The sequence below is a fragment of the Adiantum capillus-veneris genome, chromosome 14, assembly GCF_014529385.1.
Source record: "Adiantum capillus-veneris isolate H3 chromosome 14, ASM1452938v2, whole genome shotgun sequence".
In the NCBI taxonomy this organism is placed as follows: Eukaryota; Viridiplantae; Streptophyta; class Polypodiopsida; order Polypodiales; family Pteridaceae; genus Adiantum; species Adiantum capillus-veneris.
The window spans coordinates 25015043-25087131 of NC_140944.1; the positions used below are offsets into that span (position 1 = coordinate 25015043).

General features: G+C 43.7%; 2 protein-coding genes, 1 long non-coding RNA gene and 1 other non-coding gene across 4 annotated transcripts; 3 read left to right on the plus strand and 1 right to left on the minus strand.

The window, feature by feature from the left end:
• The first annotated feature begins 4524 nt into the window (after positions 1-4524).
• LOC147442108 (eukaryotic peptide chain release factor subunit 1-3) lies at positions 4525-6598 on the plus strand. The gene is made up of 2 exons (XM_086528404.1): positions 4525-6047; positions 6328-6598. The coding sequence occupies exon 1, from the start codon at positions 4603-4605 to the stop codon at positions 5914-5916; it is 1314 nt and encodes a 437-aa protein (XP_086384530.1). The 5' UTR covers positions 4525-4602; the 3' UTR covers positions 5917-6047; positions 6328-6598.
• Positions 6599-12824: 6226 nt separating this feature from the next.
• LOC147442109 (uncharacterized) lies at positions 12825-14049 on the plus strand. The gene is made up of 2 exons (XR_015190281.1): positions 12825-13646; positions 13721-14049. It is a non-coding gene; the product is annotated as an uncharacterized LOC147442109 (long non-coding RNA).
• Positions 13488-13560, plus strand: TRNAK-CUU (transfer RNA lysine (anticodon CUU)). The gene has a single exon. It is a non-coding gene; the product is annotated as a tRNA-Lys (tRNA).
• A 1351-nt stretch (positions 14050-15400) lies between the features above and the next one.
• LOC147442111 (ubiquitin receptor RAD23d-like) lies at positions 15401-52289 on the minus strand. The gene is made up of 12 exons (XM_086528405.1): positions 52058-52289; positions 51227-51388; positions 51043-51099; positions 50718-50818; positions 19130-19183; positions 17966-18140; positions 17199-17429; positions 17031-17093; positions 16508-16555; positions 16242-16354; positions 16081-16159; positions 15401-15947 (listed from the first exon to the last, which is right to left on the minus strand). Exons 1-12 carry the CDS (start codon positions 52121-52123, stop codon positions 15831-15833), a joined length of 1266 nt encoding a protein of 421 aa, XP_086384531.1. The 5' UTR covers positions 52124-52289; the 3' UTR covers positions 15401-15830.
• Positions 52290-72089: the final 19800 nt, after the last annotated feature.

Consider the following 72089-nt stretch of genomic DNA (forward strand, 5'->3'; position numbering starts at 1 on the left):
TTAGAAAATATGGGGCTGAAAATTCCTCATCAATACATTCCCATATATGAACGCATGAATAAAACGTCATAAGATAAACCAAAGGCTAAACCACTATATGTGAACAAGGTGGATGATTACTGTGGAGGGGAAGAAGGAAATACTACCTTATCATTGGAACAAAAAGGAGCGCAAACAATTGCTATACTTGATAGCGGGGTTGGAGTGTCCATTGCCACAAAGAAGATGGGAGAGAAATAAGGGAGACCAGATCTCAAAAAAATAAGAATGAAACTACAAGTTGCAAATGCATATGTTGAGAGACCGGTAGGTATCTTAGAACATATTATAGTATCCTCATGTGGGATAGAGTACAAGCACACCTTTGCAATAGAGTATTTTGGTAAGAGAAGAAACTTTGATGTCATTTTAGGGAGACCATTCATGCATCAATTTCGATGGTATAAGATTGGGGCTACGACCATGTATACTTAAGACACAAAGAGGTTACTATACAAGGATAAGCGTGAAGGACCATAGCTACAAAGATGTTAGTCAAACTCCTATGGAGGAATTTGACTCAACAATGGTCAACAGAAAAAGAGATATCTACATGGTTACAAACCAAAGCACATATTTGGATATATGGAGCTTCTTAATGCAAGAGCTTGGCTAGAGAAGATTGCATCTTAGATAGACTAGTACTGAGGACAAGGATTACATTCCAGAGCCATTTCTTTAGGAGTTGTTTGAACCTTTCAAATACTAGCGATTCTAGATGTATGCATGAACGAAGTAAACCCATCAATATTTTGTGATGAAGAGGACTATGACATAGCACCCTTCCAAATGGTGAGTGTTATCTTAGCATTGGAATTAGGGACCGAGGACTTGGATACACCGAAGATAGTTAAGTGAAAACGCATAGTTGTGTATGAGAGTTCTGAGCAACAAAACAAGGAATAATTCCAAGATTCATGAGAAAATGTTCTCTTAGAGATAGATGTAGAAGATGAGAAGCTCTAAAAAGGAAATGAAACGAGAAAATAAAGAGGTGATCTTCTATGATTTCCCTAACCAAAAATCCAAAAAACAAGAAAGATATCTCACAAAACAAGTGGAAAACAAAAGCAAACGCAAAGAAAACCTATGCTTCATGTGAAGAACAAAACGTAGTATTTGATGCTCGTAGGAGCAACTGATTGTGTCAAAAACAAGATAACATAGGGATACACTAAATCTGCTCAACAAGGACTAATCCTAAGAAATGAAGCGAACCAAAACCTAGAAACACAACTAAAACATCTTCAAGGATGACCAAACTGAGCAAAAACAAGCATATCAAAAATTGAAGCAAACTTTGAAAGAAATTTGGATAACAGAGGTGGAAAGTGAAGAGGGCTCACATATGGACAAATTGACACACCCTCACACTACAAAAGATACACGATCCAAGATTGGAAGATTGTGGTTCAAAAACCAATGTGCAAACTTAAAGAACAACAGACATCTTACGATGGACTAGAGAAATCCAATCACATAATTTAGCTAGACCATGATAAGAGCCAAAGCCAGCATACAATATTGTCACTAACCTCACAGAGGAGGAAGAGAAACTATTGATAACTACGCTCCAACAATACAAAAATGTGTTTGCATGGTCATACAAAGACCTTAAGGGTGTAGACCCAAACATTTGTCAACATACAATACCCCTCAAGAGTGATGCAAAGCCTCGTAGACAACATCCTTATACTTATAATGAAACCTTCGCAAAGAAGATCAAGGAGGAGATAGACAGGCTTAAGGAAGCATAGTTTATCTACAAGATTGAGTACATAGACTGGGTTTCATTGGTTGTGATAATGCCCAAGAAAAATGGGAAAGTATGTGTATATGTGAATCTCAAGTAGGTAGACACAATTACCATAAGAGATAACTATCCCCTGCCAATTACTAATCACGTGATAGAGCAAGTTGCTAGAAAGGAATCTTGTAGCTTTCTTGACGGGTTTTTAGGTTGTTATTTGGATTGACCAATGCACCTACCACATTCCAAAGGCTGAGGAGTCATCCTTTTAAGGAGTAACTAGGATATTTCTTAGAAATTTACATGGAAAACTTATGTGTGCATTCTCTCTTGAGAAATGAGCACAAAGAACACTTGAACAAAATCTTTGAGAAGTGCAGAACCTATCGCATCTACTATAACCCAAAGAAATGTGTCTTTATGGTAAGACAAGGAAAAATTCTAGGGTAGATAGTGTCCAAGGATGGTATTTCCATGGATCTTAAGAAGATTCAAGTGATTGTAGCTCTACTAAGACCTACAAAAGCTAGGGAGGTACAACCTTTATGGGCCATTGTGGATATTATCGATGATTCAATTACATGTATGCACTCATTGTCAAACCTCTCTACTCTCTTATCACAAAATTTGAGTGGACCAATGAATGTGAAGAAGCATTCCAATTATTTAAGCAAAAATTGATTGACTTCTCTTATGAACAATTAGAAGATGGAGCACTAGATTTGAGAAACTTTTCTTATGAGTCTACCATCTCGCTTTATTTTTTGTTTGCTCGGTAGATCTCACTAGGTGTTTGGTAGGGCTCCAATGAATTTGTTGCTTGATAACAAGGCCATCCCTACTTGCTACCCACAAAAAGCGCCATCTCTATTGGTTGCATCTCGTGCATAAAGCCAATGATGTAAAATGTCTGTCGCTCTAGACATATACAACGGTCAGAAGCATATATACCAACCTCAACTCTTGCTGAATAGAGTAGCTGATGTTATAGCAGGTGTCAACAATGATTCAAAGGAATCAATCCCACTATACTGGCATGCCATGGATACACATAAAAAAAATAGAGTGATAAGCCCTTGGCTTCATGACAGTTTCAACAGTGTGAGCCAATGCCATATGCGCCTTGCACAATTTGTAGTGGCATGAAAAAAAATGTGAAAATTTTATGCTCTACAATGATGGTTGCAGCGTGCAAGGCATTCGAGCAAAAAGGGAAAGGATATGCCGAGCTCCATGGACCTCGGCTTGGCACGCTGCAAAATTGAACTCTGCTCCCCATCTCCTCGTGACAATGACGAGCCCCATCTCCCTGCAGACAGTGTTGGTCAACTCTGATGAACACGGGTAGGCAAGGCCCTGTTCTCACACTACTTGTCAACTCTTGAGCATGCCATGGAAATTTCCTTGTAAACGGGGTTTCTCCTGCGGCCATGTCCTTAGTTGTTCTTGCCATGGAAAAACTCTCATGAGAGAGAGAGAGAGAGAGAGAGAGAGAGAGAGAGAGAGAGAGAGAGAGAGAGAGAGAGAGAGAGTCATCCGAGAAGATCTTCTACTTCATGCCGCTTCTCCCCCTCCTCCATAGCTACAGAGCTTCCCTGAGCTGTGATACTAATATGAGAGACTGTGGACTAGCACATGCAACTCTCCACCCAATCGTGCCTAATATGGGCTCTTGGCTTGCTAAATATAGGCTCCCCTATACCACATGTGTGTTCTAGCCCTTGGTCCTAGCCCGTCCTACCCTAGGCCTGACAGTAGAGGTACTTGAAGATAGTGGATTAGTTAAGAGAGTGGTATGAGCATAGCAAAGTAGACTAGGTTGCATGGAAGAATGTTCTTAATGATATTGAACATAAGTCAACTATGTCTGAGTTGAAGGAAGATTTGCATCGTTTCAGAGGAAGGATGAATCAGTGGAGGGAACAAATCAGACAACTGATTCGACTAACTTACAAGCTCCTTCAACTATTAGTTGAAGCTTCCAAACCAGAAAAAGAGCTGACGAGTAAAGCTGCATCAAAGCCACAATTCAGATAGACGGCTAAGGTTTTGTTTGAAGAAAGGATCAAGGAAAATCAACCATTACCAGAGAGTTGGATTCACACTATATCAGTCTGTCACAAATTGGCCAGAGCCATACTAACCAAGGGAAGGCTTACCTTTGTATGATGTTGGTTGAAAGACCTAGAATGCTCTGATGCCGTACGGAATGGAGATGATGACTGATCCAAGGGAGCAGCTGAAGCCAAGCCTGATGTGCCTTTTCAAAACCATTGCACACACTAGGGTAAAACCCCCAATAAAAGTACACTCCCCTGTTCATGGACTTACCAGGCCCTAATAGGAAGACAAACGATGCTTCAATAAACGTCCAAGAGCCCGTGGTTACATAGTAGCTCAATTGATGTGAGATTCGATGCTTGCCATCGGATCCGAGATCGATCCTTGCTGGCGTATTGTCACTAATTACCCTGGGGTGCATCTTGCAATACCCTTGTAATTTTGTTGCACGCATTTTAGAAAAATGACGCGCATTACGTGTATCCTTCGTCGAGACTACCGCGCTTTTTGTGGAGCATGTCATAGCTCAGAGCAAGCGCACGAAACAAGCCCCTCAACGCCTCTGAACCACAACCCTCGTCCTTAAAGTTGGCGGGTCGACATGTGCATGGGACGGGGTTCTAAGCTGCCAATATAAAAATTGATCCGGTAGGGAGTTGGATGTTTGAGCCTCCTCCTTACAAGAGGGGAGCCTTTTGCAAAACCTAAATCCCTTAGTAGTGTGATACGCCCTGCGTTTGGTCGGTTTAGCCATGGCTGAGAACGGAGAAACCGATCACAACATTGAGATCTGGAAAGTCAAGAAGCTGATCAAGGGGCTCCAGTCTGCTCGCGGCAATGGAACCAGCATGATTTCTCTCATCATGCCGCCCCGCGATCAGGTTGCCCGTGTTGCAAAGATGCTTGGCGATGAGTTTGGTACTGCTTCTAACATCAAGAATCGTGTGAATCGACAGTCTGTTCTTGGTGCCATTACCTCAGCACAGCAGCGCCTCAAGCTTTACAACAAGGTGCCCCCTAATGGCCTCGTCCTCTATACAGGCACCATCGTCACTGACGATGGCAAGGAGAAGAAGGTAACTATTGATTTTGAGCCCTTTAAGCCCATTAACGCTTCTCTTTACCTTTGTGACAACAAGTTCCATACGGAGGCACTGAATGAGCTTCTTGAGTCTGACGATAAGTTTGGGTTCATCGTGATGGATGGTAATGGTGCTCTCTTTGGGACCCTGAGTGGAAACACACGGGAGATCCTTCACAAGTTTACTGTTGATTTACCTAAAAAACATGGCAGAGGAGGTCAGTCTGCTCTTCGATTCGCACGTCTGCGTATGGAGAAGCGTCATAATTATGTGAGGAAGACAGCAGAATTGGCCACCCAGTTCTTTGTGAATCCTGCGACCAGCCAGCCGAATGTGTCGGGTCTCATTCTAGCAGGATCTGCTGATTTTAAAACAGAGTTGAGCCAATCTGACATGTTTGATCCCCGATTGCAAGTGAAGGTTTTAAAGGTGGTTGATGTGTCATATGGTGGAGAGAATGGGTTTAATCAAGCTATTGAGCTATCGGCTGAAGTTCTTGCAAATGTGAAATTTATACAAGAGAAGCGTTTGATTGGAAAGTACTTTGAGGAGATTAGTCAAGATACTGGTAAGTATGTCTTTGGAATTGACGACACTCTGAAAGCCTTAGAGATGGGGGCAGTGGAAACCTTAATCGTTTGGGAGAATCTTGATGTCAACCGCTACGTGTTGAAGAATGCGGTCACACAGGAGATAGTCATCAAGCATTTGACCAAAGAGCAAGAGGCGGATCAGTCGCAATTTCGGGATCAAGCGTCTGCTGCTGAGCTGGAGGTTCAAGAAAAGTTATCCTTGTTAGAATGGTTTGCCAATGAGTACAAGAGGTTTGGCTGCACTCTCGAGTTTGTCACCAATAAATCTCAAGAGGGCTCACAGTTCTGCAGGGGTTTTGGTGGTATTGGTGGTATTCTCCGCTATCAGCTTGACATGAGGACCTTTGATGAGCTTTCTGATACTGAAGCAGGGTATGAAGATAGTGACTGACGCCAAGCTCATTCAGGGGGCTTCCCTGGCAGCCAGTCACCAATGTGCACACAATGCTCACAAATGGTCCCATGCATGCAAGATGTGTGTCAGAAGCTCAACAAGGTTGATCGGCTGCTAAGCAAAAATCGGTAAGTGTCATGGTTGTGCAAGGGCAAGTTAGCGAACCTTTATTCTTTTGTTACTCGAGTCTTTGATGTCTGTGCCCAACTGCTAGAAACAAGGTAATAGGGCCTTTTATCCCTTGCTTGTTCAATAACATTGTGGAATTTGGGCTTTGCTGATGTGTAGATATTGAGCTTGTTTATCCTAGGAATGAAAATGGCAGTGCATGAATTCATCAAGCTAAACTCATGTTCAAAATTTAGATTTAAGAGCAACTTGCTTATTGGGGAATTGTGTCTCTGGCAGGTGGAAGGTGAAGGTGAGTCATATATGCTGCTGTGGATGCCTTGGAGGCCTATGCATTCCTTAAGTGTAGAGTCCGTGTCGTATGAGTTTGAAGAGCTTTCTATGCTCGGCTCTCTTTTTTTCAGTAAGGTCTTTAATTGCCCGAAGTTATTTCAAGAAACTGGTTCTCTGTGGAATCAATGTAATGGTTTTTCTTCGCTTGCAGAATGTAATTTCAGCGACCACTGTGCTCTGTAGTGCGCCTTATTTTTGAAAATGATGTTGATCTATAGTGCGATTTTGTTGCTGTGTTGTTTGTTGCCCTGGGGATGTTAGGTTTCTAGTCACATTTAATGTCTCTTTTGGTGAGAAAGAGAGTTGTCAATAATTGCTTATCCATCTTAACCGGGTTTCTTGTTTTTTTTTCCTGCTCATGTGTTGTATAGTATTATCTGTGTAGTGACATTAAGTGCCTGCAGATTTTTTTGCCTCAAGTAAAATAGTCTGTGGAAGAATCTCGAAGCTTTTAGTTTCAGCTTTGAGTTTTGGACCATCAATTCTGAGGCTTCACTTAAAGCTGGATAGTTGTGAGGACATTCCTGTGGAAAATTTTAGGACATTGGTGGCATATGGGATTCTTTATCTAGACATGGAAGTGAAGCTTTCAAAAGTTTCTGATGAATGTGTTGGGATTAAGGGTTTTGTGAAAGGCCTGTCGAATGCCAAGGATATGACTGCCTGTCTTTTGAAGTATGGCTTTGTAGAAGGTCTGTTGACATGGCCTAATGAGGCTCTTTGTGAAAGTTTGGGAAAGAGGAGCCTTGAATTCTAATTAGCTATATTGAGAAGCTGTGGATGTGATGACTGGTTTTGAAGTTGAAAATGTCCAGAGTTCATGAACTTCAGTCATGTGGTTCAACTTTTGGTATTTTAGTTGTTCTAGGGATGCTTTCACAAGAGTCATCACACCAGAGAAGGGGTAGACCTTTGCCCAGAAAAACTGCGACCCCATGGTAACCGGCGGGGAGCCGAGTCTCATGGCGGGAGCAGTTTTTATGGAGGGAAAGATCAGTAAAAGACCTTTCCCGGTTGTGAAGGTCCAGGGGAGGAAGGTCGAGCACTGGTCTCTGACCACGAAGGGGTGCAGTTCTGCAGTGTGAGTATAGGGCCACAGGTGATAATATTATGCACGCTGAGATGTTGCACATTGGCAATAATGATAACTGGTGCTGACATGCCAAACATCTAACGGACCTGGACAGAAACAACTGTCCATAATGACTACTAGATGAACGGCCGAGATCTCTTGCCCCCCGACCCTGGACTTTGATGGAAAGAATCACCCATGTCTGAATCACCTCAATGCTCTTGAAGTCTGGCTTGTTCTTGTTTGTAAGCCATCAGTGAGGTATACCTTAACCTCAATGAAGGGGCTGCTGGATTTTGCTAGTTTCCCACATAGGTGCTAGTTGAGGGGGTAGATTGTCTTTGGTTGACTTTGAAAGCTTCAAACGGGTTGCCTCTAAAGTACATTGAATGGACGTTGGCTCGGGCGGGGGCCTGTCATAAATTCTTAAAGTTGGCTTCTTGAGAGCTAAGGTGGAAGCCATCCCAGTCAATGATTTTCCCTTTGCCTTTTCAACTAGGTTTTTCTTGGAATACTGATTTCTAGAATTAATAGTGAGTATTCCAAGGAAATTCAAAAGTAGCAATAGAGCCTACAATTGCGAGCAAAATATCTTGACATTGTTAGGCAGGGTAGATAATTCTTGAAAGCGACCATAGTCTGCCCCAAGGTGTAGCTTGTATGGCTAGAGTACTCCAGGTTGCAATATCTTCGAAACTTGCTAACTCTTTTGAGTGCTAATTAACATGAAACTACTTAGGCTTCTTGGGTAAAGAGATTTTTTCACACATTGAAAAATCGGGCAGATTCCTTGCGAATTCCATGATTTCCCAAAACACATTTTACACTTGTGGAACAAGGTTTTAAGTCTTCTACAAGGTCAAACAAACTGTTTGTTAAGACAAGGATGTTGAGTCCAATGAAGCTAGCTTGATTAGTTGAGTACTCGTCCTTTGTGATTTGGTAGGTCATGGGTTTGAATGGGCGGCCAAGTGACCTTGGAAGCGCTCAAGGATGGTCTCTTGTATCACCGTGCATGGGAAAGCGCATTTTGCGACAAAAAAGGAAAAGAAAAGGATGGTGAGCTTCAGTTTGATGGGGAATTTTTCAAAGTAGTTGCAAAATTTGATTTGTATATGGAAAGAGATGTACAAGGATAAACTCATTAGTGACAATTGATAGCATATATCATGCTCTTAAAGATATCAAGGACTATCATTATGTCCAGCATAAAGATGGCTACATATCTACTGAAAAGCCATAAAAATTCCCTTAAAAATGCCAAAGCAAGCACTAAAATGTATATGACAATTGATTATGTTACATTAGTAGCTAGAACCACAAAGTAAAACAGGTCTAAAACATCGATTGTATCCTCAATCATTAGCCTTTTAAAAGTTATCCTTAGAATCTTTTTGTGAATAAGAATATTTCACATCATTCTAGCCTTGTAAAGCTCAAGTAGAGGTGTCAGGTTATAGCTTTTAACTCACTTTTATATAACCCTAGCTAAATAAATTCACAAATGGAAATGTAGTGGAGGGACTTCCGAGTAGACTCTTTCTTGTTAAGAAAATATTGAGAGCATAGTTTGGTTGTTTAGACATCACCATTGCATATGAAATGCCCAAAAACCCAAGGACCAGGTCTTGAAACACCCATATAAACAATGGTCTCGATCCCATTTTTGCTTCATACAAGAATGTGCATTTTTGGGGCCTTTTTTCATTCGTGTAGGATCTTTGAGTGTGTCCCAATTTGAGAAAATTCAAAACTTGATCTTGGGGTGGACACGACGGTCATGTCAAAATAGCCAAGTGAGGCCTCAAACAAAAAGTTCTTCTAGGATACAGAGGTTAAGAATCTCTTTATGGACATTAAAGGACACATCAGGTAGCTAGATTTTCAACTAATGAATACAAGTTGGGCTGATGTGATCCTCAGTTGAGGATGGTTCCAAACCCTAGACAATGCTCCGCGACTGTTTAGATGAATAGTGGTTTTCCCATTCTTTTTGTTTGGCAATGCTCACAATGTGTGCCTACGATTGAAAAAAAATCGAATTAAATAGAATCTTTTGTGATGCTGAAGGCGCAAGACGAGTTAGAAATTTCCTCATGTAGGAAAACGGAGTCTTTTTCAATGTTTTTCATACAATGCATAACATCATGAGCTTTTGCTTGAGAGGCATTGCATACCTAGCTAGGTAGGATTGGCCCCCACCGGGCCAACGGTCCCCTACCCCCAGTCATACCTAGCTAGGTATGCGATGCCTCTCTCACAGAAGCTCGTGATGTTGAGGTAAGTCACAATGTGGGAATTATTGTGAGAATTTGTCCAAAACTTCTTGTGAACAAAAAAAGGCAGCGGGTGTTGCTTCTCAGTTCCTCCTTCTCGCGCTCTTCACCCCTACAGGTTTTCTCTCTCTCTCTCTCTCTCTCTCTCTCTCTCTCTCTCTTTAAAAGTTGGACTGCCCTTTATCGGTGTTGAGATGCGGGAGGCGGGTGATAGACGAGGAGGGGGTCTGAGAGTCATACGTCTGCCAAGTCTTCTTGTTCCATGCAAGGGTGTAGAGGTGGAAGTAATGTGCATTTTTAATTTTGTGGATTCGCTGTCTCTGCAGAATCAGGTGGCTACTCCAGTGGTTACGGAAAACCCGTGATAAGTATCACGACTGGTTCGAATCTTTGCGATCATTTTTTGAGGGTGAGCGAGGTAGTCCTATGAGGTATGGATGAGATGGGGCAGAATCTAGAACCAATTGAATAAAATATGAAATCTACTAGGTATGTTATATTAAAATATGAAATAAGTGAGCTAGATTATATTAAACAAAAGATGAAAAAATACACAGCATACTCCCGACTGTCGCGTTGCCCAATTCCCTGGCATCGTATCCTGTTTGATTCTTTACAATTTCTGATTTTATGTGATTTGGTCCCCCCACTCGGTGTCACACTGTGTCCTGAGTCTAAGAGGAGTCCACCAAGTTCATGGCCCATACCCAACATTACAATTCAATGTCCAAAGGCCACATACCTAAAAGCTACACATCCAATATATGCGGAAAATGAGCAGTAGAAGGGACAAGAGAAAGAGTGGAGGAGCCTCCTCTCTAATTGACACCCTCAATTTTTAGAGGGGATCTACGGTTGAAATTCGGCGTCGCTTGTCGGCGAAGATCACAACCGTTGATCCCAGATGTGAACTTGATGTAAACCAGATGTAAACTCGGACAAATGTGAACTAGTTGTGAACTTGCATGTAAACTAGATGTGAACTCTTTAAAGTATGTGTATTATAGTATTGTGGCGTAAACTCGATGAGAACCCGAGGTAAACTCGTTGTGAACTAAGATCACGGCATGCCATATCTAGGCAATATGATGCTACCATTCTACATTCTTATCAAAACGCATGCAATAGTGTAGCGCTAACGCATTGGTCTTGGGATGGGGAGGTTGTGAGGTCAAATCCCACCCAATTTATGTTTTCCTCTTAATGAATCGACGGCCAACAATCAACAATGATCTGAGACCGTACATCCCCTCTAAAATTTGAGGGTGTCAAATAGAGACGTGGGTGGAGGAGGACACCTTGCACGGGATGTCTAACACCCATCCACCACAACTCCTGAATCAAACCTCAACTGATGAAGCCGGTCTGACCCGACCACCAGGGGAAATGCACTATGCGTTTGCAGGGACACCACATGAGGAAGCACACTGTTCCGGTGAGCCTAGCACCCACGATCTTTGAAGCCGAACTACCCAAGGAAGCCACCCGCGCAGGATTGAGGCTACCACTGACACACCACCCCTTCAAGGACAACATCACTCCGCCAGCACTTGCCAATACAAACAAGGCTCGATCGCCTTTGTAGCCCATAAAGGGCTAGCAGGGACGGCCTCCACCGAGGCACAACAATAAGGGAGAGGGCTTGGGTACAATAGCGAACTCCCTGTCCAAAGCTACCAAGATCTTCGTCCCAAGAGGCACCCAACCCTACACGGGTAAGCACCACCAAAGAGTGCCATTGTACCAACAGAACAAGCCTCACTCCAGCCCTACCAATCGGGGCCTCCCTACCTGTATGCACCTCGCAAGCTACAGATGAGAAGCTCTCCCTCAAACCCTCATGCGTATTACAAGTAATGTTTCCCCATTCTTAATAAGGTTTTCCATGAGAAAGAATAAAAAGTCGAGTTTTATGTCCAAGGACATAAAAGTGTCTTGTTACCAGTCTACTGTTAATAAGGTTTGCCATGAAAAAGAATAAAAAGTCGTGTTTTATCCCAACACAGAGAACTAACTACAATCTCAAGTAGGATAGCCCTATGATGGCGCACCCCATATGGTAGCAAGCCAAGAGGCATAGTATTTGATTGTCTTTTGAACTTGTAAATGCTTTGTTGAAGTTTTGTAAGCTGGTGCATAATAGAAAGATTGCTATTGCTATGACTAGGCTACTATTGTTGTTTGATTCAGAACAAGGGCGTCTCGAGACGACGGTGACACTCCTTTGCACTCCTACATGAGCAAGAGAGAGAAGGGGGGAGGGGATAGAAACTATAGATAACAGAGGGAGAAAAATAAAACGAACCTTTGAAAATTTGGAGGGTTATTCATTGTATTATGAAACTCCCTCCACAGTGTGTACACCCGCGGAACTATTTGACACCCCCCTTGTCAAGTGGGATCGACAATCCATGATCTTTGGATGATGTGGACCGTCCATTTATTCTCAAGAATAAAAAGATTTCGACCGGTTTATGCCCTTGCGGCTTACACCCTCGACCTACCACTCCGGAGGCTATGACTCTCCCATTAAGCTATCGCGCATCACTTGAAATAGAGGTGTGAACGTAAAATAATATGGCAAACGTGACGGGGTGAGGATCACCAAATGGTATTCACTTGGACATCACTTTGGGATGGTCGGGGTCACACATTAATCACTTTGGAATAGGTGGGTTCACAAGGTGATCACATACTGACTTGGATTCACACGGAGATCACTCGGGGATCACTTGATGTTCACATGGGGATCACTTTAATCATGTCTGCCATGGGACGGTGCAAAACCAATCCCGTCGCCCCCAATTAATAGGGACCGTTGATCCCACCTTATAAGGAGGGTGACACTCTTGTGCCGAAAGGCAGTGCCAAGAATTACGAACGTGGTGGGGCAGGGCTTCCCCACTGTACATCTACAGTCCTTTCTGTGCAGAAAAATCTGGCAGCTACAGTCCAATGCTCGACAGACACCTCAGAACATGCCCTCCAAGTAGAGTGCGCACCTGCCTAGCCTGGGCCCTTGGGGCATCCGCTGTTGCCTGTACCCGCCAATCTCGGCTGCCTATTGATCTCCTCCCCCCGGGCCCTCAGGAAACACACTCCCACAGTGACTCCCGTCAGCATGACAAGCCGTGTATCACGCTATTGTATGCAACCCACCTTTGGAACTTACTGTACACAACCACGTTTGGGACGCATCCCTTCTTCTCCAAGTGAGTAAGTACGACAAGGGACTCGTTGAATTTCTTCACTAACAGGCGCCTATTAGGATGTTGTATATGATGTATGACAAGGCACCTTGAGCAGGGCATGCATTATGATGCTGTAAGTGGGATGCATCCCCTCTTCTTTTTCACAGCTTTTCTACAAGCTTCAGCCTCTTTGGAACAACGCTGGGCATAAGGAGCAAAGGTTTGTGTCCAATCACTCGTAGTCCCCAGCTAGCCTTCACCATTGTGGGTTGAATGCTTTTGCTTCCAATGATGCGCTTGGCATAAGAGCAGATCTTCTTGTCACATTCTTCACTAGTAGTCCCCTTGCCTTTCACACTGCATTTTGCAGCTTTTGGCAAATATTCTCCCCTTTGGGGGGGGGGGGGGGGGGGGGGGGGGCGGGGGCGGGGGCGGCGGGGTTGCAAGACGGCACATTCAATGGCGTTTCAGCATGTGGCCAACGGCAAATTTCACCCTTCACTCGCCTCCCTTGTTGCAGAGAAAGGAATGCTACAAATTAATAATAATCTGCTTCCTTCCGAACAAGCCGGCCTAGCTCAGTTGGCAGAGCGCAAGGCTCTTAACCTTGTGGTCATGGGTTCGAACCCCATGGCCGGCGATCTTGTATTTTAATATCTGAGCCTTTGTAATCGAGCCTTCTCTCCACACAGATTGGAAGTCCTGAAGCTCCGTCTACACAAAATGGTATGTTGTTTACATAGTACAAATATTCAACAAAGACCTAATTTCAAATATAACAGAGATGTATTCTTCATTAGTAGCAAACTATCAAGGTCGTGGGGAAGGGGGCAGCCGTCCATCCATCCCCTGTCCTTTCTGAGCAGTGGATGTCAACCAAATCAACACTTGGAACATGGAGACCTGCAGACCGATAATTGCATCCCAAATCAGCAGCGGAATCGCATCTCCTACGGACATCTCAGCAAGCGAAATGTAGGAGGATGGATTAACACAGGGCTTGCCACATCAACACATGGAAAACTGGATCTGCCTACATCACCCCTTTGCAGGCTGTGTGCTCGCCCCCCTCTCCTACGACCATTGACGGCCAAGAATGGTCGTGCACAAACCATTCCCGTAACCAAGGCTCCTAACCACCTCCCACGACCATTGGCGGCCGGGAATGGTCGTGCACAAAGCATTCCCATAATTAAGGCTCCCGGCCTCTACCGGTCGCCCATAATTAACAGGAATGGTCAATGCACAACCATTCCCTACACCATCATCTGATCCCCATTAAAGAATTGTAAACACACAAAAATTCATCATTTGATCTCCATTAAAGAATTAAACACACAAAAATTCATCATTTTATCTCCATTAAAGAATTAAACTTAAAAATTCATCATGTCGGTATTGTCAGGTATTCTAAAAGATTTTGCGAGTGGCTTGACTTTGGATACTTGAATTGCAACCAAAAATAGTTGCATGCTACCTGCTATTCACAAACTAAAAGCATCAGCTGTTTTTCCTGTCAAGGGCCATTTTGTGTCAAAACAAGTGCTCGGAGAAAACTTCTATGGTTTGTGACATATTTTTCCATACACAAGTATATGCATATTGCAAAATATGTGTGACTATGTAGATATTTGCGTTTTTAACATACATCTATGTACACATATCATGTTACACAAAGCATGTAAAAGTGACGCTCAAAAGTACCTCTTCTTTTAAGGTATAGTTTTACCTGTGAAATTTAGACCTATTCAAGTGTACCAACACGAATATTCTCTTTTCCTCCACCATGAATGCTCATATGAGCTCATAGGGGTAGGCTCACAGCCGGGAGTTCAAGGCAACCAAGGGCTACTCATTATTTGATGACTAAAGTGGGCATTCATGGTGAGGACTGTACAGGCCAAAACAGGCATATCCTGGATCTGTCTAGGCACCCCCCACCCCACCCCCCCCCCCCCCCCCAAAATATGTAGGATGTAGGAGTGCAAGCATTAGTTTGTAGAATAGCGAGTCGACTCTTGGTGCTCAGTTACACCTGAGACCATTTACACTGGCTTTGCGTACATACCCAACATTTGATCTCTCCAGTCCAGCACGCATGTGAGCACACACATGCGTGCAAGTACGTGTGTGTGCATGTGCATGTGTGTGAGGTAACACGTTTGGGTTGAGAGCAGTGGACTCCACACAAATTCAACTTAGAAGTGGAGTCCCTCCACTCAAACACTCTCATTAACAACCATCTAGGACTCGATGCATTGAGGGAGTTAGCGATGCCAAGCGTCAGAGTACATGGGCATCGTCACAGAGTACAACATACACCTTTCAATACTTACTCAATGTTTGATTTTTTACATTGCCATGCAATATGATGCAACTGCATTACAACATTTCCCGTACAGCACCCCAAAATTTAAAAAAAACAAAAAATGAAAATTGCTGCGTGATGCAGAACTATTTGAAAACATATACAACTACTGTAAGGAATAATTCAAATTTTATTAAGGTTGAGCAAGTTAAGGCAGGCAGCTTTGAAAATTATAGAGCTAGACGATACACAAAAGTCAACAGACATGGACGGAAATGCCATTATTTTCAGTTAACAAAGTTAATATGCCCGGACTTGCATGGCTCAGAACAAGAGACACTAACATCATTAGAACAAAAGCTTTGTCCCAATGCCACTTTCCTTCAGTCTCCACAAGAAGAACATTTAGTGAGGCTGATTGGGTCTCTGTCTGTGAAAAAATAATTGCCGCTTGAAGCATAAGACCCTCAGAATAAAGGCACCCCATGCCCTTCTATAGTTGCAGGGTACACCCCGTGTACACGGTCTGATGAAATGAGAAACAGCAACACCCGCCTCAATCCAGTCACTATAATGTAACGTTACGGCCACTTTAAAAGCCTTCATTCCTCATGTTCACCGGGATCCTCCAAAAGGTAATTGGCAGCAAGTAGCTCATTTCTGTCACAAGCCAAAAAGGCCTCTATAACACGAACTCTATCAAAGCCAAGGGCCTCAAGCTGCACGAGTTCAATCAAAAAACAGAGTCAGATTCTGCTACTTTAATGTCTAGTGAGCACAGCAAACAGGCTTGCTAATCCCTAAAACAAACGAGTCGTTAAAATGTGCGCTTTAAAATTTCAAAAAAATTACCCGTTCAATGGCTTCTCTTTCTTCTGGTGTAACATTGATTGAGTTAGGCATTGCTTCCGCCAAGGGTCCAAGTGTATTTCTAAAATAAACAGGTAAAAAACATTAAATTGCCGGAGTCCCAGAAGACAAGCATGTAGTATATGGAGTACCAACACACTTACCCCTCTGCAACTTCAGCATGTGCCTCATTTATCAACCTCAAAAACTCTGCTTGGTTGTCATTGATCAAACGAAGCAGTTGCGGATTTTGCTTCCCAAGCTCCAGCAACATAGGCTATCCATAAAACGTGAAAAACTTAACTTTCTTTCTTCGATGTCTGTAGCCCACAGTATTTCTTTTGAAAAGGATGAATAAACAGAGAGAGGAGGGTTTGTGGTTTTGGGGGTGGGGGGGGGGGGGGGGGGGGGGGGGGGGGGGGGATCAAACCTGCAAAATCTGGGGATTTGCTTGAACCATATCCCTCAAAGCTTGAAACTGGTACATAGGAAAATAATTTATTAAACGCTCCGCTAACAATTTCCAGAAATAAAATTTTCAACCCAAAAGACACAAAAACACAAATTTCTACTGTTGAGTTCAAGAAAATGAGCATAGACTCAATAAATCAAAGGCAAACTAAGATGTTATTTATGTCCAACAAAAGCTTCTTATTCTGTCTCAAAAGCAGCATTCAATATATAAAGGGACTGGAGTAGGATAGACAATGGAATATAGGATTGAGAATCTTCACACCAGATAACAAGACATTTAGGTATGCTATCGTAACTATGATCGTGCTTGGCATACTTTCCCTATGATAGAATCCAGTGCCCACCATCAATTTCACAAGAACACCCAGAGATGACAAAGATTGTTAAATTAAGAGTTGGTTCAATAAAATACTTGAGACCTGTCCCTAGATGAGGACAACCTCTTGATTATTTTCATCAGCATAAAGGTTTAATAATACCTGAGGGTTGTTTCTCAGAAAATCAAGCGCCCCAGGAGCAGCCCCACCAAGACCAGGCATACCCTAAGAAGCAAGTAACAACAGACCAGCACTTTGATAACCAACCGCAACAAGTTCAGTTAATTTTGTTATTGTGTTCAGCTCAACAGACATTTAAAGTAAATTAACCTGTGGAAATAGATCCAGTGGTGCTGCATTTGGCCCTCTTCCAGCAGCACGCTGAGCACCAGAGTCAACAGCAGGTGCTGACGCTGGAGCTGGAGCTGGAGCTGGAGCTGGAGCTGGAACCAGAGCTGCTGGAGATGCCAGAGCTGGTGCAGCGGGTGTAATGCGTGTAGCAGCTGGAGGGCCTGGAGGCAGAGGGCCAGGAGGAGGATTTTCTGCAGTATTCGGTATTCCCTAGAGAGCAATTTCAACGAATATATATCAACCTTGTTCTCTGGAAAAAATATCAGCAGCATAAACGGGTTCTAGCCTAGTTTCATTTAAAGACTAAAAAGAGAGACGACATTCACTCCAAAACACACAAATATTTTACCCCATGTATGCATCTGAACATCTACCCATGCACAATATCAAATTTGCATCAGCAGTATGCATGTACTTATATATGTTATACGTGCAACATATGTACCTAGCACCTACTAGAACTATCCACTAGCAGTTCTCCTGAAAAGCTTTCAACAAAAAAAAGACAAGTTCACAAAAACGAGTTAAATGGTGTACACCACTCTTGCCCTCGATAGTACAGAAAGTCTAGAATGAAACAACCACCTTCGCCAACCATTTTAGCCAACCACAAACAACTAATTAAAACGTATATATTGCTTCTGACATTCAATAGGAAGGGACAAAAACAAGCAATCATAACATTGTCAACACATCCCAAAAGAGCAAGTCCTGCATTAGAAAACATACTGTGACTATAAGCATACATTATAGAGGTATTCAACAGCTCTCTCTGGATTGTAAAAAGCAGCTAGCAAAGCCCGAAAAACTGTTTCACGGTCCCAGCTCCCACCACCCATGTCCATGATAAAATCAATTGTTTGCTCAAGATTTGAGCCAGCAACAAGGTTAGAAGCAGCCTGTCCATACAAATCTGGAGGCCTGCGCAGGAATGAATCAATCAATCAATCTCTCTCTCTCTCTCTCTCTCTCTCTCTCTCTCTCTCTCTCTCTCTCTCTCTCTCTCTCTCTCTCTCTCTCTCTCTCTCTCTCTCTCTCTCTCTCTCTCTCTCTCTCTCTCTCTCTCTCTCTCTCTCTCTCTCTCTCTCTCTCTCTCTCTCTCTCTCTCTCTCTCTCTCTCTCTCTCTCTCTCTCTCTCTCTCTCTCTCTCTCTCTCTCTCTCTCTCTCTCTCTCTCTCTCTCTCTCTCTCTCTCTCTCTCTCTCTCTCTCTCTCTCTCTCTCTCTCTCTCTCTCTCTCTCTCTCTCTCTCTCTCTCTCTCTCTCTCTCTTCTCTCTCTCTCTCTCTCTCTCTCTCTCTCCTCTCTCTCTCTCTCTCTCTCTCTCTCTCTCTCTCTCTCTCTCCTCTCTCTCTCTCTCTCTCTCTCTCTCTCTCTCTCTCTCTCTCTCTCTCTCTCTCTCTCTCTCTCTCTCTCTCTCTCTCTCTCTCTCTCTCTCTCTCTCTCTCTCTCTCTCTCTCTCTCTCTCTCTCTCTCTCTCTCTCTCTCTCTCTCTCTCTCTCTCTCTCTCTCTCTCTCTCTCTCTCCTCTCTCTCTCTCTCTCTCTCTCTCTCTCTCTCTCTCTCTCTCTCTCTCTCTCTCTCTCTCTCTCTCTCTCTCTCTCTCTCTCTCTCTCTCTCTCTCTCTCTCTCTCTCTCTCTCTCTCTCTCTCTCTCTCTCTCTCTCTCTCTCTCTCTCTCTCTCTCTCTCTCTCTCTCTCTCTCTCTCTCTCTCTCTCTCCTCTCTCTCTCTCTCTCTCTCTCTCTCTCTCTCTCTCTCTCTCTTCTCTCTCTCTCTCCTCTCTCTCTCTCTCTCTCTCTCTCTCTCTCTCTCCTCTCTCTCTCTCTCTCTCTCTCTCTCTCTCTCTCTCTCTCTCTCTCTCTCTCTCTCTCTCTCACACACACACACAGAAGCTAATCGCAAAGTATACTTACTGAGCAGTGGAAGCTGGAGTTGGAGCTGTTGCTGGGGTTGTAACAGCAATTGGCCTGTAAAATTTAAAAAACCATGTCAACTCTCTTGCTCTCTCTTTTCCTCACATAAAGACAAATACACGCTCATTCATGAACACAAAAGGCTTTTAAGTTGTAAAAGCGGCAACAAGGACTCGTAAGCTAATAACACAAACATGCATTGACAACGTGCCCCTTGTTGAAAGCAACAATAAATATTTGGGCAGTCCCTTGGGAGTATTTGGAAAATACTGTAGGGTTTCACGATTACACATAGGAAGAGACTATAGTAAAATCCGTGACAGCCTGGTACAATACAGCATGTGTGAGCTTTTAACTCACAGTGAATTGTAATTCTATTCTAAGCTCATAATGGCATGTGTGCTCGTGCATGAGCTTTAACTTGCTTAGCGTGGTTAGTGATTTTATTTTGGCCTCGTGATGGCATGATGTGCTTCCTAAGTTGTACAAGCACATCACGTCATCACAAGCCAAGAATAAAATTACAACCCGCTCGTGGTATCGAGTAACCAAAAAATTATGCTATAGTCTTGTCCTATGTGCAATCATGATCCCCTACTATATACCCTCCAGATACTTTACCAAGAAATTGCATAAGGAAGTGTCCACCAGAAGTTAAGGAGCTGAAAATCAGCCCCTAAACCTAAGGCTTTTAGGCACATGTCACAAATTGCTGACGTGTCAAGCCACTGAAGAACGGAGCCAACCTGCAGATCTTGGCCGAGGAGCATAAACCCTAAGGGGAGAAGCAGAAGCAGCAGAAGAAGTTTTACCAACTTACAGAGTCTTGCCAAGGGCCTATTTTTTAAGAAGAGTTCCCACCAACTTATGGGACGCCATCCGATGGGGCCCAAGGGACCTAAAGCCCTTACAGTAAAGCGGGACCACACACACACTTAATCTCTTGCGCAGCAACTGATAACGTGGCAAGTTAGTACGGACGCCCGGATTTCACGCTGACATGCTAACGTGGCAGTTGTACGGACGCACACAATTCGCGTTGAAATGCTGACATGGCAGCCGTACGAATTTTCGCAAAAGGCGTTGTCGGCTTTTTTAGGCTCACGCTTTTTGGACCAGATGTTTTTGAGTTTGAAGCTTTTCATGTAAATTCTTTTCGTAGGCCAAGGGGCCTTTAAATATGTGCAGAGTGTTCATTCTCTCGCACTCTTTCCGGTGAAGGTGCAAAGCACGAGTATCGGCATTGTACTGAGTTCAAGCAATATAAAGAAATACCGAAAGGGGCGCCAAGGTTTGGGGCCAGTGCTAAAAGTGTTCAATCTGTTCTTTTCCGTTGGCACGTGGTGCCCGTCTTGTTCCAATGGTATCTAAGCTTCAAACGTTTAGTCCTATCAAAGAGCAAACCAAGCAAACCAGCGCTTTCAAATTTTGTACTAACGAATCTTCGTGTCCCAACCCCGGACTTATAAGCGACTCCCACCCTTAATCCATCACGCAATGGGCACACTCCCATCTTCACCCCTCTGTCTTACAGGGCATAATCCATAAAGAACCCAAGACATTCGTCAGAATACTTGCACTTTCTCCTCGACGAGCTTTGTGACATTCTTTCGCGGCATCCGCAACAACATCTCCCGATGCTGCAAAGGTTTCAACAGTTTCTGAATTACATGTTACCCCCTCTGATGCCCCAAGTGATACCTCCTCCTCCAGCATACAAGAGCTTCCAATCGATAACCTTCCCAACCGTCCGTTCCGATCGGGGGAGTCTTCACGAATATGGTGCACTTATCCACAGCAACCGCCTTTGCCACCGCCGTTTCCCCCACCAGCTGTCACAAATTGCTGACGTGTCAAAGCCCTGAAGAAAGGAGCCAACTTGCAGATGTCGGCCGAGGGGCCCAAACCCTAAGAAGAACAAGTAACAGAAGAAGAAGTCCTACCAACTTATGGGGACCCGTCCGATGGGGCCCCAAGTGACAAAGGATTGAACAATGAAATAAAGCAGGACCCACACACACAGAGGAAAGGCTCGTGGAGCAGCAGCTGATGACGTGCTAGCTGTACAGACATTTTGAAAATTGCGTTGACACGATGACGTGGCAGACTGTACGGATTTCCGCGTTTTGCGTTGACTGCTATAAGGAATTCCGTGATTTACACTGGTAGCTTTTTGGCTTTGCTTTTGGACCAGATGCTTTTGAGTTTGAAGGCTTTTTACTGTAAACTGCTTTTGGGGCCTAGGGCATTTAAATATGAGGTTAGGGCTCATTCTCTGGCATGCTTCCTAGAGAAGGTGCAGAGTCTGGAGTACCGGCTTGTACCGTGTTGATGCAATATAAAGAAATACCGAAAGGGGCGCCAAGGTTTGGGGGCCAATACTCTCCGGGGTGGAATTCCGCCACTCCTTTGCCACTGCAATTGCCCCCACCTCCACCACCGCCACCGTCACCAGGCTACAATGGTTGGAGCCCATATGGATACCCTTATTATCCATACGCAGGATATGCGCCTAACCAACCCAAAGATTTCAAAGATGGCGGCACGACAGTCAAATTTTTCACTTTTTCATCGCAAGAAAGCATTGCAGTTCCTACAGCAATTCGACAACATCTTTGCTTTGGGGAACTATACAGAAGAATCCAAGATTTCTCGAGCAACGGGATTTCTTAAAGATAATGCTATGCAATGGTGGAGTTCAATCGCAACACAACCGCATGCTCCAAGAACTTGGAAAGCTTTCAAGACAGTTTTTGCACGTAGTTACATGACTTCAATGTTTGAAGTCCGGATTTTGGCAGAGTGAGGCAACTTGAAAATGCTTGCCACCGAAACCATGGACGACTATAACCAAAGGTTTCTCGACGTGTACCTTCTGGTGTCCTTTATGTTCATTTCCTTGGAGGACCAGTGCGAGTGCTACACCATTGGACTACCATCACATTGCAGGAATATTGTCTCTCCAAGCAAGTCTCTACCATGCAAGAGCTTAGGACCATGCCGCGGTCGGCTACAAGCTCATGAAAGGAAAGTTGGAGTTTACCACAGAAGAATCTCCGGCCACTAACCTGAACTCTCGACAACAACGAACAAGTTCTCAGGAATCCCGTGAAAAGCAACCTCAACGGCCTTCGTCTGACACAACGTCAACGAGACACCTTGTTACAAGAAGCCCGATGCTTCGAATGTTTCCAAACAAGGCATACGTTCAATACATGTCCTGAGCGAGCCTCGACGTCCTCAGTGCAACCTTCTGCTCCCACGTCAGACAAATCCTCGAGGCCACCTCCGGCCAAGAAGGCTAGACCTGCTATTGGACTAGTATCCGATATTTATGGTATACACCTTGAGAGTTTTAATGAATTATGCAGAGCCTATGGAAAAGTCAACGGTTTGAAATCCCTTATTTTCTTTGACCCCAGAGCTATAGAGAACTTCATCCATCTAGAATTCTTGAAGCAGATGCACTTTGATTATGATGCAGAGGGTGAAGAAATTGAAGTTGAGCTAGCCACGAGGCAAACTCAGAAAGTGGTACCGCTCATTGGTGCACTTCCAGTGACTATACAAGATTATCATGGAAAAGCCGATTTCCACATTATGAAGTTGGGCAATTGCGACGTTCTCTTGGGCATGCCTTGGCACGACAAGAATGATGCAACTATCCAGGTTCGGAACCAAACCATCACCGTGATGCAGAAGGGCAAGCCAATTGTCCTCAAAGTTCGGTTGTCCGAACAAAGCCCTGAATGACCTCTCTCGTTGTTTTCTAGTTAGATACTTTTGAATTTTGTTTGAGAATCTGTTTAAGAACTTGTTTGCTGATCCTGTTTGAAATGGATGGTATCTGTTTTGAACCTATCCTGGTGCCAATTTGAATTGTTTGACTCTGGTTTTGATCCTGGTTTCGATGGTTGGTGATTTTACTCCCAGGTGGAGAAGTGAGAACTACTGTTTTGGTATTGTTAGAACCTCGAAACGACGCAGGCCGATGCCTCGAGAGCATTCTGTTGTATGCTAGAAACCTCCAAACGACACAGGCCAAAGCCTGGGGAGCATTTGGTTGTATGCTTGAACCTCCAAGCGACGCAGACTGCGGTCTAGGGAGCGTTTGGTTATACAATCTTCTGAGCTCATGGCCTAAAGCTTTTTAGGTTATTTGCGGGGGGGTGACAAGGTAGTCGTTAGAGTAGCTTCATACCGCAGACCGTTTGTCTCGGGGGAGTGCCCAGCGGCGCTATTTGTTGTGTCTTGCAACATGCATATGTAAGCATTTGTGTTGCATTGTGATGTGCAAACTATTGGATATTCCTAACTGGATGAGATTGCCTGGGTATGTAATTTTAGTACATCAAGACACCCGTGGAAGTTCAGTACAGTCTGGGTGTGATGGCTAATTTTACTACGCTGGAATATTAAGAGTTCCGATCTGGACGAAAGGAGAAGCTAACTCCTTGATCAAAAGAGCCGAAAGGAGAAGCTACCTCCTTAACAAAAGAGCAAACTCATTGTCCCTCGAAATGACCCTCGGAAATTTTTAAGCCCCCTTTCTCGTGGGGACCCACAGAGGTGACTACCTTTCAAACTTCGAAAGAAAAATTGACTACGGGACCATTTTTTACTTTGTTGGACTTGCAAAAGTCATTTGAAGTATATTGTGATGCTTGTGGTCGTAGTCTGGGTGCGGTCTTAATGCAAGAAGGCCATGTCATTGCTTACGAGAGCCGATTGTTCTCAAGGCCGGAGTTGACAGCACAGATTTATGAGAAAGAGCTTTTGGCGTTTATCCATGCTCTTACTCAGTGGCGGCACTACCTAATCGGAGCGGATTTTCCTGTCTTTACAGACCATCAGAGTTTACGCTACTTCTTGTCACAGAAGCAGCTATCGGAAAAACAGATGCAATGGGCAAACATCTTGTCATAGTTTCACTTCCAGATTGTCCATGTGCAGGGGCAGAAGAATTTGGTGGCAGATGCTTTGTCTCGAAAGCCGTTGGTTCTGGCTATTTCCGCGATACACCATAGGAGCTTCGAGCATATGGTCGACCAGTATGCCACAGATACGGATTTGTAGACGTTTTCACACGGATACGGGATGGGAAGACAATAGCGGGATATTCCATTCGGGATGGCTACTTGATGAGAAAAACCGTGTTGTGCGTTACACAGCCGTTGAGGAAAAAAGTTATGACTGAATGCCACTGTCCACCATTTACGGGTCACCGCGGCATTGCTACCACCATGAAAGGGGTAGAGAGATACTTCTTTTGGCCGAGACTCAAGAAGGATGTGGACGAGTTTGTGCGCAGTTGCTTGGTATGCCAGAAGGTCAAGTTTGACAAGCATAAAGCACAGGGATTGTTACAGCCTTTGCCCAAACCCACCCGCCCATGGGCAAGTATTGCGATGGATTTCATTTTTAATCTCCCGAGAACACAGAGTGGTCACGATGGTATCTGGACTGTTATTGACAGATTTAGCAAGCAGGCTCATTTCATTCCAATGAAGAAAACAGTCAAGCCGGATCACTTAGCGAGACTGTTTGTGGCTTGAGACGATCGTCTCTGATAGCGACCCCTGATTTACGAGTTTGTTTTGAGAGGCAATTTGGGAGAACATTGGCACACGGTTGCAATTCTCGTCATCTTTCCACCTGCAGGCTGAGATTTTGCCAATTCAGTAGTTTTAGATTTATTGAGGTCTTATATCTCGGATCAGAAAACTCAATGGGAAAAGTATCTACCTTTGGTGGAATTTGCCTACAATAACACGATGCGCTCTTCGACGAGGAAGGCGCCATTTGAGATTATTGAAGGTGTTGTGAAGGTTCTACCCTTCCTAAGCACGAAAGTTAAGATTTTTGAAGCTAATGAGTATACGCGCAACTTAGACACAGCTGTTGCCAAAGTCTGCGAGGCTTTGCAAAAATCTCAAGAAAGACACAAAAAGACAGCGGATCGCCATCGTCGCGATTTGAAATTGGAGGAGGATGATTGGGTGCTCTTACGTTTTGAGAAGACGTGCATGAGAAAGAAGAAGGGAAAGGAGAGGCTTGCTCCAAAGCTTAGTATGCGATACTACGGACCCTTCCAAATCTCTGAAAAGATCAATGATGTCTCCTTTTTACTGAAACTGCCTGACACTTGGAGGATTCACAATGCATTTCATGTGAGTCTCTTGAAACCTTTTAAAGGTGATGTGCTCAAAGATGGGGAGCCTGATGAGCAACCCAAAGTGGAGGAAAACGAGGAGATCCTTGTTCCTGAACAATTTTGGCACATAAGGACAGAAACAATAAGGGTAAAGTACGAAGGCAGTTCTTGGTTAAGTTCAAGAACTATCCTGCATTGGATGCGAAGTGGATGGAGGAGGAGGACCTAGCAGATACTCCTCAGATTGTGAACCTTTACCTTGAAGCTTTTGGTTTAGCGTAGTCTACTCCAAATAGAACCCCGAATTCAGCTTGGTCAGAGATCTGGTGTAGTGGGATGCACAAGAGGGGAGTTACTCCGCTCCTTTGTCAACAGATGCCTTGATTTTTAGTATACTAGAGTCACTGATGTCTCTTTGAGCTTCAAGGATACTAAGAGCTGACGGCATTCTGTTGTATGACTTCATGAAATGAAATTTTGGAATATAAAACTGATTATTCTTGACTTGTTTTTAAGTGCACGAACTGATAGACAAAATGACTGCAGCATTTTGGTCTAAATGATCTCGAATAGACATGGTTGCAATAGAGGTTAGTCAATCGGGCATTGATGAGGTCTTGAGTGGATCTAGATGCGACTGCTAACTACATTGCCGAAAAATCATGGTCTGAGATCCGAATGAATGTTGAATGTGATTTGTCATGTGATGTCAAGTGATGTCCTGTGATGTGGTGTGATGTGATTGTCGATTGGTACATGTGCTAGATGTGTGTTCTTAGTGCGTCAGTACTAACAATCAGTGTCTGCTAAGACAGTTCATGGCCTCTGTTTGTTTTGCAGGCGTAATCGAGGCCGATTACAATGCTTTCAAGAGGGGGGTATGTCGCAAACTGGTGATGTGGTTGCCCATGGTACACACACTGGCTAGGACTGCTGGCTGAATTGCCAACTGCAGCAGTGACACGTGGCAGCGCACAGTACGGATAGCCCCTAGAAAAGGCAACAATGACACGTGGCAGAGTTTCCAAAATTCCCGCTAAAGTGATGACGTGGCCTGCTGTACGGACGCACTGCTGACGTGGCAGCTTTTGCATGGACGGTCTTGCGGCAGATTTGGTGACTACTTTTCTACGCAATTGCAAGAGAGGGAGAGAGAAGGAGAGAGAGCCAACTTTTGCTTTATAGGGGCTCAAGAGAGCTTTAAAGAGAAAAGCCCTTTTTGCTTTATTTTTCAAGCTTTTGATCTTCAACTTTTGGGACAACTTTTGAAGCTTTTGGGGCTCTGCTTTTGGCATCCCTTGTAATCTCTTTAAATATGTGGGTAGGCCACTCACAACTCAGAGCATCTGGACGCAGAGTTCGAGTGTGAGCGCATGCTTGCACTCTTGTACTTGCAGATCTTTTCACAAAGGCATTGTCTCATGAGAAGTTCAAAGCTTTCCGCAAAGCTTTGGGCTTACCCCCTTTGTGAACTGATCATGTCCTCAAGGCATGACACTTCCCTATACTTTATGAGCCAGTTCTCGTTCACTGCATCACTCCCGGGGGAGATTTGTTACCATATACATGTGGTAGTGATGTGTGTGAAAACACTTAGGACCACCGGGGCATTTTTTCCCTCACTGGAAGGTTTTTTCCCCATGCATTGTATATACGCCCATCACTCTAGGGCTATCTTATCTTTCCATAGCACACTAAGCAATACTACTCTTTGTTGTGTGCCTTGAGCTTCCTTTGTCTTCTCCGAGTTGTGCGCATTTCCTTGCAACCCTATTTCCAACAAGAAGAGGAAGAGCTATCGGAACTATCAGAAGAGGATGAGGACTAATTGGACACACCCTCGAAGCGTACACGCTTCTTTGTCTTTCGTGCATTTGCAAAAGTAGACTTGTGACCCAAGTAGCCAAGGTAGTCTGATGATCGATTGTGTTCCTTTGAATGCTTCTTGGTCTTCAAGACTCGATTCACTCATCTGTCGACTACGTCGTCAAGTTCATCTTCAATGTACATCCGCGGAACATGAGCTTTCTTCAAAGCTGACTTCAAAGGTGAATCGATGGCCTTACGCCATATCTCGTCAATCGGATGCCTGGTGAAAAACTTTGCATATTGGCATCTTTAGAATATTGGAGCATCTGCCAAGCACAGGCATCAACCTGCTATTGATGTTGCATATCCATTCGTTCATACTTCGGGGGCCGGGGTTGCCCGTTCTCTTCTTCGGAATCAAAAGAAGATGGCTATCGTTCATTTGAATCTCCCGTGTTCTCACCCAATCTTGAATTGTAAGGTGGGTTGTTCTGATCCTTGTGGGATTTGTCGGCTGAATTCATGTGTGTTGCGATTGGATTCTCCTTGGAGGGAAAATCAAATGAGCTCTGATACCACTGTAACAAACTTGGACACCCCAAGTCGGGAATCTAGCATGACACACGAGAAAATACTTAAAGAAAATCTTGTCACAATTTAATGAGAGGCCACACACGGCCTGACGTAGTGCAGTGCCCAGAGGTATTGGCCCCAAAGTCTGGCGCCCCTTTCGGTATTTATTTGTATATTATACCTTCAGCAAAGTACAGAGTCCTCTCTGCTCAGTGCTCTCAGGTAAAACTAAGGGAAAGAGAGGCCCTAGTACAATTTATAAGCTCTAAACCTTCTCAAAAGTAATCACATGAAAAGCTTCAGTCTCAAAAGCATCTGGTCCAAAAGTTGGCGTTGCCCAACAACCAACCAATTCACGGAAATCCGTACACTGCCACGTCAACAATCAACGTAAAACGCAGGACTGTACAGACAGCCTACCATGTCTGCATCCCTTCGTGATTTCTCTTTTTTAATTAATCTTGTGCCCCCCAGATGGGTGCCCTATAAGTTGGAACACTTTATAATCTTTTAGCTCTGTCAGTTTTCAGGTGACATGCCACGTCATCGCTTTGTGACAGTAATAGCGGGACAGCTCGTAAGAACTTGCAAGTTTTCTCCTAAGTTCTATAAGAATAAAAAAAATACTGAAGGGGCACCAATCTTTGAGGTCTACAGGGTGTCGTTGTCTGCTTGGAAGCACACTAGCTCCCAAGCTATGCGTTGTGTGAAGTGTTAATTTCAATCACAGGTTTATTCGTGAAGTTTTCTATATGTCGTAAAGTCAAGTAAAGTTTATCAAGTAACGATTCGGGTAAAAGCTAAAGTCTATCGCCCTACGGGCCGGTTTCACGAGCCATTGCCATTCTGGAGTTGGTTCACGCCGACCTTTGTGGGCCTATACAAACCCCTTCCCTCGATAAGGCTCTCTATTTCGTGTTGTTGGTGGATGATTGCAGCCGCTTTGTTTGAATATACTTTCTACAGCACAAGTACGAGGCATTTGGCGTTTTCTTCTACAGAAGGAAAGCAATCAAGTGTTAAAGACTATTCCGTCGGGCAAAGGTGGGGAGTTTACCTCCAAAGCATTCATTCACTTTTGTGCGGACCATGTCATCAAGCAAGAGATTGTGAATACCATATCACCTTCAGAGAATGGAGATGTGAAGCCGAAGTATAGGATAGTGTTAGAAATGACACGGACCAAGCTTGAGCATCAAGACTTGCCAAAGTCTTCATGGGCAGAGGCAGTTCATACCATAAACCAATCTCCAACCTCTTCAGTTAAAAGCAAGACCCAGTTCGAAGCTTATTTTGGTAAGAAGCCTAACGTCTCCCATTTTCGAATCTTTGGGAGCGATGCATGTCCATGTACCGAAGGAGCAAAGGGGGAAGTTTGACCCCAAGTCCAGGAGAATGTTTTTTGTCGGCTACAACTCTCTTTTCAAGAGATATCGACTTTATGATCCAAAAAAGGAGGATGTAGTACTCAGCCGTGATGTAGTCTTCGATGAGTTTTTACCTTCAAAGGGGGCTTGCGCTCCCAAGTCTTCCACGACGACCCCTAAATTGCCAATATTTGGAGACCCAAATTGTGTTTTGCCCCTTGATGAACCTTCTTCTCCTACCCCTGTCCCTCAAGCTTCGCAGGAGAATCGGGGAGCAAGTCAGACAAGTTACCGAAGTGGCTATTGGAGACCTTCCAAGATTCGGCAACTTCAGATTTCCACCCGAATGGCGTGGAGCCAGTACTACACGACGATCTCAACAACTTCAACTTGTTGAGGCAGATGGGACTTTATCACAAGTGAACTATGCTTTGATGTCGACGGTGATTAAGAACAGAGATCCTCTGATAGTTGAGGCGACGCTTTCACAACCGAAGTGGAAGTTGGCCATGCAGAAAGAACTTGATTCCATCAAGAACAACACTTGGAAGTTGGTTTCGGGCCTGCCAAGCGGAAGGTGATTGGTGTCAAATGGGTCTACAAGACCAAGTACAAGTCTGATGGTTCTTTGGACAAGCACAAGGCAAGGCTAGTTGCCAAGGGCTTCTCTCAAAACCTTGGTGTGGACTATGACGAGACCTTTGCACCGACTGCGAAGATGGCGACCATTCAGATAGTTCTTGCTGCCTTTTTTGAGTGGCCGATTATTTAAATAAAAGTTGTTTCGGCATTTCTCAATGGTGACTTAGAGGAGGAGGTGCATGTGGAGCAATCTCCATGGTTCAAGGATCCAGACTTCGTAGACATGGTTTGTAGGTTGCTAAAGGCTCTCTATGGCCTGAAGCAAGCCCGTGGAGCGTGGTACCACAAGATAGACTCTTTCTTCCTACAACACTCATTTCGATGATCTTCTGCAGACCCAGATTTATACATTTACCGTGAGGGAGGATTGGTGACACTTGTTATCCTCTATGTGGACGATCTTGTGATTACAAGTAGCCATGTTGAGCACATCCACAGTGTAACAGACTTGGGCACCCCAAGTCTAGAATCAGACGTGACAAGAGAGAGATTCACTTAAAACACTTCACAAACAAATCACAATTCAATTTGAGTCGACACGGCCCGACATAGTTCTGTTCCCAAAGGTATTGACCCCAAGACCTGGCGTCCCTTTCGGTATTTCTTTATAATATTAAATCTTGAGCAAAGTACAACTCTTGCAGGGGGCCTCTGCTCTTAGATTCTACATCCAAATGCTTTGAAGTGAGGCCCTTGAGGGTCCTTTTATTTTTACAAGGGATGCCAAAAGCAAAGCCCAAAAGCAACTTGGTCCACAAACTGCAAAAGGCAGTTGACGCAATTTTCGGGACTCTCCGTACAATCTGCCACGTCAACAGGTCAACACAAAATCCGGGGGTTTCGTATTGTTGCCACGTCAACATCCGTATTGCCCGCCACGTTAGCCTTTCTGTCCGAGTGATCATGCCACGTCATCACTTTGTGACATACCCCCCTCTTGAAAGAATTGTAATTGCCCTCGATTACGCCTGCAAAACAAACAGAGACCATAAACCAGTTTAGTAGACACTAACTCTTAAGTACTGATGCACTAGACGACACCAATCCAACACTTGTACAAAGATGACAGTCACATCACATCACATAGAATCTAGGATCGTGATTCCAAGCGACGTATTTAGCAGTCGCATCTAGATCCGCACCAGACCTCACTGATGTCGATTTAACTAATCCCATATCGCGATCACGTCCATAGATTCTGAGACCAAAATGTTGCAGTCATTTGGTCAATCATTCCACTCAAGCATTATCATGTGTGAGTAATCGTCGGGGATCCCAAGTCGAAGTACTTCTCTCTTAAAGTCATTCAACAGAATATTGTCAGCCCATCAGTATCCCTAAAATCCACAGAGAAATTAGTGACTTTATTCCATTGAGGTAATTTGTGACAAAGAAGTGGAGTAACTCCTCTCTTGTGCAATCCCGCCTGCAGCAGATTCAACCCGTTGATCTATGGGAACTTTTGAAATAGAAACAGCTAGACCAAAAGCGTCGAGGGAGAGGGAAAGTTCCAAATCTAAGGAGTATCTGCTAGGTCCCCCTCCTCCATTCATTTCGCATTCAATGTCGGATGGTTCTTATCTAATAAGAACCACCGTTCACTTTACCTTTCTCTTTCCTGTCTTGGAAAGTCAGTGTCTGTTCTTAAATGAGTATCTTCTCGCTCTTTTTCAATTAATGCTCATCCGGGAGCTATCACCGCTCCAAAGCCATCATCATCATCTCATTCATAATCGTGTTATATGCTCACAAATAACAGGTTCTTCCATACAACATTGGTTTCATCCAAAAATTCAAAATCTTCTTCCAAAAAGTCTTATTTCATAAATTCATACAGCAAAATAATGCTAATTTATCCATAAGGTTCTATTTAAAATCTGTTCTGGAATGAGTATCTCCTCGTCCCGCTGTATTTCCATTCTTTCAATCATTCTCATTCTTGTGCCTTATTGGGGCGTCGTACAGCGATGTCTCCTTGTTCTCCACATTCAAAACACTTTCCTGCTTTGAAATATTCATCTTTCTGGTCTTCAATCAGTCGAGATCGTGTATCTTTCTGTTCTTCTGTCAATCGAGTCCGTGTATTCCTTTGTCGTCTGTTTCTGTTCTAATTGGTCGAAGGTTCATCTGGTGGGTAAGTCAAGTTACCCAAGTGCATAGCAAATCCCCACTTAGCATGTCCCATCAACTGTTGAATGGACTCTGACTTCTTCTCAAGACAATAGTCTCAAATTTCTTTGGGGAGTCCACAACAAAACCTCTCAATCTCTTCCTTAAAATTGATCTTCTTGAAAGAAGAGGTCGGAAGGAAAGTATCCCAAAATCTTTCTCGACAATCATCCAAAGTGTCACCCCTGATCATCCGAAGATGGTTCCAAACGGTTCTCCCATCTCGTTCCTACTCTTGAGTGAGCCATGAAGAAATAAAAAGTTTCTTGAATTTCAGCCACTCTGTCGGTGCTTCTTTTCTTAACAAAAGAGTGGACCACCACGTCCATGCATTGCCTTTCGAAAAGGATGATGTCTGTCTAATTTGTACAACGGCCTCCGAAAAATGCTATATCAAATTGTTGGATAAAGGCTAAAGCCTTAGGAGCATCTCGAAACCCTAAAAAGGTTTCAAACGTTACTTCTTGTCCACCCTCTTTGAATTCCTTGGCCTTGTTGGCCTTGTCATCGAGAAAATCATACTAATTGGCTCCGTAAAAGTGCTTCAGAAGAGAAATTGGCCATGCTCTGATACCACTGTAACAGACTTGGGCACTCACGACACGAGAGAGATTCACTTAAAAACACTTCACAGACAAATCACAATTCAATTTGAGTCGACCCGGCCCAACGTAGTTCCGTGCCCAAAGGTATTGGCCCCAAAACTTGCCACCACTTTCGGTATTTCTTTATTATATTAAATCTTGAAAGAAGAACAACTCCCGTAGGGGACCTCTGCTCTCAGACTCTACGTCCAAATGCTCTAAGAAGTGAGGCCCCTAAAGGTCCTTTTATTCTTACAAGGGATGCCAAAAGCAGTTAAACTCAAAAGCAAAGTATTCCCAAAAGCAACTTGGTCTAAAAATTGCAAAATGCAATCAACGCAATCGACAAAAATTCCGTACAACTGTCACTGCAATTTTCGGGATTGTCTGTACAGTCTGCCATGTCAGCATGCCAATGACAAATCTGAGAGTTCCGTATTGCTACCACGTCAGCGTATGTACTACCCGCCACGTCAACTTTTCTGCCCAAGTGGTCATGCCACGTCATTACTCGGTGACACGGAGTACTATGGAGACCTTGGCTAAGCAGTTTGAGATGACAAATCTTGGCTTGCTTCACTTGTCATAAACTGGTGACATGGCCGCTACACATACCCGCCCTGCCCTGCTGTAATGATGACGTGGCTGTCCTAGCCTACTGTTGAAAACAATCCAACACACACACACACACACCCCACTGTAGTGCTCACGTGGCAGGCAACGTACGGACCCTACAAGATTTTTGCGGCGCAGTGTACGGAGATGCTCACGTGGCAATATACGGAAAAGCAGACGCATGGGAGTCTGTTTTTGGCTACGCAATGCGTGAGAAAAAGCTACGCAATGGCCTGCTTTAATTTACACGAGAGAGAGAGAGAGAGAGAGAGAGAGAGAGACTTGCTTTAGATTTTTGAAGGCTTTTGATTTTGAAGGCTTTTGATTTTGAAGGCTTTTGATTTTGAAGCTTTTGGCTCTGCTTTTAGCATCCCTTGTAACTTTAGATAAGTGGGTAGGCATCCCACTTCTCAGAGAATCTCGACGCAAAGTCTGAGAGTGAGAGCCTCCCACTCGCTTGTACTTTTGCAACAGATTAATACCAAAAGAAACACCGAAAGGGACGCCAGTCTTTGGGGCCAATATCTCTAGGCACGGAACTCCACCGGGCCAGTGTCGAATCAATTGTGAACTGTGAACTGTTTTGAAGTGAACTTTTGAGGTGTCGTGGTAGAATCTCGACTGGGAGTGTCCAAGTTTGTTACAGTGGTATCAGAGCACGGCCGATTTCTCTTCTATGAGAAATCCGATCCTTTTTACGCGGCACTTATGGCTTCAGACAGAGATCAGTCGACTTCCTCCACATCCGGAGATGCAGCAAGAGATCACAACGAAGATTCACGCGAGAAGTACGGCCCAACTCGGCCTACTCAAGCGGAGATCGAAGAGATGGAGCGTCGACGTTTGATCGGCGATGCAACACAGATGATGCTAAATTTTGCGAAGGACCCGAAATTTGCAAAATTTATGAGCCAAACCTCCTTTGACGAGGTGCACTCACAGCGGCAGCAGACCACAAAACCACCCCTCAAACCGGCTCTCAAGAAACCTCCCTACTCCCAAGATGTACACACAGCAAGAATTAGAAGAGGTGGTTGATGCACGAATTGCTCAGCTTTTTGACGCGCAGAACAAAGCTAAAAAGCACGACAAAATGCAGAAGAAAGCCTAGATCTTGCCCCGTGGTTGACACTTCTACAGAGGACTCGTCTTCAGTTAGTTCGGACTCTGACGACAACAGCTTTTACGCAAAGAAGAAGAATTTTTATAAAGCCAACCAGTATGACTTTCTGAAGATAAAAGCAAGAAAGTACAAGAGTTTAAGGAAGGTGGACAGTCAATAAAATTTGACACATTTTCTGGTTATAGAGAAGCTTCGAAGGCTTTGTCTTTTATACAGCAGTTTGACATAGCTTTCTCAGGAGGGCGTTAGTCAGAGCACTCCAAGATTCGGAGGGCTGCCTCTTACTTCAAGGGGAATGCTCGAACTTGGTGGTCCACGCTTCTATTAAACAAGACAGCACCAATCAAATGGCTAAAATTCAAAAGGCTTTTTATTTCTTCTTGGCTGACTCGAGAGTATGAACGAGACATACGAAGTACTTGGAACCACCTTCGGATGACCAAGAAGGATACAATGAACGCTTATTGCGAGAGATTATGGGGCTCTTTTCTACCTGCCTCTTCATTTAAGAAGATCTCCTTCAAAGAACAGATTGAGCGGTCTACCTTGGGTCTTCCTACAGAGATCCGAGATCACTGCATAGAACAAAAGTCAGCTTCTATTAAGGAGTTGATGAGTCATGCCAAATAGGGTTTTGCCATTGACTCAGGCAGTTTGACCTACCCCACAGATGAAATCATGACGCAAAGGGCCGAACAGACTTCGAAAAATGAAAGTAGAAAGAGGAAGAGCAACTCAGAAAGGATGCACGACCCAAACTCACTCATCAAGAGAGGGCTCTCTACATCAAGGAGGGGAAGTGTTTTGGATGCGGGGAAACTGGGCATATCTCCGCGAAGTGCCCTAAAAAGGCACCCAAAGAACAAAACGGCAAGGACGATGAAAGGCCTGAGAGTTCGAGAGCAACTGAGGAACATGGAAGAAAAGGCAAGATGAAAACAGGACTGGTTTCAAACTGCGTGGGTACTGACCCCAGCACGATGGACGAGAGTACAGAACTTTGCCGAGCTTGGGGCAAAGTGAAAGACCAAAAAGCCCTGATCTTCTTTGATAGAGGAGCCACTCCCGATCGGATGGGACCCAACAGGGACGTAGCCATTACACTTGTCATTGGCAAACTTCGGTTGCATTGTCAGGGGTAATTGGGGCATGAGGACTTCTACATAATGCCTTTGGAAGGTTGTGATGTTCTCTTGGGAATTCCCTGGTACCACAAGAACAACGCCATGGTCGACTATCGGGCGAGGAAAGCGACTTTGACCACAAAGAAGGGCACAACCATTGTACTCGATGTAAAACTTAAGGGCGAGTCTATCCCTATTGTATCGGCTTCGACCATTTCAAAATTGATGAAATCCAGTCTGTTTGTTTACTCGATCTTTTTGAAAGAGTTGAATGATCAAGATAGGACAAATATGTCTAAACTTGATAAAGAACGCCAAGATTTTCTCCACACTCATGCCGATTGCTTCTCAGAGGGCCTACCAGGCGAGTTACCACCCGCTCGTCCTGAAGATCATACCATTGATCTGATACGTGGAAGCACACCACCGAACCGGTCACCTTATCGTATAAGCCGAGCCCAGAACGAAGAAATTATGAACCAAGTGAAAGACCTCTTGGAAAAGAGTCTTGTCCAGCCTAATACTTCACCGTACTGCTCTCCAGTGTTGTTGGTTTTAAAGAAAGACGGATCTTGGAGAATGTGCATCGATTATAGAGCTCTCAACAAAACCACCAAAAAGAACAGATTTCCGATTCCTAGAACAGATGATATACTTGACCAACTTCAGGGATCCTCGTGCTTTAGTATGATCGACTTGAAAAGTGGATATCATCATATCCGAATCGCGCCAGCAGATGTCTACAAGATAGCCTTTTGGACGACTTTTGGGTTATTTAAGTTTTTGGGATGCCTTTTGGCCTAACCAATGCTCCTGCAACATTTAACCGGATAATGGACAGGATTTCTCGAGAGTATAGACTATTTGTTGGCACTTTCTTTGACGACATCATTGTTTTCTCCAAGGATGAGGCAGAACATAGAGTACATCTGCTTCAAGTCTTTCAGGCATTACGAGATTACAAGTTGGTGATAAAGCGAAGAGAAGTGAATTTTTCCTACCAGAGATACACTTTTTTGGGACACATTGTGTCAGCAACACCAGTGCAAATGGATCCGGCCAAGATAGAGACTATCCGATTGGCCTGATTTGAAGAATGTCCATGAAGTTAGAAGCTTCTTAGGACTGTGTTCGTACTACAGGTGGTTCATTAGAAAGTTTGCAGAGGTTGCTTCCCCTTTGCATATCTTGACACAGAAGGAGTCCCTTTCTCGTGGGGATCCACAGAGGTGACTGCCTTTCAAACATTAAAAGAGAAATTGACTACGGGACCAGTTTTGACTCTGTCGGACTTGCCTAAGTCATTTGAAGTATATTGTGATGCTTGTAGTCGTAGTTTGGGTGCAGTCTTAATGCAATGTCAATGCTTACGAGAGCCGATTGTTCTCAAGGCCGGAATTGACATCACAGATTTATGAGAAAGAGCTTTTGGCGGTTATCCATGCTCTTACTCAATGGCGACATTACCTACTCAGAGCGGATTTTACTGTCTTTACAGACCATTAGAGTTTACGCTACTTCTTGTCACAGAAGCAGCTATCGGAAAAGCAGATGCCGTAGGCGAACATCTTGTCGCAGTTTCACTTCCAGATTGTCCATGTGCAGGGACAAAAGAATTTGGTGGCAGATGCTTTGTCTCGGAAGCCGTTGGTTCTGGCTATTTCCGCGATTCATCATAGGAGCTTCGAGGATATGGTCGATCAGTATGCCACGGATACAGATTTTGCAAACATTTTCACATGGATACGGGATGGGGAGATAGTAGTGGGATATTCCATTCGGGATGGCTACTTGATGAGGAAAACCATGTTGTGCATTACACAGCCGTTGAGAGAAAAGGTTATGACCGAATGCCACTGTCCACCTTTTACGGGTCACAACGGCATTGCTACCACCTTGAAAGGGGTAGAGAGATACTTCTTTTGGCCGACACTCAAGAAGGATGTGGACAAGTTTGTGCGCAATTGCTTGGTATGCCAAAAGGTCAAGTATGACAGGCATAAAGCACAGGGATTGTTACAGCCTTTGCCCATACCCACCCGTCCCTAGGAAAGTATTGCAATGGATTTCAATTTTGATCTCCCGAGAACACAGAGTGGTGATGGCTGGACTGTTATTGACATATTTAGCAAGCAAGCTCATTTCACTCCAGTGAAGAAAACAATCAAGCCAGATCACTTAGCAAGACTGTTTGTGGCCCGAATCTTCATATTACAGTGCATACTCGAGACGATTGTCTCCGACAAGGACCCCAAATTCACGAGTTTCTTTTGGAAGGCAATTTGGGAGAACATTGGCACACGGTTGCAGTTCTCGTCATCTTTCCACCCGCAAACTGACGGGCAATCTGAGATTGCCAATTCAGTGGTTTTAGATTTATTGAAGTCTTACATCTCGAATCAGAATCAATGGGAAAAGTACCTACTTTTGGTGGAATTTGCCTACAATAACACGATACACTCTTCGACGGGGAAGACGCCATTTGAGATTATTGAAGGTGCTACGAAGGTTCCACCCTTCCTAAGCACAAAAGATAAGATTTTTGATGTCGATGAGTACACGCAGGACTTGGACACGGCTTTTGCCAAGGTCCCTAAGGCTTTGCAAAAATTTCAAGAAAGACAGAAAAAGGCAACAGATTGCCATCGTCGCGATTTGAAATTGAAGAAGAATGATTCGGTGCTCTTACGTTTTGAAAAGGCACGCCTGAGAAAGAAAAAGGAAAAGGAGAGGCTTTTTCCAAAGCTTAGTATGCGATACGACGGACCTTTCCATATCTCCGAAAAGATCAATGATGCCTCCTTCTGACTGAAGCTGCCTGACACTCGGAGAATTCACAATGCATTTCATGTGAGTCTCTTGAAACCTTTTAAAGGTGATCTGCCCGAAGATGGGGAGCCTAATGAGCAACCCGAAGTGGAAGAAAACGAGGAGATCCTTGTTCCTGAACAAATATTGGCACATAAGGACACAAAGAATAAGGGTAAATTGAGAAGGCGGTTCTTGGTTAAATTCAAGAACTATCCTACATTGGATACGAAGTGGATGGAGGAGGACCACCTAGCAGATACTCCTCGATTGTGAAACTTTACTTTACCTTGAAGCTTTTGGTTTAGCATAGTCTATTCCAAATGGAACCCCGAATTCAGCTTGGCCGGAGATCTAGTGCAGTGGGTATGCACAAGAGGGGAGTTATTCCGCTCCTTTGTCAACAGATGCCTCAGTTTTTGATACTAGTCACTGATGTCTCTTTGAGCTTCAGGGATACTGAGAGCTGACAGTATTCTGCTGTATGACTTTATGAAATGGAATTCCGGATAATATGAAACTGATTTGTTCTTGACTTGTTTAAGTTCAATAATTGATAGACGAAATGACTACAGCATTTTGGTCTGAATGATCTCGATAGACATGGTTGCAATAGGGATTAGTCAATCAGGCATCTATGAGCTCTTGAGTGCATCTAGATGCGATTGCTAATTGCATTGCCGATAAATCATGGTCTAAGATCCAAATGAATGTTGAATGTGATTTGTCATGTGATGTCCTGTGATGTGACTGTCGATTGGTACATGTGCTAGATGTGTGTTCCTAGTGCGTCAGTACTAACAGTCAGTGTCTCCTAAGACAGTTTATGGCTTCTGTCTGTTTTGCACGCGTAATCAAGGGCGACTACAATGCTTTCAAGAGGGGGGTATGTCAAACTGGTGACGTGGCTGTTGCCCAATACACACATACCCACCCTGCCCTACTGTAATGATGACGTGGCTGTCTTGGCCTACTGCTGAAAGCAGTCCACCACACACACGCACTCCCTGCTGTAGTGCTGACATGGCAGGTAGCGTACGGACTCTACCGGAATTTTGTGGCATGGTGTACGGAGATGCTCACGTGGCAACGTACGGAAAAGCAGATGCGTGGGGGTCTGTTTTTTGGCTACGCAATGCGTGAGAAAAAGCCACGCAATGGCCTGCTTTAATTTACGTGTGAGAGAGAGAGAGAGAGAGAGAGAGAGAGCCTTGCTTTAAATTACGGCTTTTGATTTTGAAGCTTTTGGGCTCTGCTTTTAGCATTCCTTGTAACCTTTAAATAAGTGGGTAGGCCTCCCACTTCTCAAAGCATCTGGACGCAGAGTCTGAGAGTGAGAGCCTCCCACTCGCTTGTACTTTTGCAACAGATTAATACAAAAAGAAATACCGAAAGGGGCACCAATCTTTGGGGCCAATATCTCTAGGCACTGAACTCCGCCGGGCCAGTGTCGAATCAAACTGTGAACTGTTTTGAAGTGAACTTTTGTGGTGTTGCAGTAGAATCTCGACTTGGAGTTTCCAAGTCTATTACAGCACTACTTTCTTGGATTGGAGATATGGCAGACAGAGGGGGGCATCTTACTCTCTCATGAGCGTTATATCCGAGAGTTGTTGGAAGCATTTGGTATGACTTATCTCAACCCCTATGGATCCCAATCAAAAGTTGTCACAGTATGATGTCCCAGATGTAGCAGATGCTACAAAGTACCGGAAACTAGTCGGTTCTCCCATTTGGGTTCTCAACACCCGGTTTGATGTCAGTTTCTTGCTGAGACTTCTCAATTCTTTCAAACAGAAACCCGTCAAGTCACATTTGGATCAAGCTTTTCAAACTCTGCAGTATTTAAAGGCGACCTAGTCATTAGCGATTCACTATACGGTTGGAGGTATAGACTCCCAAATTATTCTACGAGGATGGAGTGTTCAGATTGGGGTGGAGATCCACATGGATGACCGTCGACTACAGGTTACGCCTTTTCTTTTGGCTCAGGAGCAATTTCATAGAGCAGCAAGAAACAGCCTACAAGCCTTATCTTTCACAAAGGCAGAGTATGAAGGCTGTTTGCAATGCTAATGTGAGTCATTGTAGATACAGAGGCTACTTTCAAAGATGGGATTTTCCCAACAGATGACCGTCATGTACTCTAACCAGAGTTGTATAGCCATTGACCCTGCTAATATCTTTACCAAACCTCTTCTATAGGCGACATTATCCTCTCATACCAGCTCCCTTTGACTTGTTTCCCGTCCAAGAGTTGAGAGGGAGTTAAGAGTATCTCCAATGGCTCCAATGGTGGCTCCAGTATCTCCAGGGAGCAGATTAGGGAATGAGGGCTGTTTTGTGGCTATGCCCGGCCGTATCTGAGGTAGACGTGCATTTTCTCGACAATGCATTCCATGGTGTCGCTCACTCGGTAGGCTGGTATGAGGCGGGACCCCCATTCCTAGGGTTTCTCGAGGTCAGCGTCTCCAATTCTCTACAATTCTGCTACTAAATATGTGTAGTAGGTCACTTTTAGTGAGTTGACATGTTTATTAGCATTTTTTCCAGTTATTAGGGTCGTGGGGTTTTTTGCTAGCAAGTAGGGCAATTTATCAATTGCCCTATATAGACAGCCGCCCCCCCTGCCCCCCGACGGTACTTTTGGCATGTTGTGATCATTGCAGAGTTTCATCGTTTAAGCACTCTCTCTCTCTCTAGCGTTTCCTCTTGCTAGTGTTTTTGTTGTGTGCGACTACACCCTCTCTTTAGCGTTTTCTCTCTCTCTCTCTCTCTCTCTCTCTCTCTCTCTCTCTCTCTCTCTCTCTCTCTCTCTCTCTTGCAATCCCTCTCTTGCTAGCGCTCCCTTCCCTCGCCATGTAGACACCCTCTTCGGTATGTGACTGCTGGCAAGTTGTTCCCTTGCCCATACGATGGGCGGTTTGGGCTAGGAGCTTGAGTACAAGGAGATCTATCGCGATAGATCCGAGAGCCATTGGCTACCGATCCGCAGAGGAGGTTTGCTCGCAGTTGCATACAAATTCATCACCCAATTCACTCTTTTCGGCTACACCTTTGACACAACTGTGTACAAGGGCATCTTGCTCCGACATCTTCTCTCTCTTCAAGTTGTTTTTGAAGCGAAAGTGTTACATTTGCAAATTATACATGCCTCTGTGTTTCCATCCAATCTGTCACCGAAAGTGATCCCAAACAATATCCTACTCTCATCAAAAGTGATTCTAGACAGCATCCTAGAAGTGTAATCAATTTCGATCTGTCGTTGGAAGTCATTACTAACAACATCCTACTCTCGAAAGTTGGATCCATGCTAACACCCTTTGACGAGACAATGTGTTCTAAAAATTGAATCTCCGATAGTGAGAACTCACTTTTCTTCCCCCTCAAAACACTTTCAATAGATGCTCTTGATGTTCTGTCCAAGATTCGGAGAAACAAGCATGTCATCCAAAAATGTTCCACAAGCTATCGATACCTTCTGCAAAACCTCGGAATTCCATACAATTCCATGATCTGCGGCGCAATATTAACATGTCCATACAAATGCCACATCGTCAGCTTTTAAGTGTTCAAAATTGTCCCCTTTGATTCAGTCACTTTCAAGCGCTTTAAACAAGTCCAATTCAGTTGAATAGGCCACGTCATCCGTTAAAGGAAGAATAATCGCCCACGATTACACTTGCAAAACTCTATCCAATCTCTAGCAAGCACTACCTTTATGCATACATGCCAATGAACATTATTACCAAACAGCACATTCTCTAGCATGCATTACGCCATACACTTCACCAATCAGATTTCCATCCAATCATCTCATCTGCATTTGAACTCTTCGTAGCAATATTAGCTCTCACAACCAAACTGCACTTATCTCAAGGGGTGTCTCGATGCACTAGGACCACATGCCCAAGCAATCACTTCCAAATTGGAACTATTGATGCACCAAATTCATATGCTTCACCACATGTTTTACAAATGAAACACATACACATGTGCACACACGTGACATAAAACGTAAAAACGTCCAAGTACAACCAAGCGCTCCCCATACCCAAGCCTATGTCATTCAAGGGTATCCATATACAAGTGAACGCTTTACAGAACACAACTTGCGTCATTCAAAGCTTACTATCTACAACTAAACGCTACAAAGACTGCATCCTGCATCGTTTAGAGATTCCAAGTAAAACTAAACACTGCATAGACCACAATCATACCAAGGTTATCAAACAGCATTGAAACTAGAATCAACTAATTCAATCAAATAAGTTCAAAAGAAGTATAATCTATTCCAAACGATCTACTCAAATAGTGCTCCAAAAAAGTATGTAAATACAAAGCAAAAAAAAATCATTCAAGGTTGGTTTCTGTGAGTCAAACTCAAAGGAAGATTGTCTTGCCATCTTGGTTCAAGGCAATGGTTCTGTTGCGAATCTAAATGGTAGCATCCTCTTTATCATGTCAAGGCCTTCTTAAAAGAGTGTCGTCGTGCCCCAACATCATGATGAGTCGGTCTTGCTATAGTTGTGACAAGTTTTAGGGTTAGGGTTTCTACGTCAAGGTCATAGACACATTTGATCACTGCGTTCGTTTGGCCAGTCATAGACTTCTCTCCCTAGAAAGATGGTCCATGCCAATCTCTTTGTTAGAACCAGAATCCTCTATGCCATTCTCAAATTCTCTCTCCTTTTCATGTACTATACTTACATCTGTAATCATCTGTGTGGCACAAGGAACGTCTGAGTGACTCCTGACCCTCCGGTTTTAAACTAACTTGATTGAATTTTACAGATCCTAGCCGAAAGCTTAGAACCTAGCAAAAGAAGAAGATACAAAAGATCTACCAACTCATAAAGACTCATTGAGTGGCCTAAAACCCAAAGGGGCTAGGATTAAAAATCCTAACCCAAGCAAACTTACAAGAACCGACTGAAGGGCATAAAAACCTTACAATAAAAGCAAAGCACGCACACAAACACAACTTGCGTCAAAATTGTTGATGTGGCATGGTGTACGGACCGGCCCGTGATTTGCGTTGAAGATTGATGACGTGGCTGACTATATGGACAACCCTCTAAACGTTAGCTTTTGTACCAAAAGCTTTTTAGCAGTATTGCTTTTCATGTACTGCTTTTGGGTGAGGCCAAAGGCCTTTAAGTGTGTTGGGCTCTCTAGCTTGCATTCTACCGAATGGAGAAGAAGAGGAGAGCCACACTGAGTTGTACCTTGTTGAAGCAATAGACAGAAATACCGAAAGGGGTGCAACAGCTTGGGCCGATGTCGTCTAGGGGTGAAACTCTCTCTCTCTCTCTCTCTCTCTCTCTCTCTCTCTCTCTCTCTCTCTCTCTCTCTCTCCACAACTTGCAGAACCTTTGTCGATGTCACAAGACGGACACCACATGCCAATAGAAAAGAACAGACTGAACAGACTTTTAGCACTTCAATAACAACCGAACGAAAGAGAGAGAGAGAGAGAGAGAGAGAGCACGACACGAGACGGCAAGTAGCGAAGTTCCACCAGCAAAGCATGCACACAAACACAACTTGCGTCAAAATTGTTGACGTAGCATGGTGTACGGATTGGCCCGTGATTTGCGTTGAAGATTGATGACGTTCATACATGCAATTTCCCCGCATTGGGCTTCCTGCTTAAAAATCTCCCAACTGGTGCATCAGTTGACTTTGCAGCAGAGTAATAAAATGTTCCCCAGGTCATACCGAAGGTAATGACGCGAACACATATCATGGCCCAAAATAGCAGTTCCCTAATTTTTAGGAGATACTTCCATTGGGCTCCCACTGGTCATCTGACCATCTATCCTCATTGGGACCGCATCCAAAAGTGCAATGTGGCCCAACTCTCAAATACTTTCTGTTGGTGATCCCACCTTGACTTTATGCCTTTATTGAGTTCACGTTCTAGTATCCACCAACTTGCTAAGTGCGACAGGGGACCTAAATGATCTTGAACTGAGCCTAGACATCCTTTTACTTTACGAGTTCCAGTGTTGACCAACTTCCCGTCTGCGCGTGAAACTACCGTTCACAATGGCCATACAATGTTTGACCATTTGCAACTTCAAAAAGAGGGTCTCAAAAATTAAACAAAAATCATTGGAAAGAAACCAACAACTAAGGTTAGCAGTTGCCACGTCCTCTTGACACAGTGTTCTATATCACTCAAGGAAAGAATCACAAGAATTTTTTTTGCTTGTTGAGGTCGCACGAACCCAAGTTCGCTTGGGCATGTCGATTCCTAATCGTGTTTTTGAAGAGTGATAGGAATCCCAGGAAAGAAGGGCTTGTCTAGTCTCCCCTTGTGCCTCTTTTCACTCATTGAGAGCGGATAGTGCACTTAGCGGCGGCCAATCGACGTGAGGTGGGAAAAAGCAACCTTGGTGTGAGCGCAAGGCCACCAAGGGGTGCGCCCGCGGAAAAGAGCAGAACTCGGGCGAAGAGAAGATCCCTCTCAAACACAGATCGCAAGCGAAAGAAAACCTCAAGAACCTCAAGAACCCAAGACCCGCAAGAACCCAAGTTCCTCGAGAACTTAAGAACCAAAGATCATAGTGCATGGTCATCACCCGAAGCGGAATGGATACTTCGCATACAGGTGATGAGCATGAGAGAGGCGACGAAGAGTTCTCCCCACCAAGAAATTTTTCCGACCCTCCCCCTTCCCCATCTACGCCACGAGTTGTACCAAATTCTATGGAGGTGATGGTCAAGTCGATGATGGAGATGATGGCACAACTAGAAAGAAAAGCAGAACGACAGGAAGCCAAGGACCGCGAGCGCGAAGAAAGAAACGAAAGAATTGCCATACGACAAGAAGCGACTCGCATTGCTTTGGAACGTGAGCGCGACGAACGAAAGAAAGAAAAGCACAAAGAAAGAAGGAATCTGAAGCAAGACGAGCGGCCTTGGAGGCCGAGCGTGAGGCTCAAAGAGAACTCCACACTCAAGAATTGGTTCGGCAAGTACTTGCCTCGAAGTCTAAACCAGCCAAAGATCGTGGGAGTTCCTCAAGTGGCGCAAGCCACGATGCGGACTCCAACAATCCAGTCACAGAGAAGTTGACTTTCAGTAAGTACGATGGTAAGATGGATGCTACGGTTATTCATTCTTGGTTGCATCAATTTAATGCTTATTTTGCGACAACTAAGAAGACAGGAAATAGCAAGGTTTTGACGGTAGCGATGTACCTTGCCGGTGATGCCATCAATTGGTACCACGCATGGCAAGAGGCACAGTTAGCCGCGCACCTAGAGGAAGCCGACAAATTCACGCCCCTTTCCTTCAATTGGGCTGATTTCCAAGACAAGCTCAAGGCACGGTTTATGCCACGTCAGTACCTCGCACGATTGAAGGACGATTGGCGCGCTCTCAAGCAAAATGGTATGCCGGTTATGTCTTTTTTTAATCTTGTTTTGCAGCTAGGTACCCAATTACGCAAGTCGGATGATGAACGCAAAGAGGCATTTCTTTTTGGATAGACGACTATATCAAGTTTGATGTAGAAGTCTTCGACCCAATCGATCTCAACAAGACGGTAGCGATTGCTCTCGCACAGGAGATGAAGCACAAGAAGGGAAAGCCTAAGGAGAATAAACTTCCACAAGTACCTCTCAAGCTTCTCAGAACCCTCAGAACGGTAAGAACGGTAACTCTTCTAACCAATCTTCCAACAGTCTCTCAAAAAAGAATTCTACCAATGAACCTCAGGGTAAGGCTAACACAATTGCTAAACCTAAGCTTACTCCATATGAAAAGTAGCACGAGGAATTTTAGGAGGATACATCACGTCGGATGAGCAAAGCACTTATTCTAAGGAAGGTCGTTGTTTTCATTGTCACATTAAGGGTCACATAAAAAGAACATTTCCTAAGCTTGAATTGAATGAATCTGAAGAATCCACAAAACCCACTTCCTCTGTCAATGCAATTACTGATAACAAGAGTGTGCCCCAAGTTTCTCGTGACCCTCCCATTGATGATTCTCTCATTAAATGTTATGGTCATATGACATGGCAGCGTTTTGTCATAATGTTTGACCCAGGTAGTATGCATGATGTGATCAATCCCTCTCTTGTTGAGAGAGCCCGCCTAGAGGTTAGTCAGAAATCTCCTCTCGAGGTCTCTGGCTTTGTTTCCGGTATGGACTCTCTCATTACGCAAGAGTGTCTTGGTGTGTGTTTACAATTCAACAAACTGCTTTCCATAGAAGATTTTTTCTCTCTCCTCTCTCAGGATGTGAATGATTTTGGGCATTCAATGGTTTCGTGAGCTTAACCCTCTCATTGATTGGGAGGCTAAAACTTTCACTCTCAATGCCAAAAGTGACTCTCCCATTGCTATTCGTGGAGAGGAAGTCGTTCATTCTCCCTCTCTCATTGCTAATGTGCAGGCGAAGTTTGAACGGATTCAGGAGAAGGAGACTCTCTCCGTCTCTTCTTCTCCAAAGCATGACACACAGGATTTGCATGATTGTGAGAAGCATGATGAATTGAATGATAATGATGAGCATGATGATTTGAATGCCAATGATTTGCATGATGATTTGGTTGACAATGACAAGCATGATGATTTCCATGATGACAAGATGTGATTTCTCACAAGCATGATGATTTGCATGAAGATGACGTGATTGTTCACAAGGATACTGAGTTAGTTGATGCTTTTTCTAGCGAAGCTAACCTCGTTGCAGATTCGATCAATCACGAAGGATCGATCTTACCCTCACAAGAAGTATTATGTGTTCGCATAATTCATACGCACGCATTGTTCGAACTTCGAGTGTTTCATTCGTGATCGTTTCCTATATTTTAGTTAGCGTCTTTATGTGATCCTTTTTCACAGGCATGACATATTGTACGTTGAGCACGATTCACTCATACATGAGCACGGATGTATGCAGATTATTCATGAAAAGTTGAAAAGTATGCATTCAAGGAAGTCACATTCCATGTCTCTTCCTTGGCATGACACATTTGTAGAAAGAGCACATGACAATATGAGCACCAAGCATGGGCATTTCCATTGTGAATTGCAACAGTTGATTGCTTTAGATCTGAAGAGAAAGATTCGATCTCATTGTTTGCGTGTGTGTGGTGAACGGTTTGGCACTCCGTCTCTTTGTTCATCTACATTGCATGCACAGTCTTTGAGGAAGACAAGATTTTTTCCACTCACTTTACATGGAATAGGTATGTTCATGGTTTTGTGTTGGAAATGGTTTCAGGAATTTTCAGCCATGGAGATTCTTAAAGAAGAAAGAAGCATGACTAGAGACGAAGTTGAAGCATCGAAGGAGCCACAGAAGACTGTCACTTTCGGCACGGCCCAAAGAAGCAAGCGTTGCAGACCTTTATGAAGTTCAAGTATCGCACGACCTACACCTCACAGTGGGCCGGCAAAGAGTCCCTTCCCGGATTGCGAATGCTATTGGCGTTCTCCCTCGACGCCATACAGTTCGGTATCAATACCTCACTTTGAAAAGGAGGGGATGTCACGTGACACATCCAACCCTATGTGTCCGTGGACAAGCTACTTCATAACAGGGGTTCCGTCAGTCCAATAAGTCTAGATCTGGCACTTTTGTGAGTCTGTTCGCAGACCGTGCATGCCCAGACACTTAGTGTAGATGCATATCCTCTGGTTGCACACAGCATGATCATAAGCATTCGCATCAGAAACCATTAGAATCCTTCAGGGGAATTTTCCAATGATTTTAGCCTATTTTTCCTATGTTTGACATTTTTCACTTATTATGTTTAAGTGACTTTTGTTGGAAAGTAGATAGGGCAAATTGAGTAAGTTTGTATATAAGCATACCTAGACTAGCACTAATTGGCAGAAGAGGCAGCAAGAACTCCACAGCTCAACAAGTAACTTCTCAGCAAGACTCCCTCTCATGGGCAATTTCCCTCAAGCAAGCCTAGCATTTTTGGTACTCATTGCCTAGCTTTCCCCCCCTTGGCGTTTTCAGCAAATCGTCACCTCATGGCAGTCATATGACCTAGCGTTTCCACCAGAAGCTTCATCAAGCCCTAGCGTTTTTCATTCCAGTAAGGTGACCTCAGATTTCAGCCTTTGGCGATTTGCAGCGGTCCTTTTTCAGCCTCTCTTTCCACAGCCATTTCAGCCAACAGAGTAGCAGAGAATCAGCGTTTTAATCAGCCCCAAATCAGCGTTTTTCAGCAGCGGAAATCAGCCCCAAATTCAGCATTTTGATTTGCAGCAGATTTCAGCCTTGAGCGTTTTTGGACAACATATACATACCTTCAGTTTTCAGCCCTAGCGTCAACCTTGTCACCGACATAGTCTAGACTTGCATCAGTCACATGCATCCTCATAGTACCAGTTTGTGCAATCAATAGTAGACCACTCTCGTCAGACTCTCGCTGACGAGAGAGGGGCATTTCGAAGGAGGGTTTTACAACCGTCTTGCACGCAAAGTGTCCATTCACTTTGTTGTGGTCATAGCAATCTCTCATTAAGAACGGAAGGCTCTCCCTTCAATAAGAACAAAAAGGAACCTTGAGCACATTATGGAGCACTCATCTTGAGAAAGAACAACATTCATTCCGTTGCACCTAACATCATTATGCACTATCGCCGAGTTACTTCCATGTTCTTAATCAAATTCATTGTTAGAACCCATGGCATGTGCCATTGTGCTACAAAAAGTTGGACCAGATCCTCCATAGGAGAGGAATCGATTGAAGCTCTAATACCACAATAACCGCCAAGCCACAACACACACACAAACAGAACTGAATAATAGATATCGCTTAGTCAAGACACAAGGTAGGGAAGTTCCACTTCCAAATGCACTAGCCCCAAAGTCTTGGCACCCCTTTCGGTATATATTTTAATACTGATAAGGTCACATATTACAACTATCAGGGAGTCGCTGGGTGACTGTTTAACCATGCACTGATCAGCTAAAGTGGACTCCTAGGGCACCTTTTATAAACACTTAAGGTCAATAGCAACTAATACAATAAGCTGGGTGCACTCCAAAAGCAGACCATGCTAAAATTGACACCCCCAAAAGCTATACAGTGATCTGCTTTCATAACTTTGCACCAGAAAGCTCCCACATCATCGTTGTACAAACGTCCACATTTCCTACCGCGTTACCCAGACCGTACGCCATGTCATCGGGTCTTTCCTCTCTCTTCTGTTTGTTGGCCTGACACATCATCATTTTGTGACAAAACACATAGCAAGAGCACATATAAAGATATAAAGGAAAAAAGTTTACTTAAATGACTACTCCCTAAATCAAGATTTTTATTTGCTCCCCACAAGCTCCTGCCATACTACTTTCACCTGCACATTTTTGCTCGTCACAACTGTTGTTTATTATTCGGTAGTCATTGTGTCATGCTACATGCCATGAGAACCATGGGCATAGTCCCGTCATCACCAATCCGAGATTATACAGCACCAAGTGCAAAATCTGAGGCATCTATCTCCAAGAAGAATGTTTACCCTTTGGTCATAGTAGCTATGACTTTTGAAATGTTTCACATGAGACGAGTTTCGAAAGTAACAATTCATTTTCACTACTTTATGAAACGCCACAATGGGAAGTTTCGTCAAAATCCTTCAATATCAAGCCATAAATATGTATGCTTAGAGCTTACATTTATGGCACATGTACACACAAAACAACATAAATATTACTACAAGATTCAAAAACTCGCTTTGGAGTTGAAATCTTTAATCAAAGTAGCACGAGGCCAAGACTGCATGACTTAAGACACTAATAGAAAGCATTCGCCTTTGAAACATTAAAGAGAAAATTTCAAAACATTGCAAAAGTTTGAAGAACAAGTCTCTTGACAACTAGATAGTAATATAATCTTCCTCTCTATCTTCCTTATTTCTTTTTTACAAATGTTGAACTAAGGAAGTGTTGGCCAAGGTAAACAAAGTATGACGTGCATTTACAAAGAGGGCAAGCAATCATAAGGAAGTTTTAATACTCTAACATATAGATTGATTATTTTCTTTACATTACGTACCATGGGGAGTGCCTACGTTAAAATGCAAGAGAGCACAATGAATGCATTTTATTTTGTCCTATAAATCACTCTGGCCCTCTATAAACATTACTTATCTCTTTATTTCTTCCTCTCTCGTGTACATACACAATCATCTGATGGGTCATCTGAATCAATAGAGGACCCCTACTTCCATCAACCGAAACGTTCAAAACATCTGAACACCCACGCTACCACATGGTTGTGGGTGCATCCAATTTTATGTGAAGATATCAACATATCAAGCTTCTAAATTCATACAGCTAAGAGCTAAAATTCCTCCCCGACAGGAGAATGTATGCAAACCTTAGTAAGGTTGAATACAAGATGGGTAAAAATTAGGTATGTATAACAAGAACAGATGCACACATTCGAGTTTGAGCATGCATTCAAAGGTAGTCTGTATGATGTTAACAAGGAAAGATACATGTTTGTGAATGATTAAAGACATGTTTGACTATAGCCAAATAAAACTCAAATGATTACAAATGGAAAAAAGTTTATGGTCTCTAAGCATGTATGGATATACATTAACGCATACACTGCAATCATTAAAAACACTCACGTAGAAGGTGCAGGAGTTGGTACAGGAGCAGGTGCTGCTGCTGGTGATGCAGGTGCCACAGGGCTAGGAGCTGGGGCAGGAGGCGATGAAGTTGCTGGTACCTAAGCACACACAAACACCTACAATTGGCCATGTAGAGAACAAACCAGTCCAGCTTCAACCAAAAAAAAAACTGTGAAAAAATCTTTGAATGCTTAAGTAAGAAGTGACAAAAAATAAGCAAAGGCGAAAATAGAAAAATAATGCAAGAAAAAGACAGAGATTATAACAACATGGCAACATGATGATTGCATGACGTTAACAAGCCATTGCCAAGCGACTTGACCTGAGCTGCCCCACTTCCAGACGCGACTGTTTGAGGTGCAGGCGATGCTCCTTTATTCTGGAAAAGCGCCAAAAACCATGCATAAATGTTGAATAATCATCATCCAGTATCTCTCAACCCAAATCAAGTCCAAGGAAACAGCACGTGCACAAATGCACGTACAGTGCCAGGGGAGGCGGAGTACCTTCGTCAGCATTACAACTAAGAAACTGTTCTCCTCCACTTTATTCTCTTCCATCGTAGTGTTATCCTGCAGTACTTTGCCCTTGTAGATTACAAGCTGGCTCGAAGAAGGAAAAACATCCCTCCCCTGGAGCTCCTCGATTCGTGTTTTAACAGCAAGTACCTACATTGCCAATAAGACAGTAAATGAAAGCTGTAAGTACTAGTCCAATAGCAATATCCACACACAGGGACAGTTATATGCTGAATGAGGTCAAAGCTTGATTTCCACATCAATTATAAAACCTTTTCAAAGCGTCAAACCAGTATCAAACTGAATGACAGCACTAAAAGATGTAAAGCTTAATGCGCTTCAGCCAAGCTTTACTGTGTTTCTACATGAGAGAGAGATAGAGAGAAAGAGAGAGAGAGAGTGAGAGAGAGAGAGAGTACTCACACAGGATTTACACGCGCACAAAACCGTAAGGTTTCAGTGGAGACTCTGGCAAATACATCACGCACACATGCAGAAACCAGTTGTGTGCACATGAACACGATAGTCGGCTCAGAAACCAATCTAACATGAAGCAGGCAAAGAATTTTGCACTAAACCTCAACGCACTCAAACATGCACTGCGATCAAGATTTTGAATACAGTTCATCGCATAATTACAGCTTAACAAATTTGAAAAGGATCTGACACACTGGAGCGATCAATCATCACCAAGCTGCAATCTAAACAAGAAATAGCAAGTTTCTCAGGATGTACACAACAGAAAACCGCTTCATTGTAGACGTAATAAACCCTAATCCTCTAAACCAGGAAGCCAAAATGCAGAACAAGAGCACTTACCGTGTCTGTATTTTCGACTTCCAATGAAAAATGGCTGCCTTTGAGAGTTTTCACAGAGACCTTCATCTCTGCTTCAAGCGGAAACGAGCAGACACGGTAAGAGAGAAGAGGAGAGAGAGACTGCGAGGGAGCGAGGGAGAGAATCGCGTGTCGCGAGAAGATCGATTGATTCGAAAGTAAGAAGTAACTCAAAAGACCCGAATAAAGATCACCATACTACTGTAGTGTAGTAAGTATCTAGATCGCCACTAACGGCTCCGTCGACTGCCCGTCAAGTGCTCTCATGGGATCCATCTATCTATTCTACTCTATTATGGAGACCAGCAGGCCACGTGGCTTGAATAAGCAAGCAAGGGCGGTGCACGTCAGCTGTGTATGAGGGGGGAAGAGGTAGTGGGCCAGCCGCAAGAAATGAAGAGGCGTCGGGAGAGAGAAAGAGAGAGAGCATCCTTGCTCAGTGCGACAGAGCAGCAAGTGGGTTGCTTTCCCAGCAGCCACGCGTCAAACTCTCCTCAATCTAGGAGGAAGGAGCCAATTACCTCACGCTGTTGACTAAGCGAGAGAGAGAGAGAGAGAGAGAGAGAGAAGGGAAGGGGGGGGGGGGGGGGGGGGGGGGGGGCAAGAGTCACCTCCCCGATAGAGGCGACGCTTCATCTCACCTCACCAATAGACGAAGTAACGGCAAGCAGTATGTACAGAAGCACATGGGCACCACCTTATAGATAGACATCGTTCTTTTCAACTAGCTGCTATGAGAGAGAGACGTGCCTTCGATCAATGTTGTAGCCAACATCAGGGGAAAAAATCTCACCTTTGAGTTTTATTCGATTCTCTGGTGAGCTGAAGCGATGCTGGTGAGGTGAAGCGGGTCTCTCTCTCTCTATCTCTCTCTCTCTCTCTCTCTCTCTCTCTCTCTCTCTCTCTCTCTCTCTCTCTCTCTCTCTCTCACACACACACACACACACACATAGCACCCTTTATGTCCATGCATCACGTTCTCTCTCTCTGTGTCTGCGAACCGATTGGAATAGCGCTCTTCTCCATGGGTGCATGCTACTAACCTATGTATGTCGAGTTGGGCATGGTTGTGTGTCATGTGACCACCAGTGTTGTTGCCCAACCTATAGTTGGTTTGTGTGCCACTGATAGGCCACTCGACTTGTGGCCACCATCGACAATTGCACGAGCCCATGTTGCAACAATTGCACTGATGTGCCGCCTCTGCTATCTTATCCATGTCGTGGCAACCAACTTATCAGGATGCCAACCGTGTTGATATCTGGTCGTACTGCGTGATGTTTGTGACCATCGTTTGCAGTTGCCTTTGCCCAAAGCTTTCAAGGGAGCCAGCTCTGCTCAAATGTGCATGCTACACTCTACCCATGACATGACAAAGTCGTTTCCCTACATGTTGCGATAGTGTCGTTTCCATGCTGCTCAGGATGGTTTTTGGTTGTACCAACCATGTTGACATTTGGCCATGATGCTTGACCTCTATGTGCCCACCGTTCGCATTATGACAATGTCATTTACTTGCATGCTATGACGGTTTCGTTTCCATGCTACTCGCGATGGTTTCTCGCTATACGTTGTTTTGTTTTTTCAGTGTGCATGCCATGCTACTTGGGATGGTTTTCGACTACTCTTCTTCATCTATATAAGCCACGAGTTATTATATTAGCAAAAGTGTGCATGATCCTGATAGCCTAGGTAGAGATGCTAGAGAACATGTGTGCTCCTATACATGAGGTGTGACTTGCTTCATGCTCCTGATAGTAGCCAATTAGGTAAACCATCGTAGATGTTACCATATTCATGTGGTAGTGATGTGTGTGAACACACTAGGACCGCCGGGGCATTTTTTCCCTCTTTAGGAGGTTTTTTCCCCCAGGCATTGTATATATGCCCATCACTCTAGAGCTATCTGTTTTTCCATTGCACACTAAGTAACACACTCTCTATTGTGTGCCTTGAGCTTCCTTCGTCTTCTCCAAGCTGTGTGCGTTTCTCTGCAACCCTAATTCCAACAATTGGTATCAGAGCAGGTTGCGTCCTCCTCGGCTTAGTCGCCAACTGCTCCAGTACACGCCTGCTCACTTTCTCCGATTTAATTGAGCTTTGGCGAGTGTTCGCAGGTCGCCTAATATTTTCGGTAAGCTCGTAGAGCTTAGTCTGCTCAGATTTTTGATTCGGGCTCATTTCGGCCTCCGTTTCCACTATAAGTAGGTCTGCACATGCAATTTCGTCATTTTGTGCAGAATTTTTATCAGTGCCTTTTTCTGCATAACAGGTGCCTTACAGTCTTCTATGGTTTGTGCTATATAGCACGTGTTGTTTCTGCTCCGTTCTCCTATTTTCGGGCAGTTTTCACATAAGGTGCAGCATTTACCATGCCTGACAACAACAACACAGATGTGTTCAAGATGTTTGATGCTGAGGACATGTTGGATGGGGACAATTACCCTATGTGGGCTTATATGATGCAACACGTTCTTGTGTCAAAGGGCGTCTGGAATATTGTGCATAGCATTGATGTACGTCCTGGTTTCTGAGGATGTAGGCGATGTTAAGGATGTTGCAGGTCTTGCTACAAGGATTGCTGCTATTAGAGTTGTTTTGCCTACGGTAGAACAAGCTCGTTGGGATGTAAAGGATGTGCAGGCTCATGCATTGATTGACTTGTCTGTGAAGCGCACCATCGTTCCTCACATTCGTTAAGCAAAATCTGCAAAACAGGCTTGGGATATTCTAGCAGGTCTTTATGCAAGCCGTGATGAGGCTAAAATTTCTTTGCTGCGTAAAGAGTTGGAGTCAAAGATTATGCATGAGGAAGATGATATGGATACTTTTCTTGCTAGTGTTAAGGATATCAATGAGCAACTTATTTCTGCAGGTGAAGTCATTTCAGACAGTTCCCTTGTACAGACTGTTCTTGATGCCTTACCAGATTCTTACCAGACTTTTGCTAGTACTTGGAGACTTATGACCCAAGGAAATCCAGAAGTTGTCAAGTTTGATGCATTATGCACATTGTTGTTGCAAGAGTCACTTTCCAAAAAAAACAGGACTAGACAGCGTGCAGTTGAACAGGCTTTTATTGCTTCTCAAAGAAAGGGTGGTAACAGCAATGCAGCCACTTCTTATGGTTCTGCTGCAAGTGGCAAAACTTTCGTTCCTAATGCTTCTGCTGGCAGCACTTCGTCGGGCAATTCTGGTGACAAGGGCAAAAAGAAGATGCATTGCCATTATTGTAAAGCTAATGATCACTTGATCAAGTCGTGTCCTAAGTTGAAGGCCAAAGAGGCTAAGAAGAAAGAGGGTGGTTCCACTGCAAATGCTGGTTCCACTACAAATGCAGCCATTGTTGAGTCTTCTGTGAAAGGAGATTGTAATGCTGATGTTGATGCAGAATGGGCTTTTAGCGCAGAGTGCACTTACAATCCTGTTGTCCATGATGCATGCTTGTCATGCTGCAAATTCACATGTGTGGTATTTCGATAGTGGTGCTACAAAGCACATTACCTCACATCGTGAATTGTTTACACCTCTCGAGTCTGGCCCTCATGGGAATTCAGTCACTTGTGACAACAATGCCTCTTATCCGGTTTAGGGAGTTGGAAAGATTGTGCTTACTGCTGCAAATGGCAGTTCTTTCACACTTGTTGATGCACTTTATGTACCTGGGATCAAGAAGAATCTCTTATCTGTATCCGCACTTGCTAGACTTGGACTTGTAGTCAAATTTGTGGATGACAGATGTACAGTTCATGATCTCAGTTTTGGCGATGAAATTGTTGCATCTGGGCTTTTGTGTCGTGGGCTGTATAAGCTCACTTTGTATGACAAGTGTCATAATAATCAATATCTAATTCTCCTAAATTATTTTCTCATATTAAACTGATCATTTAATGTGGGGAAGTGCCAAGGGAGAAAAAGCTAGAATATTGGTTAAGTTAGCAGACCGGCCACAGTAGGGATCCAAAGGAGGGAAAATAGGGATCCAAAGGGGGGGCCATCTGCAAAAGAGCCATGTGAAACAACGGGCTAAAAAGACCCTAAGGTTCAGCCCATTAAGACTTCCAAAATGCTAAGGTTCCAAAATTCAAAGGTTGTGTCCAAAGGTCAATCTTAGGGAAAATTGGATGCTTAGTGTGTGCCCAAAAAGTCTTTCTACATCCCTACATGGGAGGGGGCGAGCCCCAAAGCTAGGGGATGAGAGAGAAAGCCACACACACACACACAGGCTCCCTTTACACAAAGGGAATGAGGGACACATGTCAGCTCCCTAGGCCAGATGCCCACAAGGTATGCCCAATTCCTATTGGAAGACCCTTGAAGTGGACCAATGAGAATTAGGCTAGAGTAAATCTAGTTTAATTAATTTAAAAACATTTAATAAAAGAAACCAATAAGAATTAAGTGTCCTAGAAGACTATTGGGCAGTCTCCCAAGGGGTCCAATGAGCATTCAGGAGCCCCATGGCTTGCCTGATTCCTATTGGCCAGGAGGCAAAGGGGTCCAATGAGAGTTTAGTTTAATTATTTAATTATCTAAAGCTCTCACAAAAGGGGAAAGGGGGACACATGTCAGAAGGCTATCACTTATGCTGCTTAATCCCTATTGGCTTGACCTGGGGAGGTCCAATGAGGCAAAAGCCAGACTAACTTAGCAGCTAGGGCTCGCCCAAGAGAGAGAGGGGGCTGATTTTTGCTTGGCATTGACACACACACTCTCACACTTGACCATGTGTGAAGGGAAAATACTCTATCTCCTCCCAAGCTTTAATGGAGAGCTCATCACCTACTCCAAGCTTGTGAGATAGAAGCCTACATCAACACTCTCTTGGCATGTGGATGCAAATCCAACCAAGAGCCAAGCTTCAATGCATGCTCATCTTCTCTACCAAGCTAATTACTAAGCTAAGCTATGCTAATATGAGTGATTATGTGAGGAGATGTACTTCTTTCTCGTAAGATACTTCTTTTTCCTCTCAATCTACTCTCATACCCTGCTAGCTCTCACCATCTTCGAAGGTGTGTGAGGTCTTGGGTCTGAGAACGAAGATAATTCAAGTTGTGTTTGATTAAGTGTTTTGCTTGGTGTATGAAGCTTCCATCTTCATTGCACTAGCTCGTCTTGAAGGAACACAAAGAATTGTATTGTACAATGTCTCTCTTGATGGGAGAAACCATAATACAAAGCCTTTTGGAGGGGGGACCGGCTCCATGCAAATCCGGTCCTCAACTGTTGTCAATAGCTTAATTGCTCTCTCTTTTGAAAGTATTGTCGATGCTATCTAACTAGGTGTTATGCTTTTTGTTGCTCTCTCCACCCAAGCACTCTTGTAATTCTCATTAGGAATCAACTCTAATGAAATGCTCACTATGTTCATGCTAATTTCCGCTACACATAAGATTTTAGGCCATTAAATGTTACATTGGTATCAGAGCTCAAGGTTTCTCTTTTCTTGCTCAAGAAGGGAGGTCCTCAAGCTAGCTACAAATGGTTGGTATTATTAATTGCCTGTGAGTAAGTAGAATAGGGATTTTTCAGCCTTGCAGTGCGCCTGCCTTTGTGCAGTTAACGGGGCATCACCGTCGAGAGCTATGGTCTTAATAGTGGAGTCCTACGGGGCTTGCCTACGGCTTAACCACTATTGAGCTATTAGAAGCTTGACAGGAGCCGGTGCTGTTTTGGTGTCGAAAGACCCTCTCTTCTATTCCTTGCAATTAATGGTATTCGAGCCGCGGGTACAGTAGCTTGAGTGCTTTTTCTAAAGGGGTAAAGAGGAGTAGCAACTAGGGCTTGAAGTGCCAAAGTACACCTAAAAAGTTTACACCTAAAAGTTGTTAGAATGGCTGACAATATTAAAGAGAGTGAAATTAATGTTGATAACTTTGATTTTGCTCATGAGCAAGCTACTAATGATGCTTCAATGCTTGTTAATTATCTTGTTTCTAGGCTTCAACAAGCCATGGGCAATCCATCTCTCCAAAGTGAAGTGCAACGGCAGCTCCGTGCTCACGGGATTCTCCAAGCTCATCACCATGACGAGAGAACACCTAGGAAGCCTCCTTGTGAGACTACCAAAAGAGGTCTCTCTCCGATTCGGGAAGAAGAAGAGAATCCATATGAAGGGCTCAAGAACTTACTTCTTGATGATGCATCTCCTTCCCAAAGGAGAACTCAAGAGCCTCCACCGAAGGAACGAGAAAGAAGCGAGTCTCCCGCCACCTCGGCGGAGATGGCTCCACGAAGACGGCGGGCTAAACGCTCTCCATCACCACCAAAGCGGAGAAGACCATCACACTCTTCTCCACGCCATAATTCAAAGAGGGATGATAAAAAGCAAGAGAAGAAAAAGGCGAGAAAGAGGACACCCTCTTCTCCATCTTCTTTATCCTCTTCCTCTTATGAAAGCTATGGTGAAGACGACAAAGATCAAGACAAGAAAAAGGCGAGAAAGAGGTCACCCTCTTCTCCACCTTCTTCAAATTCTTCATCTTCTGAAGAAAGTGATGGTGGAACTTTTGAACCATCAAAAAGAAGAGGCCATAGGAAATCCTATGCCGCATGGAAGAGGTCGTCCAAGCTGAAGAAATTCAAAGAGGGAGGGAAGAGCATCTCTTTCCTTACCTATGATGGCACCTTCGGTGCTACAGACAAAGTTTTGGCCTTTATCCAGCAATTCGATGCGGCGTTTGGAGATGAGGGCTTCACGGAGTCCTCTAAGCTACGCCATGTAGCTATGCACTTTCAAAAGTCCGCCAGACAATGGTGGTCTAGCCTACGAGCCAACGGTGAAGCTCCACGAACATGGAAGGCTTTAAGAGCTTCCATTATGAAGCAGTTTTTGGCCACCGATGCCAAAGACAAAGTACTCACCGAATGGCGAAGCTTAAAGCTCTCTCCCAATGAATCCATCCACAAATATGTAGACAAGTTTTGGGACCTACAACTCAAAGCCACTGTCTTCAAAAAGTTGGATTTTGGAGAGCAAAAGCAACAATTTTGTGCGGGCTTAACCGAAGAAATGGCGGAGTATGTCAACTCCCAAAGGCCACGTACCATATCGGCGGTAATACACCATACTATGGTGGCCTCGCGAATCAATTTCCAAACGGGGGGTAAAAGAAATAATAAGCCCCCGGAAAACAAAGGTTCCAATGAGCCTAAGGGGAAGGACAATGTCCAAAAGTCTCCTAAGGGCAATTCCAACAAAGCTAAAGAGAAGGGAGTTTACAAAGGAAAGAATAAACTCTCTCTTGAAGAGCTTGAGCGTTATCGTAAAGATAACCGGTGTTTCAAGTGCGGCGAACAAGGGCATGCGTACCGCGCTTGTCCCCAAAAGAACAACCGCCAAGATCCTCCTAGAGCTTCTTTGGTTGAAATCCAAGAGGAGGAGATTCACCAAACTCACCACAAAGGATCTCCTCTATGCCATGCTTGGGGAAAGGTAAGAGAACATGATGCTTTTATTCTCTTTGACCCTGGTTCTACTCACAATTTCATATCTATGGAGTTAGCCACCAAGCTAGGTATACAATCCTACGAGATGGGAGATATCCTACCCGCAGACAGTGCCTTCAAGGGGCAAGAAGCTTCAGTCACTCCCTTAATCGGGAAATTGAGGCTTCATGTCCAAGGCTATGTGGACAAAGAGGATTTCTTTATCTCTCCTCTCAAGCATGAGGATGTAATCCTAGGGGCACCATGGTTTGACCGTCTGGCTGCCCATGTTAAATTTCCTGAAAGGAGAATCTCCTTTAAGTTCAGGGAAAAGGACATGTATATAGATGCTAGGGAGATGGGTAACACCATCCCCATTGTACATACACCAGCTTTCAACAAGTCAATAAAGAGCTCTATTTCCGTGTACATGATTTTTGTTAAAGATTCTCAAAATGAACCTAATGCTTTAGCAAAAGAAAATAAAAGCAACCAAAAGGAATTAGAGTTATCCAATTTTCTCAAGGGGTTTCAAGATGTCTTTATTGACGACATCCCTTCTGAGCTACCTCCTAAACGAGGTAATGACGACCATGCAATTGAACTTCTTCCAGGAAGTTCACCGCCTAACAAACCTCCTTATAGAGTTTCTCAAGCTCAACAAGAGGAGATTATGCGGCAAGTGCATGAGTTAATTGAGAAGGGCATGGTTAGGCCTAGCTCATCTCCATTTTGCTCACCTGTGCTATTAGTGCAAAAGAAAGACGGCACATATCGTATGTGTGTCGACTATAGAGCACTAAATAGGATCACTATCAAGAATAGGTTTCCCGTTCCACGGGTAGAAGACCTATTTGATAAGCTACAAGGATCGACCTACTTCAGTAGGATTGACCTAAAAAGTGGCTATCATCAAATAAGGATAGTTGATCAAGACATTGTAAAGACCGCATTTCGTACTACATTTGGTCTTTACGAATACATTGTCATGCCTTTTGGCTTGACTAATGCACCAGCCACATTTAACCGCTTGATGGAGAAGCTGTTCAGACCTCATCGAACCTTCACTGGAGTGTTCTTTGATGATATTATCATCTACTCTAATTCATTAGAGGAACATAAGCAACACCTCCAGGTAATATTTCAAGTTTTAAGAGAGAATAAACTTTATGTTAATCGAAAGAAAAGTGAATTTTTCTTGCAAGAGATTCAATATTTAGGTCACATTATCTCTCAAGATGGAATCCAAATGGATCCATCCAAGTTAGAGGTAATAAAAGGATGGCCTAAACCAAGGAATCTTCATGAACTAAGAAGCTTTAGAGGTATGTGTGCATACTATAGACGCTTCATAGAAAAGTTCTCACAAATTGCGGGACCATTACATGACCTAACAAAGAAAAATGTTAGGTATACGTGGTCTGCTAAGGAGAACAATGCTTTCGAAAAGCTTAAAGAGAAGCTTATCTCTCAACCTGTGCTTACACTACCGAATCTCTCAAAACCATTTGAGGTCCAATGTGATGCTTGTGGTGATTGCCTTGGGGCTGTTTTGCTCCAAGAAGGGCACGCCATAGGCTATGAGAGTCGAAGGCTCGACCCTGTTGAGCAAGCTCTAGGCATATACGAAAAAGAACTCCTTGCAGTTCTACATGCCTTAGACTCATGGAAGCACTATTTATTGGGGACTCCTTTCATTCTGCGAACGGATCACCAAAGTCTTAAGTACTTCATGACGCAGACCAAGCTCTCCGACAAACAAATGAGGTGGGCAAATTTCCTTTCGCAATTTCATTTTCATATTGCTCACATTGCTGGCAAGCATAATCAAGTAGCCGATGCACTCTCAAGACGACCGAGAGTGAATGCGGTTTCCATAGCAACTCACAATGATCTATCTTTAATGATAGATGAGTATGCTATTGATCCCGATTTTAGAGATGTGATTTCAGCCCTTGCCTTAGGGAAGAAAGAAGAACCATTTACTTTACAAGATGGCTATCTTCTCTATGGCAATAGACTATGCGTTACTAACTCACTACGTGAGAAAGTAATGTATGAATCTCATGCTCCCCCATATGCGGGGCATAGAGGGATTCAGTCTACCCTAAAGGGAATTGAAACATATTTCTATTGGCCTACCATGAAAGTGAACATACATGAGTATGTTTCCAAATGTGTGGTATGTCAAAAGACAAAATTTGATAGAGGGAAGCAACTTGGATTGCTTCAACCCTTGCCAATCCCTAATTCACCATGGGAGAGCATATCCATGGATTTTATCTTTGGATTGCCTAAGTCTATCCATGGGAATACGGGAATATGGACGATAGTAGACAGGTTCAGTAAACAAGCTCATTTTATACCTGTCAAAAAGACTATCAAAGCCCATCAAATGGCAACCCTCTTCATTTCGCAAATTTTCAAGTACCATGGCTTGCCAATGTCCATAGTGTCGGATAGAGATCCTAGAATGACCAGTAATTTCTGGAAGGGTCTCTTTGAGAATTTAGGAACAAGGCTAAACTTCTCTTCGGCCTATCATCCACAAACTGATGGCCAAAGTGAAATAGCTAACCTAACTATTCTCGATCTACTAAAAGCCTATGTAACGGAAGTAGATCAAAGATCCCAATGGGAAAAGTACTTACCCTTAGTAGAGTATGCTTACAATAACACTGTACATACTTCTACAGGAAAAGCACCTTTCTAGGTAATTGAGGGAAGATCAAAAAGTCCCTTGCTACTTAAGGTACATGGGAAGATCTTCGCTGCAGATGAGTATAGCCGAGACCTACAAGAATCTTTCCAAAAGATTAAGGATGCTATCTCTATCTCACAGCAAAGGCAAAAGGCTGCTGCTGACAAGCACAGAAGAGCCCAAGCCTTTAAAGAAAACGATTGGGTCTTGTTAAAGTTTCCCAAGGCTCGATTAAGGCACACGACGGGCAAGAATCCTACGGGCCACCAAAAGTACTATGCTAAACTAGCAAAAAGGTACTATGGTCCCTTCCAGATTCTTAGGCCAATCAATGAGATGGCCTATCAACTTAAGTTGCCCAATCATTGGCTCATACACAATGCTTTTCATGTGAGCCTCTTAAAGCCTTACAAAGGAGAGCCACCTCAAGAACCAACTATTGAAGACCCACCGGAGATCGAGGACCACGAGGAGGTGCTGCAGCCCGAGTCCATTCTCCGACATGAAGACAAGGTATTAAGAGGCGGTAAGACTATCCGACGATATCTTATTAAGTTTAAGAATTATCCTTTTGAAGATGCTAGATGGATGCAAGGCATACAATTAAAGGATAACCTAAACCTTGTCAATGCTTACAATGCTTCCCAAGAGTAAGCAAATGTACAAAATGTTAAAAATGAACAAAAATTTTTGTCTTATAAGACTCTCTTTTTCTTTATTTGTGCACAAAAATGAAGTAGTATGCATGCTTAGATCAAGTTTGCGGAGACGACGTCTCCCGAACACCAAGTAGAGCTTGTCACTCTACTATGGAAGATTGATAGGACTAATGTGCAGACATGCTTGCGGCAGCCTCACGCTCTCAAGCGCCAAATGGACTAGTCATCCATTATGGAATGATGTCGTAGGGTAACATAGGGATCCTCTACCCGCTAAGAAAAGGACTCATGCATATGCTTTATCTTCTCTACACCATAGTCGAGGACGACTATGATTTCAAGAGAGGGGTAATGTCATAATAATCAATATCTAATTCTCCTAAATGATTTTCTCATATTAAACTGATCATTTAATGTGGGGAAGTGCCAAGGGAGAAAAAGCTAGAATATTGGTTAAGTTAGCAGACCGGCCACAGTAGGGATCCAAAGGAGGGAAAATAGGGATCCAAAGGGGGGGCCATCTGCAAAAGAGCCATGTGAAACAACGGGCTAAAAAGACCCTAAGGTTCAGCCCATTAAGACTTCCAAAATGCTAAGGTTCCAAAATTCAAAGGTTGTGTCCAAAGGTCAACCTTAGGGAAAATTGGATGCTTAGTGTGTGCCCAAAAAGTCTTTCTACATCCCTACATGGGAGGGGGCGAGCCCCAAAGCTAGGGGATGAGAGAGAAAGCCACACACACACACACAGGCTCCCTTTACACAAAGGGAATGAGGGACACATGTCAGCTCCCTAGGCCAGATGCCCACAAGGTATGCCCAATTCCTATTGGAAGACCCTTGAAGTGGACCAATGAGAATTAGGCTAGAGTAAATCTAGTTTAATTAATTTAAAAACATTTAATAAAAGAAACCAATAAGAATTAAGTGTCCTAGAAGACTATTGGGCAGTCTCCCAAGGGGTCCAATGAGCATTCAGGAGCCCCATGGCTTGCCTGATTCCTATTGGCCAGGAGGCAAAGGGGTCCAATGAGAGTTTAGTTTAATTATTTAATTATCTAAATCTCTCACAAAAGGGGAAAGGGGGACACATGTCAGAAGGCTATCACTTATGCTGCTTAATCCCTATTGGCTTGACCTGGGGAGGTCCAATGAGGCAAAAGCCAGACTAACTTAGCAGCTAGGGCTCGCCCAAGAGAGAGAGGGGGCTGATTTTTGCTTGGCATTGACACACACACTCTCACACTTGACCATGTGTGAAGGGAAAATACTCTATCTCCTCCCAAGCTTTAATGGAGAGCTCATCACCTACTCCAAGCTTGTGAGATAGAAGCCTACATCAACACTCTCTTGGCATGTGGATGCAAATCCAACCAAGAGCCAAGCTTCAATGCATGCTCATCTTCTCTACCAAGCTAATTACTAAGCTAAGCTATGCTAATATGAGTGATTATGTGAGAAGATGTACTTCTTTCTCGTAAGATACTTCTTTTTCCTCTCAATCTACTCTCATACCCTGCTAGCTCTCACCATCTTCGAAGGTGTGTGAGGTCTTGGGTCTGAGAACGGGGATAATTCAAGTTGTGTTTGATTAAGTGTTTTGCTTGGTGTATGAAGCTTCCATCTTCATTGCACTAGCTCGTCTTGAAGGAACACAAAGAATTGTATTGTACAATGTCTCTCTTGATGGGAGAAACCATAATACAAAGCCTTTTGGAGGGGGGACCGGCTCCATGCAAATCCGGTCCTCAACTGTTGTCAATAGCTTAATTGCTCTCTCTTTTGAAAGTATTGTCGATGCTATCTAACTAGGCGTAATGCTTTTTGTTGCTCTCTCCACCCAAGCACTCTTGTAATTCTCATTAGGAATCAACTCTAATGAAATGCTCACTATGTTCATGCTAATTTCCGCTACACATAAGATTTTAGGCCATTAAATGTTACAACAAGTGTGGACAAAATTTTGCAAATGTTGTTGCAGATTCAAGGGCTATTTCAGATGCAAAACTTTGGCATGCACGTTTTGGTCATCTGAATTTTTCCAGTTTGCAGAAATCTGATATGGTTGCTTCTTTGCCGCCACCTGTCAAACATGTTTGTGAAGGCTGTATTTTGGGTAAGATGCAGCGTTCTAAGTTTCCAAAGGATGGTTCGATTCAGGCCACATGTAGGTTGCAGCTTGTGCATAGTGATGTTTGTGGGCCCATGCAAACTCCGTCCTTGGGCAATTACCTTTACTTCGTGACTTTCATTGATGATTACTCCAGGCATGCATGGGTATATGGGTATTTTCGCTTAAAGCGAAGTCCAAAGTTTTTATGTGCTTCAAACAATTTATGGCTGTGGCTAAAAATGTCTCGAAATGTACTCTGGACACCCTCCGTTCCGATCGAGGGGGGGAGTATATGTCTCATGAATTTAATGCATTTCTGGCTAGTCGTGGGATAAAACACCAATGTACAGTGCCTTATACACCTCAACAAAATGGTGTTGCTGGGAGGAAAAACAGGTCACTGACGGAAATGGCACGATGTGTGATCAAAAGTCAAGCTTTGCCGCATTCTTTTTGGCTCGAGGCCATCATGTGTGCCACTTATGTACTTAACAGGTGTCCTACGAAAGCTTTGCAGTCTATTACTCCATATGAAGCATTGCATGATAGAAAGCCTTTTATTGAGCACATGCGTGTTTTTGGTTGTTTGGCATATGCTTTGGTGCCACAAACACAGCGCAGAAAATTGGATGATAAGGCTGTCAAATGTATTTTTGTTGGTTATAGTGCTGAAAGCAAAGGTTACAGGTTGTATCATCCGCAAACAAAACGTATCTTGGTTTCACGGGATGTAGTGTTTGTGGAAGATTCTGTCAGCCCTTGCTGTCATGTACTAGAGACAGTAATGTGAGCTCACAGGACATTTATGACACTTTGTTGCCTCTTTTCAGTGGTGGAAATACGAATGTAAGTTCCAATGAGGCAAATGTACAGCCTATGGGGGTTTATGAAAATGTTACAGATCAGCGTATTACTGATGCAGATGTACATGATGTACTTGATGAGGAAAGGGTTGAAAATGAGCATGCTAGAGATATGCCAAAATGGCTAGTGCACACTTTGTGTGACAGTAAATTGGATGCACCTTTGTCTAGTCGAACTCGTTCAGGCTCTCGCCATGCATCTTATGCATCAGATTGTTATGCTTTGGCTGTGTCTAGCTTACATGATGTTGAGGAGCCTCTGTCTTTTGATGAAGCACAGAATTCAAAAAATTGGATGGCTGCCATGCAATCAGAATATGATGCACTTATAGAAAATGACACATGGACTTTATGTGATTTGCCTCCTGGCAAAAAGGCCATTGGTACAAAGTGGGTTTACAAGTTGAAACGCAAGCCGGATGGTAAGATCGATCGTCATAAGGCTCAACTTGTTGCAAAGGGTTATGCACAGCAAAAAGGCATAGATTATGAAGAGACTTTTTCTCCCACTTGTCGTATGACTACTGTGCGTTTTCTATGTGCATTGGCAGCTCATTTTGGTTGGGATGTACATCAATCAGACATTGTTACTGCTTCTTGAATGGTGACATATTTGAGGAAGTTTATGTAACGGAGCCTCGCAGTTTTGTCAAGAAGGGACAAGAGGACAAAGTGTGCAAATGTAAGAAGGCTTTGTATGGGTTGAAGCAATCTCCTCGTGCTTGGTATGAGAAAGCTGACACTCATTTGGTCAAACGAGGCTTTCGTAATAGTCCAACAAAAAGCACATTGTATGTAAAGCGTGAGGGTGATGTACTTCTCATTGTGGTTCCTTATGTCGATGATTTGCTGATCACTGGACCAAATGAGAGACAATTTGCTGAATTTAAGGCTGGTTTGAATGCTACTTTCAAGATGAAAGATTTGGGGCTGTTGCATCATTACTTGGGTATACAGTTTAAGCAGTGTGATGGTGGTATTGTCTTGTGTCAGAAAAGTTACATAGAGACATTGCTATGTAAGTTTGGACTTGAGGATTGCAAACCTATTGCCACTCCCATGGAAACAAGTTTGAAGTTGAGTCTACATGATACTGGTGATCCTGCTGATGTCACTCTTTACCAAACTGCTGTTGGTTGCCTCATTTATGTATGCAACACGAGGCCATATATTCAGTTTGCAGTCTCACAGGCCAGCAGATTTATGCATAGCACAGGGTCTAAGCATTGGCAGGCTGTCAAGAGGATTTTCCGCTACCTTAGTGGCACTTTACATCTTGGTGTGCGCGTATGTCGCACGTGTCAATGCAAGGAACTTGCCGATACACTGTGTGCGAGCCACAAATGGCTCCAAGCACACAACAAGCCTAAACTAGTAAGCTCAAAGAAGGCGATGGTGTGTCACTCACCGCTCTACGCTTGCTTCGTGGAGGATTCCTCGCCGCGAAGAAGAAGGAGCCGCCGCTTCGCCGCGCTCAACCGCTTTGCCGCCGCCGTCGTGCCTTCGTAATGCTCGATCGCCCACACACACTCTCTCTCTCTCTCTCTCTCACACACACACACACACACACACACACACACACACACACACACACAAGGAGGTGAAGAAGAAGAAGATGGAGATGGAGATGGAGCAAGAGCACTCTTCTATTGCACAAATGAGAGAATGAGTGAATTTTAGGTTTAGTTGACTTTTATATGAGCTCGCCCCATTCACACTTGGGCGCCCATGCTTAGCCAACTAATCCCTTGAATGTTCCAGTTAGAGTGCGCCTCTCATCGGCGATCACTCTTACCCTTTTCCTATTGGACCGACAAGCCCGGTACCTGACTCTACCAAATAAATAATACAATGTCCGTCGTAGGTGATAGGGTGTCCGTGAGCCGTAAGGGTTAACATGCCCCCCTTCCTGATGTAGATTCCGTCCTCGGAAGCTATTGAGTTGAAGCTCGTTCGTCGAGGTGGAAGAGCATTTGACATGAATGTCCTTAGCCTTCTTCAGTCATTGCCAAATCAAACAACATTGGCACAGTAATTGCATTCTCATAAGCGATTGAAAAGCATATGCAGTTTTAGGCAGACAAATTGATTGGTAACAGAATTTAAAACAATTTGTCAGCAATAAACATGAAATTGCAATATAATCAAATGCATAAACAGATGTAAAGGTAAAAAATTAAACAAGTTTGGGTCGCTAATTTAACGGTCGAAAGGCACTAGAGATCGACTATTAATACCATGGGTAAGCTTCTTTATTTTCTCTTGTCAATTAAGTTGTTTAATCGCGAGAGCCAAGTATTTCATGTTCGAGGGCTGACTAGAGGCTATACCTAGAAGACCTTGTAGTTAAGCTACGATAAAAGGAATTTCTCATGAAATCATCGCCTGACTAATTACCTTTTCTTTGACCCCCCAAAGTCTTTTCACAGTGATTCAATTTTGATGTGTGTGCTTATTTTGTATGCCTTGGGTTTTTTGCTTTTCAAGGAAAAGCGCCCACACTGGGAACCTCTAGGGCTCTAGTACCATAGGCGATACATGTGAGTGAAGTACCCAATCAAGCTGAAATTTCTCTTCCAGCTTAAGATTTTACATTGTGGCACTTTGATTTTTTGTTTGTTCATTTTCAGCATTTTAATTTTGTAACTTTGGGGGGTCATATAATACTGATACACCTCCTCAGGCTCATCACATAAGTAAACTCCCTTTATAATACTTAAGCTAAAGGTCAATATGGTCAAGCCCACTAGAAAGCCCTAGTACATTTCACACAATGCTGCCTAAATCGGATTAAGAACCTAAGTAACCATTGATTATTAGGAAGGCATTCCCCATGGTATTAAGAGAAGATCTCTAACACCTAGCTTGGTCAAACTAGCTTAGTCGGACTGCTTGATTTTTAAACCTAGACAAGTGATTGTGACAAAAAATTACATTGAATTAAATGTTTGTTACTAAGCAAATGTGCTGGGTATATTATGCTACCAATCACAATCAAAGCAGACAATCATAGATGCAAAAAAGATAAGGGGCAATGCTAATGGACAAGAAACACCTGTTTGTGTCGATGGTCGCGCTTGATTTGAAGAGTGAGTCGAGATAAAGATTCTATGAAGGTCCAAATCCTAACAACAGCAACATGCTCCTGTACACACTAGGAAACACAAGGAATACCTCTAGGAGGCACATCAGTGGGAAAAAAGAACTTTGCTAATCACTCAACTCTAAAACAGAAACACTCCTATTGTATTAATCCTACCTACCCTCCATCACTCGAGTGATGAGGGTCAAAGGTGTTTTATGGCATAGGTTTCTGTTTCAATGTACCGGATGTGAATGTGTAGGTCTGAGTCAATGTTTTGACTTTTATTGTGTATACTCGTTTGCTTATTGCTCTTGCTCTTTATTATTTTATTTTTTTTTGTGAGTATAAGGCTTTATGTATATACATTCCCTAAGATTGGTGATTGAGAGGTCAGGGAAACAAGGTTGAGAGGGGAGTGAGTGAATGATGACTGTCAGCAAACATTCCCCCCTTCCTTGGGTAGATCATATCGTTTGAAATGTGCTCGTCACCCTTTGAAACCAATTGCTCCAGTCGATAATATGTGAGGATTGTTGCCAGTAGTTTTCTATTACCTTAGGTGCCTCATCGAGTTGCAAGGGTGGTAAGGTACTCTCCCAGGATCGAACTTGAAGTGGTTCATCAAGTGATTCTTGAACACTGGAAGGTGTGGATTCCTTTGTAGCTTTATGGAGGTCCACTATTGTAGGTGGAAGCTGTGGAGAAGCTTTTACCTCTATGGATGCATTACATGAGGAGCTAGAAGCTTCATGGGACTCCCCCCTTCCTGAGCTAGGTGGAACAAATTGTTCTTTCTTTGGTACCCAAACTAGCTCTGGAGCGGGTGTGTAGCATTCTGTGATTTTTTTCTTTCCACGGTCGTTAATTTGTTTTGGAGCTACGGGATTGGGCTCACATGGGTCAGGTGACAAGTAAGAACACAATCTACGTTTTGGCACCCAAATTTGATCATTTGCTTGATAGTAGCCTTGGGCTTCCAATAGTCGTTTAGGAATGCAACGCCACATTTTCTTACTTTTCTTGGAGCGAGTGGGACGTTTCTTACAAGGCTTCTGTTTTTCAGCACTAGCCATGGTCTCTAAAGAAGCTTTAGGGACCCATTTGTATGTTCTTTTTGTTATATAAGGACGAGTCTTGCCAGAAGCTATATGCATTGCTTGTAGCATATTTAAGGGTACAGGAATTTCATCCCCCTCAGGTGTTACCCAAGTCGTCCCCCTATTTCCCCAAGTGTCTATGGTTGCTGCTAGGTGGACCCAATCCACATTGTCTGACTCAGTCATCCCAGGTAGTACATCCATATAAGGAGAATCTTCCCCAACATCAGTGTCCGCTTTACACGTATAACAATATTGCAATGGGGCCGAGTGAACTGTGTGTCAGATCTATGATCAATTATAAACCTGTTTCCTAGAGGATGTGCTCGACCTGTCACAAGATCCACTAGAATGACAGAATCTTGGAACTGCAGGTAGACATGGTTTTTAGACTAGTCATGCACCATTTTTGCTTCCCTCATGAAAGGACGTCCTAAGATAATCTCCGATGCCATAGTGTGTTTGGAGAAATCCATAACAATAAAGGTAATCCTTATTTTATGCCCAAAGACCTTGATCTTGAGATCTTCTAGCATCCCAATAGGTTTAACAATAGACCCATTGGCCATCTTCACTACTATGGTTGTGGTCGCAAGGTGAGGTCTTCCCATAGTTTCCCAATAATTTTTAGTCACAATGCTAACCCCAGCGCCACCATCAAGGATTCCCTTCACAGTTAATCCCTTAGTAGTGATTTGTATGGTCGCATTGGATTCATCACCCTCAAAGTATTGTCCCAACTTGTTAACAGGTATTTCTATAACAAGGTTCTCATCTAGGTTGGGTTGTGGATCTAAGTGTTCCTCCTCTATTGGCATCTCCTCAGCTCCATCCATCTGTGCGAATTGTGGTAGCCCAAACTTCAGTTCTCCATTGAGGAAGGCTCAAAGAGCTGAGACTAGCTCAAGGTCTTTATATAGTTTGGACATGATGGTGGTTCTAACTTCTGAAGACATGAAATCCATCAATTTGGCAATGTTTAATGGCACCTTTTGGTCTTGAGTCCCTTGACGTGGGGAAGATGGGATCTCCATTTCTTCGATAGGATAAGGTAGTCCCTCTGTAAACATTCTTTCCATCAAGAAGTGAGTACGTCCACTTTCCCATGACTTTAAGTCACTTTGTTCTTGGATGACACTAAGTATGTCCAAGGGTCTATGGAATTGGTGAGGTTGTTGTTGCGTAGGGAGCACGGTGTCTGTAATCTGGATCTTCCTAGGTGCTGGTTCTAGATCCCTTTGGGTATCTTCTACCAAACTTCTTAATTGCTTGACTTGCTCAATCTCCTCTGTAGGGTTTGGGTAAGTTCCTATCTTATTTTTGGATCCTGGCCATTGTGGCTCATGAAGATCTTCCTTGTTGGTTTCTATGTTAGTGGTCGTTTTGGTCTCCATGGTTTCACCTGAATCAGAATCTTCTTCAGCGTCGTTCATATATACGGGGTCGTCACCAGTCCCTATGTTGGTCTTTGAACTGGGGTCTGCTTTGAACTGGGGTCTGACTTCGCTGCTTTTTGCGATCTCTTTCTTGGTGTTTTCTTCTTTTTCCAAGATTGGGCAATTGATGCCGTGTCTCTTTCCTCAAGAATATAATTTTGTTTTTGGAGCATCGATCGTGTGAGTACATTTACTGGTACCACAGGTGTACTTTGTGATGGCTCCTCCATAACTTCAATCAAGTTTAATGGCGTGATCTTCGGTGCATTTGGATTATTTGGACATTGGGCAATCAAATGATCTATGCCACATCGATTACACATGAGTATCGGCATTGTAGACGTGCTCGCTTGATTGGTTTGCATTAGTGTGGCGTTCTTTTGTAGCCTAATAGGACACTCGGCTACACGACGTGGACCTCCACACTCATAGCATTGAAGAGGTGGTCTCTTAGCGGTGTAATTGATAATTTGGCCTCTTGCCGCAAGAACAGCTACTTGATATACAGGTTTGACTTGTCCCCAATAGTCCTCCATGTAGTATTGTGGACTTTCTTCAAGCACATCCATCCCATAGGCGATATTAGGATCTATATCTTCCTCATAGCCTTCCAAACAAGAAATAGATGACTC

Coding starts and splice junctions, on each gene's coding strand:
- LOC147442111 (XM_086528405.1), bottom strand. CDS start 52,123: ATGAAGGTCTCTGTGAAAACTCTCAAAGGCAGCCATTTTTCATTGGAA. Junction 51,389..52,057: donor AAGTCGAAAATACAGACACG/GTAAGTGCTCTT, acceptor TTGGCAATGTAG/GTACTTGCTGTTAAAACACG. Junction 18,141..19,129: donor ACTCCAGCTTCCACTGCTCA/GTAAGTATACTT, acceptor ATTCCTGCGCAG/GCCTCCAGATTTGTATGGAC.
- LOC147442108 (XM_086528404.1), top strand. CDS start 4,603: ATGGCTGAGAACGGAGAAACCGATCACAACATTGAGATCTGGAAAGTC.